Genomic DNA, 72,089 nt, shown 5'->3' on the forward strand with positions numbered 1-72,089 from the left:
TAATTGAAACTGATGGAACAGTCAAGTGTAAACAAATGATAGATTCTTTGAAGGATGCTTTACATTGGTTAGGTGGAAATCTGTTTTATTATGTTGACAAGGGTGACCTTTAAAATAATGTGTTTACTATAAAAGAGGAAGAATGAAACTGGATTTATTGGCAGCAAAGATGCTTGCTAGCAACTTTTCTGATTGCAATCAGAACAACCCAACAAATTGAAACAATTTACCTGTGATCAATATAACACTGCAATAAAATGCTAATTACAGACAAGAATGTATTCAGGGTATGTGGTATTGTCTATGTAATCTGTGCAGAACCGTAGCACTCAGGAATATGTTAGCACATATGGATAAGCAGATGGTACCAGAATTATTCTTTAAAAAAAATGCTGACGAAATACAAGGTGGCTGAATACAATCAAAGGAGTGAATTAGTGGGTAGCTGAATACCTGCATGATTAAGGGAAGAAATTGTGGGATAAAAGGGCTCATATTTAAAGTATTGCATTGTTGTTGTTAGTTGCGAAGTTGTGTCTGACCCATTGCCACCCCATGAACAACGTTCCTCCAGGCCTTCCTATCCTCTACTATCCTCTGGATCCCATTTAATCTCATGCCTAGTGCTTCAGTGACTCCATCCAGCCACCTCATTCTCTGTCGTCTCCTTCTTGTTTTGTCCTCAGTCTTTCCCAGCATTAGGCTCTTCTCCAATGAGTCCTTCCTTCTCATTAGTTTCAGTTCAGTTTCAGTTTATTAAATTTATAAACCGCCCCCTCTCCCCGGGTGGCCAAAGTATTTGAGATTCATCTTTAGGATCTGGCCTTCTAAAGAGCAGTCAGAGTTGATCTCCTCTAGGACTGACAGGTTTGATTGCTTGCAGTCCAAGGGACTCACAGGAGTCTTCTCCAGCACCATAGTTCAAAGGCCTCAATTCTTTGATGCTCAGCCTTTCTTATGGTCCAACTTTCACAGCCATAAATTGCAACTGGGAAAAACCTAGCCTTGACTATATGCACTTTTGTTGGCAGGGTGATACCTCTGCTTTCTAGTATGCTCTCTAGATTTGTCATTGTATTGTATACATCAGTTATGCATTTAACTAGACTGAGCTTGGCATTATCTGATTTATATTGAGAAAAAAAATGTTAAAAGCTTATACAGAATGGTGGAATATGTGGGATTCAAGTAGAATGGCCGAAGTCAATGTTCCACAGTGTTCATAATGGTTGTGGCAGGCATTATGAGCATTAATTATCAGTTTCACTGCCATGAAAATAAAGGAATACCACAAGGTATGCTACTTCATAAATTAAGACTGCACAAAGCTTCCAGGGACCACTTGGTTTTAGCAATATATTTTGGTTCATCCACCTGTCTTCTCTCATGTCTAAAGAAGTTAATAAACTTGCCATTTTACCTCACATCTGGAAATTTGTCTGGCTATATTTGTGAGCAATTGTTGATTGCATGGACCACACTTTTTATGTATGATTGGGGCTACAGGAAATGGTGGTGTTCATGAAAATGAACACAAACCAAGAGATTTTAAGGATGGTATGGAGGGCATGCAAAGCATTTTTCAGAATTTAGACTAAAATGTAAGCCACCTCTAAATAAAGAAAACAGAAAACTTTAAAGAGAAAAAACTTCTTAAGTCAGCATCAATTTAAAATGCCTAACCTGAATAGGGCATGACTGCTGGGTTGTTGTTGTTGTTTTTTTCAGATCCCAATTCTCAAATGTGATCAGTACCAAACTACAGAAATCAGTAAGTCACAAGATAGGCAGAAATGTTGGCTGGTTGTGCAAAATGATTCTTTTTTCTTGTCAAGTTTGGGAAAAGAATCCTTGAAACAACAGATGAAACTGCAAAGAAATGCAAGATTCACACAGATTGTGGTGCCTGGATGAGAATGCACTGAAAATGTCCATTTACTTTTGTTTACATGTAGTGTTTCTTAATTTTTATTTTAAAAGTTTTCAATAGAATAATAACAATACAAATGAGCTGAAGGGGGGAAATGAATAACGAATTAGTAAGAAAGTGAGAAATAAATAAAAAAGAAATAGAAAAGAATGAAAAGAATGAAAAAGTAATAAAGAAGTGGTTTCCAATCTTCTTAGCTGCGTTAATAAGTACATTTATATTTTATTCTCTTTCTAAAGGTACATCATAATTTCAATCTTTCTATAATCTATAAATTTCCAGTCAGCAAATTAAAAAAAAAATACTATTTTTTCCAGCAAAAAGTCCACAAGGGGTTTGCCGTCAGTAAAACATGTAACCATTGGTTTTTCTCTAAGAAAACAAGTTAAATTAGCCATCCCTACTTTTTCCATCATCCTCACCAACCACTCCTCCATTGTCAAAAATGAACTTTTGCACATAGTTGGTTGATCAAACCTGCAGCAGCACTACTAGAAATCAAACTGAATTAACCATCAGATTGCAAGAACACAAGTGAGTGGTCAGATGAGGAGACCCGAACTCATTGGTAGTTTTACATTGCAGTGAACAAAGACACACATTAAATTTTGCATCTACTAAGATTGTTGGACAAGCAGGCCCAAAAACAGCCAGGGAAGTGACTGAAGCCTGGGAAACAGGCTCCTAGTCAGTCAACAGGAGTGCTTCTTTATCACCAACCTATCAAGTATTAAAAGGCAAGGACTTGTCAGCACAAGCAAATGAGAGCTAGGGACTTAAAAGCCACACACCCCAATCAACATCTAAAAAGCTACATATAACAGATGCTATAAACACCACACACAGAAGAGCTCACATTCTCCTAGAGAGGTTCCCTGAAGATGGGCTCTAGCACAACTCAGAAAGCTGGGAATTCAAAACCTCTGGTCCTGCTATCAACCCAGATTGGCTCCTAAATGCATTTAGTTTGCATTGTATCTAGATCAGGGGTGTCCAAACTTGAGAACTTTAAGACTTGTGGACTTCAACTCCCAGAATTCCCCAGGCTGGCTGGGGAATTCTGGGAGTTGAAGTCCACAAGCCTTAAAGTTCCCAAGTTTGGACACCCCTGATCTAGATACACCCCCTTTCCTAATAAGTGGGTCAAGATACCAATTTGAATTTAGAATCCTCATCCCTATGTCCAAAAAACAGGGAGGGGGGGCAGTTAATCCAAAATACAAATGTTCATTTTAGTTGTCAAGGTTCAGAGTAATGAACCCTACCAACCCAGCAACTTTTCTAAGTTGACATTCGTATTTTCTTTCACCCTAAATAACATGTATTGAAGCCACATAATTTTAAGATTTTTTCAACCATTTCTCCTTATCACAGACAGCAATGATATCACATACATACAGTATCCCACACAATATCTCACATTTAATTGATATCACACTTAATAGAATATCACACAATACAATATCACAATCCAATTTTAAAGGGTACAGAGTTCTCTCATCTCTAAAAGAAAATAAAAATAAAAATCCCTTCAGTCCCACTTTTCTAACAACAGCATAAGCAGAATCCCTTCCCTGACACCATTGCTGTTTTATAGATGTTATTACTAACAAGGCATGTAGACTAACCATGTAGAAAACCACATCTTCTTGGCTAGCACAATTGTTCACATAGATGTTTGAGATTGGTTGATTGCTAAACTTGTGTGGAAAAGACTTTGGCCTTATGGCTAAAGCTTGCTAAGTGGGAGTTGTAACGGCTTAGACTAGAAAATATTTGTGTATAAACATTAATAGGTACATTCTGAGCTAATAGCTAAGTAAATAATGATTAAGGGTATGTTAATTTGAAAGGAGAGGACAAAATGCTTAAGATTTAAACCTTGGGCTGACATTTAAAGATTCATGCACAGATACCCACATAGCTTGGTTTCTGTGTTTTGCAGAAAGTTGATTTTTAAAATATTTATCTCTTGTTAAGAGGAAAATATCTAAGAATATGCCAACAATTGGAGAGGATGTAAATATCTTTTTATTAAAACTAGAAAGTTACAGTGAGTTTATAGAGAAATGTGATTTGTGACTCAAAGAGCATCCATGGATGTAACAACGATTACAATTTGAGGTGGACAGATGTCAGGAGGGAATAATCTTGGCACATATATGGGAAAGATAGCAATTAAAATGTGGCTAGATGAGTGTCTTTTACATTAAACAAGCAAGCAAAGACTGACATATATAGGATTAATACAAGAGCTAGGTATGTGCAAGTGCAAAGGAGCTGGAACAGTATTTTTCCCTCTACATTGTGTACTATAAGACAACTAATTCACAGCTTCTACATCTTGAAGGGTGTGCTGATACTGTAGATAGCAAGAAGATGATCTTGACATGTATGTACAAGTCATTGCCTATGCAAAAGGCTTTGAAGCATTTTAAAGTCTAAAACTCTGACTTCATCTGGGTATGCTGATTATGTATTAATGCTTTAAATGAAAGCTGCTGCTTTCATTTCTTATATATGTGTGCATTTCTTATACATGTTGGTCAACACCTCTTGATCAACTTAAGGCTATTTCATTTCATTATCTCATTCATTAATTCATTTATGTTGCAGCTCTCATGATAAAGACTAAGGTACAAAGTTTCTTCCTATAGCAGTTGCTTCCTATATTAATATTTTATGGCTTTTCATACAATTGTGCTTAACTTCTTATTGAATCATAAATATCAGACCATATCGATCAAAAGAATTTTCCTAAACCCAGCTAATGAAGTTGGAAAAAAGATAATTATTTCACAATTGCGGTAAATTTGATGGCTACAATGTTTAAATTCCTATAGTTACAGTCAGCCAAAAGGAGAATATCTGCATCCTTACTATCAGAGACTGCCCATACTTGCATGCCTGGGAATGTCCACATTTAGCTCAGTATCAATTCTTTCCTCTCTGTTTCACACTTGTGTTGACAAATTCCATGGAATAGGTAAGTAGAAAAAGGGGAGAAATGTTGCTAGTAAATTGATAGCCTTGTTCTTTCTTAATATTCCATATAAAATATGTGGCTGGTATTTATAGAGCAAAAACATGAGGACAGAGTATCCTAAAATTAAACTCCTGAATTATTTAGCTTGAAGTTGGCTAACACAACATCCACACCCCCATGACTTTTTAACTGGCTGCCTATAGTATAATATTTTTTTCAACATGCAGTCACTCTTTGATGTACACAGAGGAAGTCAGTATAGAAGATAGTATAATCATAGTATTATTTAATATTTTTGATAAATATAATGAACATACAGTGTCATGGTGAACAGTAGAAAGCATTTCAAGTGGATAAATACACACACACACACACACACACACACAGACACACACATATACACTGCCTAACCAACACATAATTCATCCATAAGATGGATACAAACAGATAGAAGGAGCACCCATGGGATCACCCCTCTCACCCGTCACCGCAAACCTATACATGGAACATTTTGAAACTAACACCTTAGATAAATCTGAACACAAAGTCAAACTCTGGCTTAGATATGTTGATGACACTTTTGTGATTTGGCTACACGGGAAAGAAAAACTGGACAACTTCCTCACACATCTCAACAGCCTACACCCCAAAATACAATTCACAATGGAAATAGAAGCAAACAACCAACTTCCCTTTCTGGATGTTCTAATCTACAAAAAAAAAACAAAAAAACAACAACCAATGGCTCCCTAGGACACACCATCTACCAGAAAAAAACATACCCCAACCACTATTTAAACGCACAATCCCATCACCACCCTGCACAGATCAACTCTGTAGCCCAGAATAAAATGCCTAGCCAAAAAAGACCACCTGGAAACTGATTTACACACTCTTAGAAATCTATTTATCTCCAACGGATTCTAAAGAAAAACAATTACCAACCTAATCCTAAGGGAGACTCCCCAAAAAAACCAAGACACAGAACAGGACAACGGCATCACCCTCCTCCCTTACGTCAAAGGCACCACAGATAAAATCAGCAAAATTCTCCACAAACACAATATCAAGACAGCCTTTAATACTGACCAAAAAATAGCCAACATCTTAAGAAATCCCAAAAACAAAATCCAGCTAGAAAACCAAGGAGTCTACGAAATACCATGCAAAATCTGCCCTGCAACATACATAGGACAAACAAACAGAAGAATAAATGCATGCATCACAGAACACAAGAATGCTGTAAGAAAAAAAGAAAAAACTTTCTCCCTTTTCCAGCACCTTAAAGCTACAGGACATGAAATTAATTTTGAAGGAACCAGGTTAATCTCCAAAACTGAACACTTCAACAAGAGAATAATTATGGAAGCTATCGAAATGGAGAAATACCCCCACAACATGAATAAACGTGACAATACCTCCCGCCTACCAAACATCTGGAAAACCACCCTAGTCAACAAACGAGCCCCACCCACTACCCAGGTCGTTACAACACAAAACAACAATGTACACACGGCCAGCACCAATCAGCACTAATCTACCAATCATGATACAACCACACAACCAATCACTCCACTTACTGAAACAAAGACAGCACTGTATCCCCCCCCCCCCCAAGATTTATAGAAAGACGGCAGCTCTGATCACACTTTAAAGCCAAAACACCAGCCTGAGGATGGCGATATATGCAGGTTTTTTTCAAGGTGGTGCTGATTTTGCTGTTAATAATATCATGGTAGAGATTTTTAACAATCCTGGACAAAATGTTAACAAAGAATAGGTTCTGACAGAACTCTTCCCTAATGAGAACCACCATGTCTTTTCATGTTTTTTTTTTTAAATAATCTCATAACTAAATGTAAATTCCAGATAATTTGGAGAATCAAAAATGGTAGAGACATGAGTTGGATCGAGTCTTGATGAGTTTTACAATCACTCAAAAAATGGAGGATAGGGTTATGTAATTGTGTGGCCTTCCAAAAGAATGTAATACCCATTTACATGCCCTTCCAAGAGATTTCTGATAAGACATGGAAGTTAATTCTATTATTTCAAAATTCAGCTGTGGATTTATGTTAGTCTCATTACATAGACTTGACTCTGAAGTCTACAGGAAGACTAAAATAACTGCTATAGAAATTGGTGCATTAATAGAATCTTACAAGTCTGATTGTGCTGCAAATACTCCTTCTTGTTATAATTCAGTGAATTAGAGGGGTATGTTTCTGAGATACTTCTGAATTTTATCAAGATGTTTTGGATTTTAAAATGCTAAAACCCTTTTTTGATGTCCACATTTAGCTCAGTATCAATTCTTTCCTCTCTGTTTCACACTTGTGTTGACAAATTCCATGGAATAGGTAAGTAGAAAAAGGGGAGAAATGTTGCTAGTAAATTGATAGCCTTGTTCTTTCTTAATATTCCATATAAAATATGTGGCTGGTATTTATAGAGCAAAAACATGAGGACAGAGTATCCTAAAATTAAACTCCTGAATTATTTAGCTTGAAGTTGGCTAACACAACATCCACACCCCCATGACTTTTTAACTGGCTGCCTATAGTATAATATTTTTTTCAACATGCAGTCACTCTTTGATGTACACAGAGGAAGTCAGTATAGAAGATAGTATAATCATAGTATTATTTAATATTTTTGATAAATATAATGAACATACAGTGTCATGGTGAACAGTAGAAAGCATTTCAAGTGGATAAATATATACACACACACACACACACAGACACACACACACAGACACACACATATACACTGCCTAACCAACACATAATTCATCCATAAGATGGATACAAACAGATAGAAGGAGCACCCATGGGATCACCCCTCTCACCCGTCACCGCAAACCTATACATGGAACATTTTGAAACTAACACCTTAGATAAATCTGAACACAAAGTCAAACTCTGGCTTAGATATGTTGATGACACTTTTGTGATTTGGCTACACGGGAAAGAAAAACTGGACAACTTCCTCACACATCTCAACAGCCTACACCCCAAAATACAATTCACAATGGAAATAGAAGCAAACAACCAACTTCCCTTTCTGGATGTTCTAATCTACAAAAAAAAAACAAAAAAACAACAACCAATGGCTCCCTAGGACACACCATCTACCAGAAAAAAACATACCCCAACCACTATTTAAACGCACAATCCCATCACCACCCTGCACAGATCAACTCTGTAGCCAAGAATAAAATGCCTAGCCAAAAAAGACCACCTGGAAACTGATTTACACACTCTTAGAAATCTATTTATCTCCAACGGATTCTAAAGAAAAACAATTACCAACCTAATCCTAAGGGAGACTCCCCAAAAAAACCAAGACACAGAACAGGACAACGGCATCACCCTCCTCCCTTACGTCAAAGGCACCACAGATAAAATCAGCAAAATTCTCCACAAACACAATATCAAGACAGCCTTTAATACTGACCAAAAAATAGCCAACATCTTAAGAAATCCCAAAGACAAAATCCAGCTAGAAAACCAAGGAGTCTACGAAATACCATGCAAAATCTGCCCTGCAACATACATAGGACAAACAAACAGAAGAATAAATGCATGCATCACAGAACACAAGAATGCTGTAAGAAAAAAAGAAAAAACTTTCTCCCTTTTCCAGCACCTTAAAGCTACAGGACATGAAATTAATTTTGAAGGAACCAGGTTAATCTCCAAAACTGAACACTTCAACAAGAGAATAATTATGGAAGCTATCGAAATGGAGAAATACCCCCACAACATGAATAAACGTGACAATACCTCCCGCCTACCAAACATCTGGAAAACCACCCTAGTCAACAAACGAGCCCCACCCACTACCCAGGTCGTTACAACACAAAACAACAATGTACACACGGCCAGCACCAATCAGCACTAATCTACCAATCATGATACAACCACACAACCAATCACTCCACTTACTGAAACAAAGACAGCACTGTATCCCCCCCCCCCCCAAGATTTATAGAAAGACGGCAGCTCTGATCACACTTTAAAGCCAAAACACCAGCCTGAGGATGGCGATATATGCAGGTTTTTTTCAAGGTGGTGCTGATTTTGCTGTTAATAATATCATGGTAGAGATTTTTAACAATCCTGGACAAAATGTTAACAAAGAATAGGTTCTGACAGAACTCTTCCCTAATGAGAACCACCATGTCTTTTCATGTTTTTTTTAAAAATAATCTCATAACTAAATGTAAATTCCAGATAATTTGGAGAATCAAAAATGGTAGAGACATGAGTTGGATCGAGTCTTGATGAGTTTTACAATCACTCAAAAAATGGAGGATAGGGTTATGTAATTGTGTGGCCTTCCAAAAGAATGTAATACCCATTTACATGCCCTTCCAAGAGATTTCTGATAAGACATGGAAGTTAATTCTATTATTTCAAAATTCAGCTGTGGATTTATGTTAGTCTCATTACATAGACTTGACTCTGAAGTCTACAGGAAGACTAAAATAACTGCTATAGAAATTGGTGCATTAATAGAATCTTACAAGTCTGATTGTGCTGCAAATACTCCTTCTTGTTATAATTCAGTGAATTAGAGGGGTATGTTTCTGAGATACTTCTGAATTTTATCTAGATGTTTTGGATTTTAAAATGCTAAAACCCTTTTTTGATAAGCAACATTTCTGGCAAATGTGTATATTCTGAATATTTAAGGTTCTGAAGTAAGCTTTTTGAAGAGTTTCTGAAAGAGCAACTTTTTGAGTACATTAGTACAAATAAGTTTAGATGCCTTATCAGATTGACATTAAACCAAGAAACTATGTTGTGTATGTAAAGGTGGAAGATTTATATTGGCTAAAATAGTGTTTTGCAACTTTAATATGTGTAAATTACATATATCTAATGATATATTTCATAAACCTCAATGCCGATAGGTTTTGATCCTGAAACATAAAGTACATTTCCCTTAAAATAAATAGGTTATTTGTGAAACATTATATATTTAGAGAAATAAAAATCAAATTAAGAATGGGGAAAATTGAAAGATAAAGCTTGGAAGATAACTTTTGAAATCCCAGTGTTAGAAAATGTGGTGAAATTAATATGCCTTTACACAAAGGGTTTTTTTCCCCCCTAAAGCTGAAAGTTTATGCTAATCTTAAATCTGTCCTTTCATAAATGCCGCTGAATATTCTGCATTGAATTTTCTTTCAACCTAGCTTTTCATAAGAATTGAAAGATACCACCTGAAAGGTACTAAATGTTCTTTACCTTAAAAGCACCACGGTAATGAAGCAAGCAGAGAAAATTGATTATTACAATGACTGTTAATGCAATTTATTAATTTCCTTTATCTGGATCACTAATTCAAACCCAGCACAACATGGTGAAGATTACAGATTGCTACTACCCAAATCAGTTCATTTGTATCTGTTAATGTCTGTTCGTGATTTCCTTCTAGCCTGTTCTATTTTCACTCATTATGAAAATAGACCTGGGAATCTCAAGCCAAAGCTGAAACTGGAAGAATAGACTGTAAGAGCCAGAATTCCAATCGTCCCAGATGCTTCTCATTGATGGAATTAACATTAAGGAATCCAAGGTTACTAAAATATTTATTTGTAGCTTAATGTGAGAACACCGAACATGGGTGATTAGAAAATATATCCATATCAAGAAATTAATGCTGAATGAATGTTAACAGCTGCATCCGGTCAACATTAAGGCACTGGGAATTAAACAATGTAAAAAAGCAAAAGCCTGGTGGTGTAAATCATCAAATAGTAGCTGCAGAGAAAGAAAGGGGGAGCATTGAGAACTAGAGATGTGATTTTACAGATTTGTGGTTTATACACTGTCTTATGGACAAATATCTGAGTCTTTGGTTTATTTCTTCATTAAAACACTTATGCTCTACCTTTGTTACTTTTAAACTTACTATCCTGTTTGAAAAACATACATACATACTTACTTAAAAGGTAAAGGTTCCCCTCGCAGATATGTGCTAGTCGTTCCCGACTCTAGGGGGCAGTGCTCATCTCTGTTTCAAAGCCGAAGAGCCAGCACTGTCGAAAGACATGTCCGTGGTCATGTGGCTGGCATGACTAAACACCAAAGGCGTACAGAATGCTGTTACCTTCCCACCAAAGGAGGTCCCTATTTTTTCTACTTGCATGTTTACATGCTAGGTTGGCAGAAGCTGGGACAAGTAACGGGAGCTCACTCTGTTACGTGGTGCGAGGGATTTGAACCGCAAAACTGCTGACATTTCTGATCGACAAGCTTAGCCATTGAGCCACTGCCTCCCTTATAAACACATACTTACATACATACATATATTCAAACTGAACTAAGTTCTATTACACCATAAACACCACTAATAAAATGATGTAAAAGAGATCTCTAGTGAAAATGAAGAAAGTATCTCAAAACATTATTAAAAATGATAAAATGAATCTTTCAGGATCAGTTTTATCATGAAAAAGAATGGTTAATTGTAAGAACTATCTTCCATTTATGAAAAAAAGTGGTTCAAAGAGCACTTAAAGATCAGGGCTTAATGAATTCCCTCATGAGTGCTAGACTATGGGCTTATTCAGTTTTCATGATTCTTGATATTAACTTCCCTTCCCACCCACCCCGATAATAAACCTAATTTATAAGACTCACTGTATTGTACTCTGCTCTGAAGTGCTTGACAGATTGGGGTGTAGGGGAGGAGGGCTAGAAGAATATATTTTTTTAAATCCATGGTGGAGTGTCTCAGATGCTTCAATAAGATCTATAGAACCTGCAGCTATAGTTGACGTTGCTAGAGATGCTTTATAATGTCTTTAATTTTAAATTTTAAAACTATAGCTAGTTTTAAACCAAATGGGAGGCATTGTTAGCCTTTTGTTTCCACTGTGGATGATAATTTCAAGGAAATGCTCAAGAATTCTCCAGCAAGTTTTGGACTAACTGTGATCCCTAAAATAAGCTATAGAGTGTCCTTGGCTATATGGGTAGCTCAAAACAAGATTAAGATATTAGAATAGGACTTCAATAGCATTGCAATGTTTGTTTATCAGAAAACTATTGTCAGTCTCATGGAAACAAGAATACAAGTGGTTCCCAGCTCTATTATAGATAAGATAGAGCAGCACAGAAGGCCACGAATTGTTCTGAAATATACAAACATATTGCATAAATTTTGTTACATATTTTTATGTAGATTTCCTTTTATAAAATGGAAACAAGTGTGGGAAAACTTCATTCAACATTAAATAAAGTATTTTGATCTGAACAAGGCATTCATGGTGTTCTTTGCCCTTTCAAATAAATGAGCCTGGGCTAACAACAACAAAAAGTAAAGGATTTCATTTGAGGACATTATAGAAGTGTCGCCAAAGAGAACAAAGTAGCAATTAATGTGGAATTGTCCTTGTAGAAGGATAGATAGACTAGATAGATAGACTAGATAGACTAGATAGATAGATAGATAGATAGATAGATAGATAGATAGATAGATAGATAGATAGATAGATAGATAGACAGACAGACAGACAGACAGACAGATAGACAGACATACATGGGATTCTACCAGGTTGGGCGAACCAGTAAATCTGACGATCAGCTGAGAGTGAACTGGTTCACCCCGACGATCAGATGGGCCCACTGCCCCTCCATGCTGTTTTCCTACCTGCATCTTCTCAGCTGATTCACGTGGCAGAGCAGATTGCCACATGAACCATCTGGGTTACTCCTCTGAAGAAACCCGGAAGTGAAGATTTCTTCAAACTGTGCATGCGTATAAGCATGCATGATCACCAAACTGGTTGTTAAACCAGGAGGATCCCACCACTGTAGATGATAGATACAGACATAGATCAGTGGTGGGTTCAAAAATTTTTGGAACCTGCTTTGTGGGAGTGGCTTGAAGGCCATGGGACAGGATAGGAGTGGCTTGCCAGCCATGTGACCGGGTGGGAGTGGCTTGCCAGCCATGTGACCGAGTGGGAGTGGGATGTTAGAAGATCCCAAATGAAGTTAGAAAGGCTGGGTCCAAACTGAGCTGGCTTAACTGGGATAGGGGGAATAGGGGTTAGAGCTTCACCAAGGACCCTGCTCTCCTTTCCCCTCCTGAGATCGCAGCCTTTCCCCAAAAAAGCAGAGGGCATCAGTATCCCCCCCCCCAGTTTTTCTCGCTTAGCCATTGGGGGAGGGCAAAGGGAGAGAGAGAGACGGATTGAGGGGTGCAAAGAGATGGGGGCGTCCCATTTTGAGAAGCCTCCCTTCACAAAAGATCGCTGAGAGGAGGAAAGGGAGGATTCTCCACCCCACTCAGCGCTGTTTTCGATGGGAGGCTTTTCCCCCCTCTAAGAGCTGTTTCCCTTCACAAAAGATCACTGAAAGGAGGAAAGGGAGGATTCCCCACCCCACTCAACACTGTTTTCAATGGGAGGCTTCCCCCCCCCTCTCAGAATTGTTTCCAAAAGATTGCTGAGAGGAGGAAAGGGAGGATTCCCTACCCCACTCAGTGCTGTTTTCGATGGGAGGCTTTTCCCCCTCTAAGAGCTGTTTCCCTTCGCAAAAGATCGCAGAGAGGAGGAAAGGGAGGATTCCCCATCCCACTCAGCGCTGTTTTCGATGGATAGGCATGCGGCTTGGTTTAGCAATGGAGCAGCTTCTGGACGGGTGGGGGCAAGCGAGCGAGTGAGTGACAGGGGCAGTACAGGAACTTACTTCCGGGTTCATTGACCAACCGGTTCACCCAAACCGGTCGGATCGGCAGAAACCCACCACTGATATAGATGATATAGATACACAAATATTGATATATATCAAACTCCTTGCAATTGCAGCTGCACAGTTGACTTATCAGGATTTGTTACTACCTTATTCTGACATATCTGTTCAACTTCTCAATCAAGCCTAAAATCAGTAAAAATACTTGAGTTCAGTGTGATTTTTTTTCCCCTTATTACATAGAAATATCTGTATATTTGACTTGGCAACAATATTTAAATATTTGCTGGGGGAGGGGAATATTTTCCATATTCTCAGACTAGCTTACAGTCCTAAATTGCCTGATGTTCTCCATCCAAGTACTAATGAACCACACCCTGCTTAGCTGTCTGAGATTGCTAAAATTTCTAGATCTTACTACCTTCTGAAGCCTGTACAGTATATTAAATGGAATATATATATGCATGCGCATGCGCACGCGCACACATACACACACACACGATGTTTAGAGTCTTTAAGTTTTCCATGAACATTCTTCTCCATGTACAGAATTTCAAGGGCATCCTCTTGGTCATTTGGCATTGGAGAGGGCAACTCATTTCCATCTTGGAGATTTGATTGTTCTCCACATGAAATATATGACTTGCAAGTTGGGGTCTTCTTTGTACCACACTGTTATGAAGTTTGCAAGAGAAACTTTTTGGATCACTTCTTCATTAGTAATATGGTCAAGATGTAGAATATTTAATATTCGGTGAAGGCGTGTTTGTTGGAAGACATCAATTCTTGCTAATACTTGCTGATGTCTTCCAAGGCATATTCCAGGTATTGGAATCTGGAGATTTCCATTGTCAATATTTATTCTCTACAGATGTTCACAAATGTTTCCCTTAAATGTGTGTGTTTCTATGTGTGTATGTGTGTGGTGAGGAGTGTTTTTATTTTTACCATAGAAATGACAGACATACTATTGTGTAGGTGGGGCAGATAGAAAAAAATAAGATATTGCAGAAGTCAAAATGAGTAGCTCTTCTTATATTGTCTACACTGAAGATCCTGAGGTTTGGGTCTTTTGAGCTTCTGGTGCTCTGCTCTTAAACCAGAGTCTCCTCAAATCTTTATAAGTGGCAAATATGAGTGCTTCTGGGTTGTAATACTACTGGGTCTCTCATAACTAAACAGTTTCAACTTTCTGACAGATAAACAAGAGATGAAGAACCTTGAAATTTACTTAGAATTTCATAGAATCTACTGTTGGGCAGTTTCCTAACAACTCTTGCCTTCTTTAAGTCATCTCCTTCACATTGATTATTGTACTTTACTATGGTTTAAACAATTACTTCACAATGTTCACTCTTTCTCTTTGTTACCAGAACATTCCTTTGCACAAAAAATAACCCCTCTTTCCTCCCCTCTCAAAGCATCTAGGACTTGAAATATGACTCATTGTTTCTCTGTCATAATTGATTCTTTCCAGACAGGGCCATTTCTTATCATATTCCTCACAACTTTTACACGTGTTTAGAACATTATTCAGAGTACTTTGAAAATGCCTACTGCTTGTCAGATGGCACAGCCTCCCTACCTCCACCAGAGTAGCATTTTAAAGGGCTTTAAAAAATATCCTTTATAAATAACTCAATTTTATTTATGCAGAACTTTCTAGCTTTGTATATATACCAGCTGCTGTTCCTGTGAATAGAGCTACTGGGTAATTAGAAGTGTTAAAAAGGGGGGGGGGGTAGTAAGTCAGACAAAAAAAGATCTTTAAAAAAAGAAAGAAAAATCTCACATGATTCATGCAAGGGAAGAATATCTCAAGTACAAATGGAAACCCAGAATTTATAATTATGTTATTAATAGCACTGATTATTAAATGATCCCCAAGTCTTGGACTGATTATTTGGAGAATAATAATTTTTCTTTTTTGATTAGGTTTAAAACAGCATATCCCTGGATATTTTAAAAGCACCATTTCTATGCTTCTTTGCATTGCTTCACATTCAGGCAGCTTTTTAAAGATTATATTCACTGAATATTTTCAAGAGGTTTATTGACGTTACATTTGATGGTGGCTGCATAGCATTCAAAAAGTTTACAATACTAATAGGAACACTACTAACAACATCCCAGTGCATATCATTCAATTCTTATATAGTAATGAAAATATCAATCCTAGAGGGAATAATACTATTAGTTCAATGTCTCTACAGTGCATTATGAGAACTCTTCTTATAAATCCTTCCTTAGGGCTAGGGAATCTTGATCTTCTACTGATATAACTGCTAAGCAAACAAAGGAAAAAAAGGTTATTTATGGCCTATTCTGCTTCCTGGCATGCATTCTGGCTAGATGGAAATGCTTTCATGGGAGACAGAAAATTATGGTCAAATAATTCAACACTCTCAGCCATAAATAGATTAGGAAACAAAGTATAATTAACTGGGTTCATATACAATACCAAGACAAACATGCAGAAGATGATTCACATAGCATACTAAATTAAATATGAATTATATTGATATATGTGTAACTCTTATCCAAAATTCAGTAACTAGGGCCTAAAGGAAAGCCATGGTCAGAACTAAAAAGTAAGAGGGAAATAAAGATCTCTGAGGAAGCAGGATACCAGAAAGTTCAGAAAAAAACTCCTTGGACTTTGGTGTTGCAAGACTGATACATTTCTGGCTCATTTCAGGTATTAAACATTCATTTCAGGTATTAAAAAACACAACAAAGAATACTTTCAGAAAGCTCAAACTGGCCAAAGAGCTGCTGATTCAGTTCTATAGAAGAATTATTGATTATGTCATCTGCACCTTTATAACTGTCTGGTTTGGCTCAAACAAGACAGACACAGACTTCAACAGATAATTGGAATTGCAGGGGGAAAAAATTGCTACCAACCTGCCTTCCATTGAGCACCTGTATAATGCAAGAGCCAGAAAGAGGGTTGTGAAAATTTCTACAGACCCCTCATATCATGGACATAAATTGTTTCAACTTCTACCCTCAAAATGACTATAGGGCAGTTTTTTTCCTGAATGCCATCACTCTGCTGAACAATTAATTCCCACAACACTGTCAAATTATTTACTATGACTGTATTACTATTATTCTTCTCATCCTTCTTATTACCTACTACAGTATATCTCCTCCCACTTATGACTATAATCATGTTGCTTGTATATTTATGATTTACATTATTTTGTTTGTTTCCTAGTATGATTTGATTTCTTATTAGTAACCTATGACTATCACTAAGTGTTCTATCTTATTCTTGATGAATGTATTTCTTTTTATGTACACTGAAAGCATATGCACCAAAGACAAATTCCTTGTGTGCAATCACACTTGGTCAATAAAGAATTCTATTCTATTCTGTTCTAATATGTAAGCATACTAAACTGCAATGTTATACCATGTATCTCCTGAACTGAGTTTAAGACTCAATTGTAGGAAATCTGAGAATTCTTGGAAGTTTTACTGACAAAGATAGAAAGGAAAATCCTTTGACTTATGAAAACTTTACGTTTGGACTCTTTTGTACTTTTCTATAATGTGGTTGATCAGTTTGTTCAGTTATTACAATGTTTCAGCTAGAACTGAATATCCCAAAGGTGCTTTTTAAAGAGGCCACTGGATTTTCTGGTAGAATATTGTATCTCTTGAAAAAGCATCTTTGGGACAACCATGACCTGGATGACTAAGAATCTCCATAGGCATCTAGAACTGAATAATGACTCAAATCTCCTCCATCAGACAGAAGATCCTCCCACCCTGAAGGTTTGCCTGGCTGAAGTCTGATTTGACATTTTTGGGGGGAAGATTTGGGCTTCCCTGGCTAGCTTTCTTGATGAATTTCATCTAAACATCTAGAATGCAGAAACTGATGGTATAATATTCTATTTTCTACCCATTGTGATTCTTGACTGAAATCAAACGGATGCCAGAATCTCAAAATTGGATTCCAAACCAAGGAAGATGCTTTAGAAAGTATATGAATGTCTTCTCGGCAAAAATGAATGGAACTTACAGAAGTTCTGATAACGTAAAAATGCCTCTACATCAGGTAAATATAGAAGTTATATTTTCAAATTTATAGGAAAGCAATGTGTATAACAAGGACTTCCATCTACATTCCTAAAGGAATTTCTCAAGTACTAACAGATTATAGATTTGTTGCACTAAAACATAAGTGTCCCTGCGATTCATTGCAGACAGTTAATGCAGTAAATGTTTATGCAGGGCTTTTTAAGGGTCTAGTTTCCTTAATAAAACTCCTTTCCTTTACCCTCCCAATGTGGCAGTAACTAACTTAAAAATATGTGGACTTCAACTCTCACAGTTCCACAATCAGCAAACAGTTTTAGGCTCAGGTAATTCGCTGCAACCCTTATTTGTGTTAACTAAGATATTATAAAGACTAGTAAGTGCATCTGAGAAGGATGGTATCTTTCAGATCTAAATCCAGTTAATTTGTTTTCACTAAATTACCACAATTAAAATTGTTTTTATGTCTGCTAGGAGCCTTTGTGTTTTCTATAAAAAAAATCAAACAGAAAATGGATGATTTTGTAAATGTTGCAATAAATTAAATACTGAGGAAGCCCTTAAGAGAGTGATGGAAAATGGGACCTTATCCAAATGTTCTGCTTGGCCATAATGAACTAAAGCTTCAAACCTTTAAGTCAGATTATAGACCAAATTTCTTGGCTAGACTTGAAAAAGTGATTCAATAATAAAACTGACATTCAGCCTCCTCCCCCGTCCCTAACTTCTCCTTCCCCCTCCCCATTTTATCCAAACAAAATCTTTGGTCTTGGCCTGAAGCTGAACTAAGTAATCCTGCACAGAACAGCTATCTGTTGCTGACTTGGGCTTCTATCTATGTACAAAGCTTAAACATTCATGTCATATGTTTTATGAGGAAATTGTGTTTGACATTTAGCAACAATAAATGACTAAGTGATACCTATGAAGCAAAATGCTCATTAAAGAGAGAAAATGGAATAAGGCTGCTATCACTCTTATTTCTCTCGGAAGAAATTTCATCAAATTCATTGAAACTTCCTTTTGAAACTCTGTATTACAAGTCCATTATAGTATATTGTTATAAACTCTAACCCTAACCTTAAAGTTTCTAGGTTCTATCATATCTCAAGACTTAAAATAGACACCTAACATCAAAAATGTCATCAAAAAAGCACAACAAAAATTGTTTCTGCACCAACTCAAAAAGTTCAAACTGTCCAAAGAGCTGCTGATTCTGTTTTACAGAGGGATTATTGAGTCTGTCATCTGCACTTCTATAACTGTTTGGTTTGGCTCTGCAACCAAACAGGACATACACAGATTTCAGGGGATAATTAGAACTGCAGAAAAAACAATTACTACCAACCTGCCTTCCATTGATGATCTGTATACTGCATGAGCCAAAAAGAGGGCTGTGAAAATATCTACAGACCCCTCACATCCTGGACATAAATTGTTTAAACTTCTACCTCAAAATGATGATATAGGGCACTGCAGAAAAACTAGAAACGAGGACGGTTTTTTTGTGTAATGGAGTGAGTTCCTGTTACTTGTCCCAGTTTCTGCCAACCTAGCAGTTTGAAAGCATGTAAAATGCAAGTAGAAAAATAGGAACCAACTTTGGTGGGAAGGTAAAAGCATTCTGTGAGCCTTCAGCATTTAGTCATGCTGGCCACATGACCACAGAAATGGAGATGAGCACCGCCCTTAGAGTCGGAAATGACTAGCATAGGGAAGGGAACCTTTACCTTTACTTTTATACATAGTCATGTGGCCAGCATGACTTCTATGAAGTGCACAGAACACTGTTACTTTCCCACCATAATGGTATTTATTAATCTACTTGCATTTGCATGCTTTCTAAATGGTAGGTGGGCAGGAGCTAAGGCAAGCAATGACAGCTGACTCCATCATGTATTGCTTGGGTTTTGAACCCGGGTTATCAGCTTTCCAGCTGACAAGTGCAACATCTTTAACAGCTGAGACATCATGCACCAGACAATACAATACAATATAAATTCAAAAAAAGACAAATCAAATTATAATTTTTAAATTTCCTGGGCTTAAATGTATGGATTGTTTCCTCCCTGATCTAAACATCATAATAGATTCTAAGACTCACATAATTCATAATGGAATGCTTCATTATTACCTTATGTCATTAAGAAGCAAAATGAAAACAAAATATTAAAAGGTCATAAATTCTTCTGAAGTCAATCTCCAAATTTCACACACAATTGATCTTGGCATTTCAAATAAGACATTTCATTTGCACCCATTGCTGTAAAATAAACATATTTTCTAGAAATACAAAGGGGTTTTAAGCTCATTTCTTTTCTACTCATACAGAATATCATAAGCTTGCATGCTCTCTATTGCTTTCACAGCTGTGCCCTGAATCATGGTTGAATATTTTAGGTGCCTTTATAATAGCATCTACCCAAAATAAAATAAGTGTGAAGAAGAAATAGAAGAAATATAGATATATGCAGTTCACATAGTCAAAGTTGCAATGTATGTGTTTATTGATTTCTAGTAACAGAATGAACGAATGTCTTTAGACATATTGATGAAATGTTTGACTTCCTTTAATAAAATACCACATACACATCTATGAAATATTTTATTTAATACTTTGAGATAAATACTCCCATTTCATAATTATTGCTCTGATTTTGGCCTTTCTTTTTGAAAGAAAGAAAGATTTATGGAAATAAGATGCATTATGATATTTCTGCATTGGGTTATGCTATATTGAAATGTTAAAATAAGTTGAGAAACAACACTAATATTACCTGGTTAGCTGCTGAAAGAAGATCACACAGACTACTACAAACAACAGCATGAGAAAGTAGCAACAATGGTGCATTGAAGGATCTGCAACAAATAAAATTTACTTGTAAGCAAGAAATAACCATAACATGAAAAAGTAATAGAAAATGAAGAACTTAAAGTCTTCTGGCACTTTGGAATTCAAATACAGTATATAGGGACCTGTCACATATCACCAGGTGCCTGTATATTTCACCAAACAATTTTCAATAGGAAAGACAAAAAAAGCTTGGAGAATGGATGTGACAGTACCTAGAGATAGCAGAATAGAATAAAAGGAGCTGGGTAAGTTAACAATATACAAAGACCTGAAAATAGAAGTATAACTGTTATTATTAGTAGGTTCCTTGAGTGCAATCCCAAAACAAGTTTGAACACTATTGACATTGACAAATTTACCTTCAGTCAATTGCAAAGTAAAGTTTTTCTAGGAACAGCTTGCATCCTGTGATGATGCCTCCTACCCCCTAGAACCAGGATGGTGAACCTATGGCATGCGTGCCACAGATGGCACGCAGAGCCATTTGTCAGGGCACACGAGGGGTTGCCCTGTCAGTTGGTCAGTGTGCATGCGGCCACTGGCCAGCTGAGTTAAGCCTTTTTTAAAGCCATTTTTCACCCTTTCCAGGTTCCAGAGGCTTTATAGGAGCCTGGGGAGGGCGAAAACAGCCTCCCCCCCCCGGAGGCCCTCCAGAGGCTTCAGGAGCTTCCCTGAAGCTTCCAGAGCACAAAAAAAAGGCCCTATGGACAAACCAGGAGTTTGGGAATGGACTTCCGGTTTGCTCATAGCGTTGTTTTTAGTCCTCCAGAGCCTTCAGGGAAGCCTCTTGAAGGTCCCTGAAGGCTCCGGAGGGCTTCAACCGGCCCTACAAGCAAACTGGAAGTCCATTCCCAAACTTCCGGTTTACCCATAGGGATGTTTTTTTGCACTCCGGAAGCTTCAGGAGCTTCCAGAGGGCCTCTGGGGGAGGCGGGGGAAGCTGTTTTTGCCCTCCCAACGCTCCTATAAAGACTCTGAAGCCTGGGGAGGGCGAAAAAAGCATGCAAAAAATGGGGGCAGCACCTGTCATGTGCACATGCCCACTGGGGGGATCACATATTGCACTATGGGTGTGGCACGCCACACATGACCCCCCTGCGCTCCCCCCTCTTATGGCACGCGAGCCAAAAAAGGTTCGCCATCGCTGCCCTAGAACATCAGCATCTGCCTATCTATCTTGGGAAGGACTTAATGGGTGCATAAAAATGCTAAATCCAGTCTTAAAATGTGGCTGACCATGTTATGAACCTTTATACATATGTGCTTGTGTGTGTATATAATATTCTGAACCATCACACAACATTCTTTCATCTCCATAGAACACATAAGTGATTTGCTGTATTTTTCAGACTATAAGACACACTCCTCCACCCCCCACTCCTGAAGTGGTTGGAAATGTCTGTGTGTCTTATAGAGCGAATATTGTAGTGTGGGGGAGGGGGGTGGTATGGTGCTGATAGCTGTTCTAGGCAGTAGGGATCGCCGCCACCGCTGCCTAAAGCCACCTATCGCTGCTGCTGCCTGTTCACCCCCACCCATTTGCCACTGATTGCTGCAATCAGCAGAGATTGGGTGGTGGCAAATGGGCAGCAGCAGTGGTGAATGAGCGGCGGCAAATAGGTGGTAAATGGGCAGTAGCAAATGGGCTGTGGTGGCAGTGAATGGACTGTGGTGGCAGCAAAACAACCATGGTGAATGAGCTGTGGCAAATGGGCTGCAGCGAACAGGCCATAGCAAATGGATGAATGCTGGAAGGAAAAGGCAGATTTTTTTCTTGTTTTCCTCCTCTATAAAGCTAATGTGCATTGTATAGTCCAGAGCGTCTTATTGTCTGAAAAATATGATATGTCCTGAAAGTATAGTCTGAGATAAATGTGTTTTTAAAATACAAAGAATAAACCAAAAATCATGTCCCATATGTCAATCTGGTCATTATGTTTTATTAATATTTTCCACAAAATAATCATAGCAATATTCAAATGTAATGTATCAAATGGGAATAAAATGCTTAGAAGAAAATGGCAACAAATTTAAACATTTAATGATATTTATATAGTAAGTTCTCTATGGACTTCTTTGGTATTCATAAACACATGGGACTAGACTAACTGCATTTCCTGAGGAATATTCAGTGCCTATTTTAGGGGAACAAGGATTCTCCCTACTTTAGGGGATCTAACTAAAACTTATGTAATTTGAAAGATCTGAATTGTTGCATGATGCTGCATCAACAATTCTTTCTTTCAATTCAGAAAAAACAACTGGATCTATATTTACAAGTGTTTGCCATGTCAATCCCTTATTCAGTATTAGTACGTGTTTGGACCATTTGTTTTTTCTCTTAAGGAAAACTTATTTTATAATTGCATACTAAGAATACCTTCGTTCTATTTTATAAATCTTTCTTTGTTCTACTGGGTCAACTGATTTTCCTCACCAAACTAAATGATACAGTATTTAAGCTGCTTTTTTAGATCTGTTGTTTACTTACTTTGGTTTCCTGAATACTCATTTACAATGGACCCCCTATAGCTGAAAAAAAAACCTGTTATTTCTCATTAATCTATCCTACAAATTCATAAATTATTTACGTTAATACTGAGTTAGTAATGGTTTTTCATTACTGTTAAAAGACTTTTGCTCACTTTATTGAGTGCGGTTCTTAGGATTTATTTAACTTTTTTCCTTTCCCCTGAAACTTCAGACCGAGAGGATTTGTGACAGATAAGATAAGAAAGGCATTTAATGACAGTCTCATCAGACAAAATTAATTTACCCCCCAAAAAGCCCTTGTCCAAAGTTGTAGTAATTTGGTTTGCTCCTACTGAATAAGAAAGAGAACAATGGCATGGCAGAAAACATTTTAGTGTCCATTCATTTTATATTATATACTATATTATTTCTTCATTGATAAGTGTGTGAATATAAAATGAAAAATTTGTGAGTGAGAAAGGCTGTACATTTTGAACAAAAAACTACTGATGCTCCATTGTTTCTTTGGTTCCTTAGTTCTTCCTCTAGCTCACCCAGAAAACTCAAGTTTTTTGAGCAGAGGTAGGTTGTAGTTCATCTGGAATGAGGTATATAGGAGGCTGAGATGGTCCAGGCATCAAATCAGGAGCATAGTGATTGTAGCTGGATCAGTGGTGGGTTTCAAATTTTTGGAACCTCTTCTGTAGGTGTGGCCTGGTTTGTGGGAGTGGCTTGCCACCCATGTGACTGGGTGGAAGGGGCATGCTGCCCATGTGACCAGGTGGAGTGGCCAAGATGATGTCACTGAATTCTTTGCCCCAATGGATAGACTACAATAAGATTAAAATAAGTGCACAAAACAATAAAAGAGCTACTTACAAGAGGAAGATGACTGTTTTTGCCATTCTTCAGTATAACTGTCACCAGTGAATGGCCTGCACAAAGAAGAGACACAGAAATGAACTCTTCCATTGCATGCACTGCATTAGGATGAAACAAGGACATAAAACAATAAAGACAGGTACTTACAGAGAGAAGATTACTGCCTTTCTGGGTCTTCTGCACACCTTACCACCTTGCTCCAATAACCTGCACAAAAAAGAGAAACTTTTTTCTCTTTTTTCTCAGAAAGGAGAACTTTAATTGCATGCACTGCTTTAGGATGAAACAAGCACACAAAATAATAGAAAAGGAAGGAAGGTTACTGTCCTTTTGTGTGTTGAAGTCACCCACTGACCACCTTGCTCCAATGAATGGCCTGCAAAAAGAGATACAGAAAGGAAGACTTTAATTGCTTGCAATACTATATTAAGGATGAAACAAGCACACAAAGCAATAAAACAGCTACTTGCATAGGAAAGATGACTGTCCTAGTGGTCATACTCTGTTGCCACTTCATCCTGTTAAATAATACTAACTGCAGAAGAAATAAAACAATATTGGACTCAATTGTGGTTGTAAGCTGAGGACTACACTGCAGGTAACAGAAGGGACCTCTGTTTTCACCCAACAATGTACAGTCTTTTCAGGAAGGATGCCACCCAACAAACAGGAAAGATATAATCTTTCATCCAAGAAGTTAGATCAAGAATGAATGTCATAGGTAGATTCACAGAGCAATACAGATTTCTTTTTCTGAAATTTAGTTCTCAGTTCAAAAAATCAGGAATATATGAATTAGGTTTAGTACTTAGGTCGGTCCAAGTAGCTATTCAAGAGTTAGTGGTTAGAAGCAATGGTAAAGCAAGATATGGATTAAAAACCAGAAATATTTTGTTGGCTATTTGAAAGGGAATATAATACATATTTAATTTTACACATGTTAGCAGCTGCTGGAATTGTGTTTGCACAACAGTGGAAAAACAGAGATATGAAAATGAATAAATATTAGAATGTGCAGGAATAAATAAATTGACATATAAAATCAAGAAGGCTTTGAATACTTTTTCACGTGGGATTCGTTTTAACAATTGCTAACTAACAGAAACAGAAATTAGAAATCTAAAAGTATGAAAGAAAACACCAATTATGTAAGGAAAGGTCACTAAAATGTATAAGGAAATATTATTAGTACTTGATCATTATTAATGTGTAGATACCTGCAGGACATTACACACCCACAAACTATGACAGTGCCAGGAAAACACCCAAAAAATAACAATTTCCCCCCAAAAGACTGCAGATGAAACTAGTTTTTTCCCCTAACCCTAAGGACAGGAAAGACAAAGCCACTGGAATAAAAACCATTAAGGCATTGTGGGAAATTATAAAGGACAGTACCAGGAAGCTCACAGAACCAGCAGCCACCTCACAATTACCTAAACAACCAGGTATCACACAGAAACACACAAAATCTTGCAAAGCTGCCTTGAGACACATAAACCATGCACCAACCTGCACACTTAAAAGCAACATATTGCATCACAAATAAACCATTTGCAAAAAGGAATAACATTTCTTGTAATAAACATATTCTGTAAACAATAAATAAATAAAAATTCCCTAAAATAATTTTAAAAAATATATTCTATAAATAATAAAAGTCCTTAAAACCATTAAAAATATTCTATACACAATAAATTACAAAAAACCATGTAAAGATATTATATCCACAATACTTTTAAATGTATTGAGTATAGAATATTTTTACATGGTTTGTTCTAATTTATTGTTGATAGAATATTTTTTTAAATAGTCTAACACAATTTAAAAAAAAGATTCCACACACAATAATTTTAAATGAAACTGTTTCAAAGTATTCCACACACAATAATTTTAAATGAAACCATTAAAAATATTCCATACACAATAAATTACATTAAAACCATTTTAAAATATTCTATACACAATACATTTAAAAGTATTGAGTATAGAATTTTTAAAAATGGTTTATTTTAATTTATTTTTGATAGAATCTTTTTTAAAATAGCCTAAGACAATTTTAAAAAAGAATCTACACACAATAAATTGAAATAAACCATTTTTAAAAATTCTATACTAAATACTTTTAAATAAAACGATTTTAAAAAATACTATACACAATAAATAAAATAGTCTTTTAAAAGAACTTTAAAAGCATAAAAGAAAAAAAAAAAAACGGGTCACTTACCAGGAGGCAGAATCAGCAGCTCTCCGATGTGATGGATGTAGCAGGGAGCAGGCAGGCGACGTGGTAGCAGGTAAGCTGGACTGAATGGACAAGGGACAACCGGTCAGCTAGGCCCGCCGCCTGGCAGGCTTAGCCAGCCAGGCAAGGTTGGAGACAGGGGAGGGGGCACAGGGGGTAGCAAGAAACCCCCTTTGGACTACGGGCGTACACCAGCTCGTAGCTTTTGTGAGGCAAGCTAGCTAGAATAGGATATAAGGATTCAGTGTTATTGGAGGATTTTGGAAATAGTAAATGAAATGCCAGTGTGTGGTTATGTATTAAATCTTGGTATATTTTATGATCAAAGACGTTTAAACAATTATATTCAAATGAAAACGGAGGTATGATGATGGTAACATGTATAAATATCTGAGTTGAAATACTTGAGTTAATATGAATTATGTTTGTTGACTGTGGAAGAAATGCAAGAAAGCCTTTTTGTAACCAACTGATACACTTTCTATAGTATGCAAAGAAGGATGGGTTGTGTTTGTTTTGAAAATTTAAAAAAAAATAAAAAAAAGACCAACGTCCTCCAGATGTTTGCCTGCCATGTGAAAATGGTCCTCCAGCTCTTTAATGCAATCAGATTTAAACCTTGCGAATTTAATAGAAAGAATATCTTAATGATATGTTTAATTCAAATGTTTGAGTGCCTATGCTGTGCAGGGAAAATTCACAATCTCACAACAAGGACAACTGTGATAAAGTATTTAAAGTGCTGAAGTGGGTCCCGGGGTGGGCTGCTCAAGGTTTGCCCCGGTTTGGGAGAACCCTTAGCTAATGTTATGGTCGTTTCAGAGAATCTCCAAATCCCACCCCTGGGTGGCCCCTCACACTCTGCCCCACTCCTCACACCCTGCTCCTCCCCTCACACCCACCCATCCCAGGAGTCTCCACACGGTCCATTTTAGATGCAAGGTAAGTGCAGTGTGCAAGTGGAGGCTTGGGGAGGGGGAAAAATGGACCTCTTTGAAGTTCCAAAAGGCTGGAAACGGGCCCATTCCTAGCCTTCTGAGAGTCTCCGGGGCCAGGGGGAGGCAGATTTCACGCTCCCAGAGGCTCAAGGAAAGCCTCTGGAGCTTGGGGAAGGTGAAAATGGTTCCCCCTGGCCATGGTACAGGAGGCAAACTAGGCCACACCCACCATGGCCATGCCCACCCAACAACCAGGCAGAAAACCCATTGCTGAAATTTTTGAAGCCCATCTCTGAGTGGGTCTAGGGACATTTGGAATGAAATCTATTCTTACAATGGAACTACCCTGGATGGCTTTGACCCAGTCATTATTTCTCAATCCCACTTGCCACACTAAATTGCTGTGGTGAGATAATTGAAGAAGGCAACAGTCTCTTGAGCCCTAGAGAAAAGGCAGTATATACTGTATATCTAAGATGGATAGTGAAAAGACAGAGAGTGCAATTTCTGAAAAAGGACTATATACATAATGTCATATAAACAGTTTATTTCTATTTCTTTAGTTTGACTTGTTGTCTGCTGGCTAAATTAGGAATTTAGCTTCAGTTATGTCGTTCTTTTTTCTATCCTTCGATGTGATTATTCTTTGACAGTCTTTCCCTAAATACAGACAGGGTCCTGTCACTTATTACTTCAAAACACAAAAGATAAAAATATCAACCCTGGGTTCGGTGATAATGAAAACATAAAACAGATGGCCTACTGTCTCATTTAAATCAAAAGGGAAGAGAAGGCAAAAATATCACCCCTAATGGGATGAAAAACAAGCTCTCTCCTGGGGGTAAATAAAAAAAATAGAAAACAAAATGAGAGAATAAAGACTTTAAGCTTATGTTTAATGGGTTTACAATATTCTGGTATTCTTTGATACTATATAATAATTAGCCTGAACCATGTATCTCTGCTTCTCCTTGAGCACAGGTGGTCCTTGTTTAATGACCATTCTTTCAGCAACTGTTCAAACTTACGACTAAAACTTGCTGAGCAACTGGTAGTTATGACTGATCCTAGGACCAGTTCCTGAAATGACATGATCATGATTTCCAATGTTCCCTGGTGATTTCCCACAAGCCAAGTCAATGGGGAAGCTGACTAGAAATTGGAAGTCAGAATCACATCATATGAGGTCTTCACTTAATAATCCACATGGTCTTTGCTTAATAATGGCAACAGGGACTGCTTGAATTGCCATGGCTAAATGGTGCAGGCATGTGACATTGCACTTTACAACCACATCATTAAACAATGGAAATTCCAATATTATTCTATCATTAGCAAAGAACTATCTTTAGTTGTCCTGAGCTGGATTGTTGCAGCAAGTCTCATTAGATACAGAATCTTAATTCACTTCACTTTTGGTATCTGGTTTCAGCCACTCAGACCTGGTATGTCAAAGTGGCTTCAACATGATGATTACTTTGAATGGGTACTTTAATTAAAGCTGTTTTGAACTAAAACACTTTGAAGCTCCACACAGGTCTGCAGAACAATAAAACAGTCTCAAAGGGTTGTTACCAGGTTAATAAGTATCCATTAAAATGACAGTTGTCAATAAAGTTTATTGAACTGTGTTGCTCTTAATATCATAAATAGTTGGTTATTGGGTGAAGACTGAACTTCCTTGTGAAAACAAATAGGTGTTGTTCATTTAGGTCACCTAAGCAGTAACCACTAGGCTTATATGCTCTATGCTGGATATGGTTTGTGAATATTTACAATCAGATTTGTAAATTATGGATTATGGTTTAGAATTATTTGTGAATCTGATAAAGCAAGCTTCTTCCTCAAACCATTATTAAGCAAACTATGGTTACATCTAAAACATACCTTCTATCCTATTCTTTTCCTTTTGGTGGTCACTTTTCAAACAATAGTATAGCTTTCTGTGTCTCTGTCTGGTCCCTTCCCATAAATCCAAATTTCTTACACAGACAGGATGACAAAAAAACCAGACACAGACAAAATGTTTCACCTCAAAGTATACAGTGTCAAATTAATGCATTGTTCCAAAAGAAGCTACAGTCTTTAGTTGCTGTAGTCTATGGTATTCTTTGATAGTCATTCTTTTCTTATCTTTTTTTTTTTTTACTGCAGAATGGTATCAAATTGTGGTAGGTATATGTTTACTGCTAAAAAGAGGAGCTTATAGGGGAGGCGCTGCTGGGTAACAAGTCAAAAATTATTGGCATATAATTGGAAGAGCCATCTTTCGTTAACAAATAGATTTCAGCACATTAAAACATCATTAAATTTAATAGTGAAATGAAGGTCTGTATTGTACTACTAGACTTACAGAAGTGCCAAATTCAGATTGAAGAAATGAATCTCCTTATGTTTGAATTATACACCTGCATATGGATGTGTTCAAAAGAAATTTCTTGCAAAGAAAAAACTACACTAGGGTCTTAGAGATATAAAACAAATCCACCCAAGGATTTTTATCAGAATGTCTAAATTAGACATTACTGTGGCATGGGCAGAAAACTGAATATAATCTTTCTCTTCTGCCTTTCTTTAGTCAAAAATGCATATATTCCTCTATTTATTTGTGAAGGTGAGGGCAAAAATATTTTATTCTTCTCAAAACTATGTGTAGAAAAGTGGGGATGCCTGTAGTTTTTATATATATATAAATATATACGCGCATTTGTGTTATTTATCAGCAGATAATCAGATTTATTTATCAGCACAAATACAACACACACACACACATATATACATACATACATACATACATACATACATACATACATACATACATATATAACAGGAAGTTAGAGTTCTAAGAAAACAAGTTTATATCATGGAAATATATGTTTAAAAGCCCACAGAGAGAAATTTGCATTAAAAAGTATGTTGGGGAGATTTATGTTAAAAACAATATATAGTTGGTAAGGTTGAATTTTGAAAAAAAGTTGTGAATGATAAATGGTTCCAGAATTTTTTTAATGGATCATTAAAAAGCACTTTTAAAACATACACTGGAATACTATTTTCTTAATGCACTTTTTTAAAAGACCAGATTTATTTTCAACTGCACATCCCTAACATAATTAAAGCTTTTTGAAAACAGGTAAATTTTGTGTGGAATAGTTTGCAGTATTTGTCACTAAGGTTTACTTTTATCATTCATTCATTCATTCAGTTCTATAGCCACCCAGAGTCAACCAAGTGACTCTGGCTGGGTTAAATTCTTATTTTATACAATTGAATAGAATTGTAGGTGATTAATATATATAGATAATATTATCAGATAATGCAAATTATTGGACAAAAGTCAGTGATAACCTGCAATTTTGAAAGTCGGGTTTCAGAAAGTTATAAAGATAGCAGGCAGGATCTTTAGCTTAACTAATTTTCTTTTCAGGATTTCTTTTCCTTTAGTTACCTTAAGTTGAAAAATATTGTTGTGCCATGAAATTAAATCTAAATGGATAAATGGTCTCATGGGAAAAAGTATGATTTGAACAATGTTGGAGAAACAACATTTTGAACTGATGTTTTTGATTGGAATGTAATAGTTGTAGTCTTAACAACTGTTTCCACAGCTACTGCTTCTGCTTAAAGTCTATCCTATTCAGTTTTCATTTCTCCTGTCTTCTGTTATCCCGAAGTTTCAAAGTTCATGAATATCAGGAGGACATGCCTGCTTCCATGAAGAATTCATGAAACAGTTCACTCAATCACTTGCTTTACTTTTTCAAAATACTGAATTTTACATCAAGACAACAATGTTGGCAAGTGGCCAAGAGGGAAATGTGACCTGCCTTATGTGATTCTCCTCATGTCAGAGCCCACATAACTTTTTTAGTGAATGAAATCAATACAATAAGAGAGTCCCAGAAACAGAGACAGTTTCATGTAGAATTTAAGGTGCTGGCCTAGAAACCAGGAAATCATGAGTTCTAGTTCTTCCTCAGTCATAAAATCTGATTGAGTATGTTTGGACAGTCACTAACTTTCAACTCAACCCATCTCACAGGTAGTTCTTGGGGAAATCAGAGATGAAAGCATTACATGTGTTCACTGCTTCAAACTTAAGATCTCTCTCTCTCTCTTTCTCTGTGTGTATGTGTGTGTGTGTGAGAGAGAGAGACAGAAAGAGGGGGAGAGAGGGAGAGAGAATGGGAAAAGAGGGCGAGAGGGAGAGGGGAAGAGAGAGAGATATTTTCCTGTGTTAGCTCCATCAGTTCATCTAATTTAAGGTTAAAACATATTCTGAAAATTTATTTGAAAATATAAGATTTTTATTTAAGATTTGGGAATTATTTGGGAATTTTGAAGAAAAAATATTTCTTCCTTGAAAATGAGAGTGAAGAATTTCAAACTAAAATAGTTTCTAGTGATATAAGAAATTGGCTACTATTGCTTCGGTCATCTTATCCCACTATTTTCTTCTTCTACTAATAAAAACTGACAATATAGTTTATTTCTGATAAATTGAGCAGAAAAACATCTGAGTTGAGAATACTGTCCCACTTCTTGTCATACCCCCAGAGATGACAGAGACTGAAGCTCAGCAAGACTTGAAAAAGAATTATAGTGATTTATCGTCAATCATCCCACTTTGGAAGCAGCCCTGAGCAATCCCTTTGGGGGCTCCCTGCTTGTGAAGACAATTTGTACCACACTGATATTGATTTTACCATTATCTCTTTGGAGGTCAAAAGCTGTACAAAATGAAAAATTATGGCTGGAGAAATTGTGGGAATGAAGAATTGCTGGCAGGAGGATTGATTTATTCATTTTATCCTAATTTGGATGATTTTCAGAATTTTGGGTATCATAATTAGATTAAGCAAACCAATAATTTTCAAGTGTTGATGATTCTTTGTATCTTTTGCAGCAATGTATTCATAACTGGAGAATTTGAATTAGGACATTATTATTTGTGATGAGGAAGAAATATAGGTCCTTCAGAAGTGAGATAATAATAATAATAATAATAATAATAATAATAATAATAATAATAATAATAATAATAATAACAACAACAACAACTCCGCCATTGCCGGTCCCAAGCCCGGATGAGAAAGGAGGAGGGTTGGGGTCAGGTTGGCAACCTGGCCCCATAAAAAAACTCGCCAACCCATACAACATGGTGAAAGAAACGAATAAAAATTCTATACCGCATCGGTCGTCGCGCGGGTTAACAAGGGCCGCGGTGGATGTTGAAGTCCCTGGGCATCCGTCGACAAGTGGGCTACAAGTGGACCAGCCAACAAAACAACAGAAATATAGTGCAGATGAAAATCGTGCCATAATGGCCTGTTATTACAACTCAGAGCCAAAAAAAAGAGGCTATTTAAAGCGAATGTATGATTTATGGAAACAACAATATCCAGATTCAAATGTTAGTGGACAACAACTAGCAGATCAAAGGCGATTTATTATACGAAATAAAGTGTTTAGCGAAGTTGAACTTGAGGCAATTCAGGCAAATTGCAAAAAAACAACAACAACATCACAAGAGGAAATAAGTGATACTCATGACACAACTAAAAAAATCATAGGAGAACTCTCAGAGGAAGCTGCCGGAGAGGAAATAAAAACACTACCACCAGAACTAGTTACCATTGAACCAACTGATGAACCAACTCAAAAACAAAATGAACTGAAGGACAAGATCATGGAGCATTTTCTGGCTAGGGAGGAAAGGCAACGTTTACCATCATTAAAAACTGTCCCTAAGAAAATTTTGGGTCCTATCATGAAAATGGTTAATGCAGTGCTTTCAGCAATTGAATCGGGATCCATCTTGGAAACAAATCAGTTAATGTACAGTGCAGCTGTAATAGTCACTAATGAACTAGGCATTAAAATCAAAGTACCTAATCACACAATGGAAAAAGCATCAAAGCCAAAGTGGAAAATCCGATTAGAACAAAAAGTCAAAAAATTAAGGGCAGATGCTAGCAACTTAAAGAACATGCATGAGCAACGGCTTAAAAACAGAAAAATCATAGATCAGCTAATCAGAAGATATAGATTGGATACAAGAAACATCAATGAAGCTGTAGAGATTGTAAAACAGCAAATAACAGCAACAGCTAAAAAAATTGAAAGATATGAGGCACGAATCATCCAGTACAAACAAAACCAACAATTTCGATCAGACCAACGGCGTTTTTATCAAAGTCTTAATGTGAATGGTGGCACCAAAAGTCAAAAACCAGAAAAGCAGGCCACAGCTGAATTCTGGAAAGAATTGTGGGGAAATGCAAAGGACTACAATAAGGAAGCAAAGTGGATACATGACTTTGAGGAAAGCATTGGTAACAAACAAATGCAAGTATTAGAAATAACAACTGAGATGGTCAAAAATCGAGTAAAAAAAGTAAAGAATTGGACATCACCTGGAAATGATCAATTACATGGTTTCTGGCTCAAATATCTGACCAGTTTACATGCAATGTTGGCCAGGCAACTGAATGAAATTTTACAAAATGGTCAAATTGATGAATGGTTGACAACTGGAAAAACATACTTGATTCAGAAAGATGCAACTAAAGGAACAATACCTGAAAACTACAGACCAATAATATGCTTGCCAACAACCTTTAAATTACTCACAGGCATTATTGCAGATAACATTATGGATTATTTGGAAACAAACAACATCTTGCCAGTAGAGCAAAAAGGCAACAAAAGAAGGAGTAGGGGCACAAAAGATCAGCTCCTAATTGATAAAATGATATTAGAAAATTGTAAGAAAAGAAAAACGAACTTGAATATGGTCTGGATTGATTATAAAAAAGCATTTGACTCATTGCCACATAGTTGGATCATAAAATGCTTAGAAACAACTGGCATTAGTAAAATTATTACATCCTTCACTGAAAAGGCGATGAAACAATGGAGAACTGAGTTGGCAGTAGGGAATGAGAACTATGGAATGGTTAATATCAAGCGAGGAATTTTCCAGGGTGATTCACTTTCACCTCTTCTCTTCATCATTGCGATGATCCCACTATCAGTAATCTTAAAAAAAATGAAATTAGGCTACCAAACAGCCAAAGAAGCTGAAAAAATTTCACATTTATTATATATGGATGATTTGAAACTCTATGGAAAGTCAGAAATAGAAATCCAATCACTGACAAACACTGTCCGAGTATTCAGCACCGATATTTCAATGCAGTTTGGCATGGAAAAATGTGCCACTGTATCCATAAAAAGGGGCAAAATCACTACATGTGAGGGAATTGAAATGCCCAATGGCCAACTAATTAAATGCAACAAAAATGAAGCCTACAAATACTTAGGCATTTTGCAGTTGGATAACATCAAACATGGACAAGTAAAAAATATTGTCAGGAGAGAGTACACCAACAGAGTTAGGAAAATTTTGAAATCTAAATTAAATGGTGGAAATACAATCAAGGCCATAAATACCTGGGCAATACCAGTTATAAGATACACAGCTGGTATAGTTAACTGGACACAAGCTGATTTGGACATTTTGGACCGAAAAACAAGGAAACTAATGACAATGCACTACAGTTTACATCCACGTGGTGACACTGATATACCTGCCCCGAAAATCAGGTGGCAGAGGATTATTACAAGTGAAGCAAATAGTTGAAGAAGAAAAACATGCACTAGCTGATTATTTAAAAGAAAGTCAAGAACATCTATTAATCAAAGTAAAGAACAAAAATCTACTGAAGGCCCAACAGACAAAACAAGAATACAGAAAAGATGTGATAAAATCAAGAATGGAGAGTTGGCAGAACAAAGCCTTACATGGTCAATTTCTGGAAAAAATAAAAGATAAAGTGGACAGTGAAAAAACTTGTTATGGTTAACAACAGGTACATTAAAGAAAGAAACAGAGTCACTAATCCTGGCTGCTCAAGAACAAGCTATCCGAACAAATGCCATTAAGGCCAAAATCGAAAAATCCTCTGATGATGCCAAATGCAGACTTTGCAAAGAAGTTGATGAAACTGTTGACCACATACTCAGCTGCTGTAAAAAAATCGCGCAGACTGATTATAAATTGCGGCACAATTCAGTAGCACAAATGATCCACTGGAATTTGTGCAAAAATTATAATATTAAAACAACAACAAACTGGTGGGAACATAAGCCTGAAAAAGTCACCGAAAATCAGATGGTCAAGATCCTGTGGGATTTTCATATACAAACAGACAAAGTACTAGCGCATAACACACCAGACATCACACTGGTTGAGAAAAAGAAGGTTACAATCATAGACATCGCAATACCAGGTGATAGCAGAGTTGAGGAGAAGGAACATGAAAAAGTCACGAAATACCAGGACTTAAAAATTGAAATCCAACGATTATGGCACAAACCAGCAGTGGTAATTCCAGTGGTAATCGGCACACTGGGTGCTATTCCAAAAGCACTGGAATTACATTTAAAACAGTTAAAACTTGACAAAATCACCATCAGTCAAATACAAAAAGCTGCACTGCTTGGATCTGCACGTATATTACGAAAATATGTTATGACGTCCTAGGCCCCTGGGTGGGGCCCGACTAGTAATCAATGCCAAATCTGGCGAATCAACTGGCCGCTGTGATACAATCGTATAATAATAATAATAATAATAATAATAATAATAATAATAATAATAATAATAATAATAATAATAATAATAATAATAATAATAATAATAATAATAATAATAATAATAATAATAATAATTTATTAAATTTCTAGACCACCCCCTCTCCCCGGAGGGACTCAGGGCGGTGTACAGGAATAAATTTAAAACATACAAATAATCATACACATAAATAAAAATCAGATTAAACAACTCCTGTACAATTTATAAAAATTAAAAAACAGACCTTAAAACCAATCTTAAAAAATTTAGAAATAGGAAATTTAGAAATACTTGTGATGGAGAATAGTTGTGGTGGGTATTGTCTGAAGTATTAGAGTTTAGTCATTGGGTGTTATTGCAACATTTGAGAATGCAACTTTAAAGTTTTTGTTGATATTTCTTGCCCCCCCCCCCCAGTTATTACCTTATTGCCTTATACGTGATAAATAATATATTGTTGGCTTTTCCATAGGTTCATACAGTTTTTGATTTAGTCAGTGATAGGATAAGTTTACTTTCTGTTTTAAGGACTTATTCCATTTTGTAGAATTAAACTAAATTTTCCAAAGTTCTGATACCAACAGAGCTCAGACTTCTATTGTATTCTTGAGGCATATTGACTTCATAGTTGAGTTTTCCTGAGTTCTCAGTCAAACCAGGACTACAATGGGAATGGACATTTTTAGAAAGCCATTTTTTTCCTCTCCTCCAGAAGAGAAACATCTCAATAGATTAATCAAGAAAACTGTACTGACATTTTAAGGAACTATCAATAGTAACTTGGGAAGACAATCTTGAGATCATCGATTTGTGTTATGCAAAATTATTTGATTTGGAAACAGATTAAAAACTTTAAAGACATTCCAGGCTTAGATTATGCCAGATAGTTCTCAAAAAAGCATGATTAAAACAAAGTATGACTCAGGCTTTCCTTATCCCAAAACATGTTCCTGAAAAAAGCTTGTCAAAAGCTACTCTGAAGGAAAACAGAATCTTCTGTCATTTCTTCAGGTGGATACTTTTCCAGAATTTTTCCCATAGCCTTATAGTACACAGGATCCAAGTAAAGAGAGCCAGATGTGAATAGGGGACAACGGCACAAGGATGATACACAAATAAAGTTGCATTTATATTTTCATTGTAGATAACTGAAGTAAAAGGAGGAAGGTGGCTGACAAAAGAAGTAGGAAGAAGCAAACTAGTGTCCTAAGATGTTATGCAAAAGTTAAAATGTTGTTTTCTGATCTTTGTTACCCTAATTGGTAATTTTAATTACTAAAGTACCTGGTTTCCTAGAACAATATGTGCATATGTAATCTACTCTTCAACAAGCAAGATCCATTTTATATTTGTGATTCAATTAGATTTGAACGCTTGAATCCACTGAATCTCTAAGGCATCTGATTTGATAGGGCTGTACAAATAGAATTTGAATTGAAAATTTCAGCTTTACAGACAACATGATTCAATTAGAGTTGTAACACTCTGCTGCTAATGACCACAATAAAGTTTATTTGAAAAGAGTTGTAATACAAGATTCAAGGGTAAATGGATTTTATTCAAGATTTTTTAGCCAATGCCATCTGTAGATTACAATGAGATGCATTAAAAAGTGTACAATTGCTTGTCTGGGGAATATGGAATTAAAATAAAAGTCCTGTCTTTCAAGGGCATGCCAAATTTTAACTGAATAACGTTGAGGTCTTATTGCAATATATTTTGGAATCCTCTCATTTGCACTTAAAAAATTGCAGATGACATAGAACAATGATACAAATCACAGGCCCCAAGAAGCAGGCAAGTTTTGGCCAAAATTGGTCAATTAAGGCCACTGGTTAAGGCCAGTGACATCAACTATCACATGATATAATTAATCTCATTTGGTAGAGCTCTTAAAACAGACTAAATGGCCATCTGTCACAGGCAATTTTTTGTGATGCCGCATTAAACAAATTTTTTGTGATGCCACATTAAACAGGTTGGAATTGATGATGTTTATGATCCCTTACAAATATATGATTCAATGCTTAAAAATTAATCTCATTAACATTTTATTTTCTAAAATACCAATCTTACTGTGACAGTAAATATTCTTTAATTAGCCCTTGATGGGAAAGTGCTTTGTATTCTCAAGTCCCTGGATGTTTTGCAATTTGTTGAAAGGTATAATGCATTCTCTTCATGTCTTCTCTTTGGAAGTATCCCTTTATTACTAGTCTCTGTCTACTTAGTAGGATACATTGAACTCCTCTGAGGACAACTTTGAAGAATCATAACTGATTAGCTGTGGTAGCACATTGGTTAGAATAGAATAGAACAGAACAGAACAGAACCGAATTATTTATTAGCCAAGTGTGATTGGACACACAAGGAATTTGTCTGGGTGGATATGCTCTCAGTGTACATAAAATATACATTCATCAAGAATCATAAGGTACAATACTATCTAATAGTTATAGGGTACAAATAAGCGATTAAATCATATTAGGAAACAATCAATATAAATTGAAGGATACAAGCAACAAAGTTACAGTCATAGAGTCATAAGAGGACATGGTTGGTAGGAATGATGAGAAGATTAAGTAGTGCAGACTTAGTAAATAGTTTGACAGTGTTGACATAATTATTTGTTTAGCAGAGTGATGGCATTCGGGGAAAAAAACTGTTATTGTGTCTAGTTGTTTTGGTGTGTAGTGCTCTATAGTATTGTTTTGAGTCCCTTCGGGGAGAGGGGGCGGTCTAGAAATACTGAAAAATAAATAAATAAATGAGGGTAATAGTTAAAACAGTTTATGTCCAGGATGTGAAGGGTCTGTAAATATTTTCATAGTCCTCTTTTTGACTTGTGTAGTATACAGATCCTCAATGGAAGGCAGGTTGGTAGTAATTGTTTCTTCTGAAGTTCTAATTATCCTCTGAAGTTTGTGTCTGTCTTGTTTGGTTGCAGAACCAAACTATCAGGCTTGGAAGCCATTGGTGGATAGGGCCTCAATCCTGCCACCATGGAGGATGTGATTTGGAACCCCGACACAAACCAGACAGTTACAGAGGTGCAGATGACAGACCCAATAATTCCTCTGTAGAACAGTATCAGCAGCTACTTGGAGGGTTTGAGCTTTCTGAATTGGCGCAGAAAGAGCATTCTTTGTTGTGCTTTTTTGATGATGTTTTTGATGTTAGGTGTCCATTTTAGGTCTTCAGATATGATAGAGCCTAGAATTTTGAAGGTCTCTACTGTTAATACTGTGTTGTCTAGTATTGTAAGAGGTGATTGTATGGGAGGGTTTCTCCTAAAGTCTACCACCATTTCTACAGCTTTGAATGTGTTCAGTTCCATATTGTTCCGGTCGTACCACGAGGCTAGTTGTTCAACCTCCCGTCCGTATGTGGCTTTGAGAAAAATCCATCTGGTTCAGTTCTAAGCTGGGAGAAAGGCACTGGAAACATGGAGGCTGATTGGAATAATGTTTATTGATGAAGCAGAACCACATATGACTCTGGACAGTTGGCAAAATGGAGTTGAAAGTGGGTTTTTTTAATACCTTCTTTGGGCTTTGTATTTAAGCTTCCTGTGCCTGTGCAAGACCATGTCCTTTAATATTCTATTGGCTGTTGTCAGATTCCTATCAGGGTCATGTAGGGATTATGTAGGGATCATGGCTGGCAGTATAGGAAAAAAGGAAATTCAAATCCAAGGTGCTTGTCTGAGCTAATTTTGTCAACCTTTTGTTTGTTGCTTATCTGAGTTTCTGTCTTGACCCAGTTTTTTCTGAATGGATTACCAAATCTGCATTTCTAAAAACTGGCCTCCTCAGTTTCTGGTTGGGGACAAGGAAACTGGGACTGGTTTCTGAATATGCTGGCTCAATCTTTCTTAATGGGCATAAAATATCTGCTGGGGGCTATTAAGAAAGACTGAGTCAATTTCTGTCTTTAAGAGCATATTTCTCTTTTAGGGAAATATAATATTCTGCCTTTTTAATATTTCCCAAAATTTTTCCTTCTTCTGGGGGGTAGGTGCTAACTTTCTATGCTATGAAGTATAAGTGCTATTGCTATTAGTCATTTTGAAATGCTCTGCAGCTTCTGAGAACTGGGCTGGTAGAATTTCACAAGGATTGGCATAGTTGTTGGCAAGTTTGGTTCCTCCAGGAAAGGACTCTGACATCAGTGGCAGACCATATTTGTAGCAAGTTTGTGGCTTTCTTAAAAATAGTCTGTGTTAGATAGCAGGGGCAACTGAAGCAGGTCGGCATACCTAAATACAATGCCATAGGAGTTTCCCATGGGGAAAATGGCATTCATAGCTTTTCAGTGATTTCCTCCTTTGAAGTAAGCTGAGGATCTGCTTTGACAAGTGATCCAACTAAAACTTCATGAAGTAGGAGCATTCCTTTCAATTTACAAAGGACTATGATTTTGTGCCTTCAAGCCTATTCAAAAGCTTGGACCTTTGTTCAATGGAGGATTCCATTAATATCAAAATGCCTTTGAATCAAACCTTTGAAGCTTTGCACAGGTCTAACATTTGTCTAATAATGAAACAAGACTTCATTCACTATCGGACTTGTATTTAATTTCTACAGCCTCCTAGAAATACTTTTTTTTCCTGTACTGCGATTGCCTTTTTTTCACTGCTGAATGTTACAGGTACATTATTTGTTTGCAAATGTAAAAAGTAGCATAAAATGTGCAAATTAAATCCACATCCTCCCATCTATCATGGTTTTAGACCTTGTTGTGAGGTACCTCAACAACCATATTTTGAACTATCAATATGGCACAGAACTCTGGACGTTAAAAGAATGTTGAATTAAACTGAGCCATCTGCATTATACTTTTTAGGCTGTGTTATAGAAAGTCCATGAAGAGATCTTAAATCAAAGTCCCATGGCTTATGAATACTTAAGCATCTTAAATAACAATAAATAAGTGAAGATAGTTACCTTTTATTATTTCCATGCCCATTCTGTTGTCTGGAACTTATTTATCACAATTATTATCACAATTGTCTACTGCAACTCAAGACCATATTCTGAAAGTATAAATAATATGTATTACAAGCAATTTAATGCTCATATATTTTATATCATTGTCACAACCACTACCACCATTCTTATACTCCCCTTTTTTTAAAAAACTAGTATTTTAGTGAAAATATTGAAAACATTTTACAGTTATTGATGTGTAATTTTCATCCTCCTTCCAAGGGACATGCAGCAGACATGACCAAGATTAGTTTCAGAAACAAACAACTTGAAAGAGCATCTAGGAAAGTAATCAAAAGCAGGAAACTGTGGAAATCTAGAACTATGGAGATCTAGACTGTTGGTAATTTTAGTTAAAAGGGATCAATTACCTGGCAATTTTATAGCTGTGAATCATTTGGCCATTTAAAAAAAACTATTTTAAGAGGCAAATGAGAGGTTTTGTAAACAAAAACTTCATAAGCTTCAGCCTTGTGGACTACATTTTCAAGGGAGAGCCTTACATGAAAGAAGAGGGAAGGATATGGAAGAAATGCCTGAGGGAAGACAAATACTGATTGCTTATCCTTCATTCAGCCTAAGTCCTTGAGAATGAAAATCTATTTTGAAATTTGTGGGCAAATAGCTATTCCAAAAACCCAATCTCCTATTTTTGTTTTTCCTATTTACTGGAAATGAACAGGAAAAGGAAATATTGTTGTAAATGTAATCAAGTACTGCAGGGAATCCTACAGACCATCTTGCCTCAATATGGACTAAGATCTTCAATCTTCTATTATACAGTCCCTTCGGGGAGAGGGGGCGGTCTAAAAATTTAATAAAATAATAAATAAAATAACAGGAGAAATGTATTTGGACTCAGAATTCATGTGAACTTTAAACAATATCTGAGCTTCTGTCCAAAGCTTGTTCAAGAAGCAGAGGGTTTTTTGGATCTTCTGTCATCTTCCCATAGAATCAGAACAAAATAAAAACATAATGTATGAAATCAGATGAAACCACGTGCCCTAATATTAAACTTCTCTTATGCCAGTATCTCTTTCATTCATAGTAGATAGTTCTGACTTTCTCCACTGCCAAAGCAAACATTTTCTTCAAACTAATCCTATATGTCTCAAGGTTCGTGTTCATGTTAATTCTATGCTCTCCAGACACTCTCCTGTGCTCTATGCTCTCAGATTGTGTCCTTAGACAATTTGTGAGAAAACAAAATAGAGTACTGTGGAAAATAAAATTACAAACAACATGGAGTACCCCACATCTAAACTGTTCCATAAAGTGTTCCATAATCTAAATGTAAACACATTCCTGTGGAGTGTATGCTCATATTTATATGAGTGATTCAAGTGATGCGTTTCCAGGGTCATATACATGAGATGGGTAGCTCCATACATTTGATAAATTAATTGAATAAATAAACGAGAGAGCAGATTGGATAGAAGAAATAACAGCTGATTCTCTAAGGAAAGTACAGCAGACACTGAGAGATTAAATCACATTAACATGGAATTCAAAACTTGAGGTAGCCTGAATTAAAGTCTTTGAAATTCTTCAAGTTCACTCATCTTCCCTTAATGTCAGATCATGTATCTTTTCTAATACTCATTAATTGGTGAGGTTTTTCTCTTATAGAATTTCCCTTCTTTATCCGGTCTCTTCTTTTTCAATCTGATGTAGCTGAATTAGAAAGGCTATCTTCCTCATCCATTCTTCTGGAATGCAATTTTTAAAAAATACTAATGTCTACATGAATTAAGGATGGTCAGGTTAATTTTGAAAGGTTCCAAACCTTTCTTCTGCTCTATTTTAAGAATTGAACTAAATTTCTCTGACTTTCTAGAGCAGACCCAGATGAAAAAGGATTCATGTATTGTACTGCAAGATCTGGAGATATATAGTAGGTAAACAGTATTTAAAAGTTTCCTTAAACATATTGCATAATAGCATGGATTGCAAAGTGCTATGCTCCACAACAGCAACATTTGTGATTTGCTTTGAACTGACTTAATCCTACAATTATCCAGGTTAATGTGACTGATGATCAGATTTCTCTCATTCCCAGAAAGAATTGCCTGACTCCAAGAAATGGTAAATCTACTCTCCTGGGAATTTGTTTAAGATGATTTATTGTATTTTAATTTTATTTCGTTTCAGTACAATTCTGTCATTAGAAGTTTTCGTAATTGAAAGAAAGAAAATGAATAATTAAAATATAATGCAAAAGAGAAAGAAAAGAAGGAGACAACAAAGTGACAATATAGAAACAAGAAAGGAAACTTGTTAAGATGCAGTGAGAATACTTTTTTTTGTCAGGAACACTTTTTCCACAGAACACAATTATCAGCTGTACTTTGGCACTTCGTTTTTATTCTGCACTAGGGAAGGGAATAGAAAGGAAGGGGAAGGGGAGGGGAGGGGGAGAGGAGGGGCATGAAAGGTTAGGGTTAGGGTTAGGAAAGGGAAGTAAGGCAAAGGGAAGGGAAGAGAAGGAAAAGGAAGAATTTGTCAGAGAAGTGGTAAAAATGTACTTTCTGAGAAACATATACAACATTACCATATCATTTTTGAACTGAAAATATAATTCATAAAGCATTGTGTGTTGAACTTGATACGACTTCATCCCTACTTTTATTGGCAGAAGTGGATTTTCAGTAAGTGGAATGATTGGTTGTGTGGTTGTATCATGATTGGTAGATTGGTGCTGATTGGTGCTGGCTGTGTGTGCATTGTTGTTTTGTATTGTAACAGCCTGGGTGGTGCGTGGTGTTCGTTTGTTGACTAGGGCTGGTTTCCAGATGTTTGGTAGGCGGGAGGTATCACCATGTTTATTCATGTTGTGGGGGTGTTTCTCTATTTCGATGGCTTCCATAATTATTCTCTTGTTGAGTTGTTCTGTTTTGGAGATTACAACAAAACCAGCATACCTACACCCGTGAAAATCTATGAAAACAAATATCTTACCTCTACGGGGAGGAAACCTTCCTGCTTACCAGATTCTATGAGAAGCTTGAATTCCGAAGATCCACCATCCTATGTGACCTAACATTCCTACGCAACTGCCGAGACAAAAGCCTGATCCCCACATGCTTCCAACTAAAATTCCATTCACAAACCTCAGCTACCGAAAGGATCCTGAAAAGAACTGAATTAGCCCTAATCAGAAACGAACTCCACAGGAAAAGATTCCTACTAGACAAACCAACCAGGACCTGCTCACTCTTCACCTCAAACTCAGCAACAAAATCCAGCCAGCACTCTGGGACAAATCCAAACAATTAGCCCTCTGGACAGCAGAAACAGAAACCTCCTGAGACAGAGAAACACTCCAACAAACTCTACAGATTAGAAAAATGACAGAAGCCTAACCCCCTCCTCAGCAACTCATGAAACAAACAGTACACAACATATCAGACAGAACCCTCACCACAGCTGAAACCAATGTCCTTTCCAAAGGATTCAACTTTGCAGTCGCCCCTAAATGCATCCCCACTGAAGACATCATATGTGGAGTTGAAGCTACATTCATCAAAATCAACCCAGATGAAGCCAATAAAATCAGACTTGCAGTCAGCAACGTCCTTTGCTCCAGTAATCCACCCAGAAGCAACTTACAGCAACAAGAAGAAATAGCACTCACCAACCTGAGAAAAGACAACAACATAATCATTCTCCCAGCAGACAAAGGAAATGCCACAGTGGTGATGAACACATCTGACTACCAAGCCAAACTATCCAACCTACTCCAAGACCCTGCTTACAAACCTATAAACACAGACCCCACCACCTACCTGGAGAAAACCACCAAATCCAAAATAAAAGCCTCTGCCATCAGTGAAGAGATCCAGCAAAGAATCATCCCCAGAGAGAAATATTCCAGATGCCCCAAGCTCTATGGCCTCCCCAAGATACACAAAGAAGGGATACCACTCAGACCCATAGTCAGCTCCATAGGCTCACCTCTACAGAATCTTGCCAAATTCCTCACCAAACAACTCCAACCTTACGCAGAATCCATCACCTCACACATACAAAACTCACTCCACTTTGTAGAAACAATAAAGAAACAAAACCTACAACCCAGTGACCGACTCGTGAGTTTCAATGTCATATCCCTCTTCACCCAAGTGCCTATAAAAGAAGACTTGACAGCTATCCAGAACAAACACAATCCCCCTAAACACATCCTGGATCTGACCAACCACTGCCTAACCAACACATATTTCATCCATAATGGACAAAGATACAAACAGATAGAAGGAGCACCCATGGGATCACCCCTCTCACCTGTCATTGCAAACTTATACACGGAACATTTTGAAACCAATGCCTTAGACAAATCTGAACACAAACCCAAACTCTGGCTTAGATATGTTGATGACACTTTCGTGATTTGGCCACATGGGAAAAAAACTGGACAACTTCCTCACACATCTCAACAGCCTACACCCCAAAATACAATTCACCATGGAAATAGAAGCAAACAACCAACTTCCCTTTCTGGATGTCCTAATCTACAAAAAACCCAATGGCTCCCTAGGACACACCATCTACCAGAAAAAAACACACACCAACCGCTACTTAAATGCACAATCCCATCACCACCCTGCACAGATCAACTCTGTAGCCAAGACCCTCATCTCCAGAACCAAACGCCTAGCCGACAAAGACCACATGAAAACTGAATTACACAAACTCACAAATGTATTAATTTCCAATGGATTCCAAAGAAAAACAATCACCAACCTAAAAGGAGACTCCCCCCAAAAACCAAGACACAGAACAGGACAATGGCATCATCCTCCTCCCTTACAGCAAAGGCACCACAGATAAAATCAGCAAAATTCTCCATAAGCACAATATCAAGACAGCCTTCACCACTGACCAAAAAATAGCCAACATCTTAAGAAACCCCAAAGACAAAATCCAGCTAGAAAACCAAGGAGTCTACGAAATACCATGCAAAATCTGACCGGCAACATATATAGGAAAAACAAACAGGAGAATGAATGGACGCATCACAGAACACAAGAACGCAGTAAGAAAAAAAGAAAAAACTTCCTCCCTTTTCCAGCACCTTAAAGCTACAAGACATGAAATCAATTTTGAAGGAGCCAGGTTAATCTCCAAAACAGAACAACTCAACAAGAGAATAATTATGGAAACCATCGAAATAGAGAAACACCCCCACAACATGAATAAACTTGATGATACCTCCCGCCTACCAAACATCTGGAAACCAGCCCTAGTCAACAAACGAACACCACCCACCACCCAGGCCGTTACAATACAAAACAACAATGCACACACAGCCAGCACCAATCAGCACCAATCTACCAATCATGATACAATCACACAACCAATCATTCCACTTACTGAAACAAAGCCAGCACCCCATCCCCTCCCACCAAGATTTACAGAAAGATGGCAGCTCTGTTCGCATTTTAAGCCAAAGACAGCAGCCTGAAGATGGCAAGTGAGATCTTGCCAAAATGTTGCCAAGACAATCTCAATCTTACACAGGAAAAGACCCGAATATAACAAAACCAGCATCTATCTATCTATCTATCTATCTATCTATCTATCTATCTATCTATCTATCATCTATCTATCTATCTATCTATCTATCTATCTATCTATCTATCTATCTATCATCATCTATCTATCTCTGTATATGTATATGTATATGTATATGTATATGTATATGTATATGTATATGCATATTTATATGTATATGTATATGTATATGTATATGTGTGTATATATATATTGCAATAAATTGTTAATAGTTCTTTAAAAAATGATGAGTCATCTTAGCTATTTTTTTAACAAATTGCTCAGGAAGCAAGAGCAGAGTATGAACAACTAAAATATCAGATTAAACTTTTATTTATTTTAACATTTTACCTTTCCTTTTTTCACTTATTTATTTTTTAAATTTTATTTATTATTTTATTATTTTATTTATTTCATCAAGCATGTATTAGATAACATATATAAGTATAAACATGATTTTTAATACATGAAATGGATACGAATAAAAAGGAACATTAGGACAGGGACAGTGGGCATGTTGGGGCACTTATGCATGCTCCTTACCGACCTCTTAGGAATGGGGTGAGGTCCACAGTAGATAGTCTAAGGTTAAAGTTGTGGGGTTTGGGGGAAGAAACCATAGAGTCAGGTACTGCATTCCAGGCATTGACCACTCTGTTGCTCAAGTCGTATTTTCTGCAATCAAGTTTGGAGAGGTTTACCTTAACGTTGTGTCTATTGTGTGTTTGTGTATTGTTGTGGTTGAAGCTGAAGTAATCCCGATGGCAGCTTAGTTCTAAATTGTCTAAGCCCAAAATTTCAAGTCTGGTGACATAAGATATTCTGTTGCAAGCAGAGGAGCAAAAGACTCTCCTGGTGAAATGTCACTGGACTTGCTCAATTGTATTAATGTCCAATATGCAGTGCAGGTTCCAGACAGATGAGCTGTATTTGAGAATTGGTCTAGCAAATGTTTTGTATGCTCTGGTTAGTAGTACAATATTACCAGAGAAAAAGCTACACAAGATTCGGTTAACAACTCTTAATTTTTTTGGCAAAGTTATTACAGTGGGCTCTGGCGCTTAGATGATTAGATATGAGTACTCCAAGGTCCTTGACAGAATGAGAGTCATCTACAAGGTTGTGTCCACCCAGCTTGTATTTTGTGTTCTTATATTTTTTGCCAATGTGTAAGACAGGGCATTTGTTGGTTGAGATTTGAAGCTGCCAATTGTTTGACCATTCTGACACACAGTCAAGGTCTTTTTGAAGGGTAGCAGCATTGTTGGTGGTGTTAAATAATTTTGCATCATTACTTATTTGAGACAGCATATAAACAAACAAATAAATATAAAGTAATGTACAGAAATAACGAAGAAAAATGGCTATAATAACAACAGAATAACTTGAAGAACAGCAGCAATAAGGACCTTTATAAATCAACAGAGTCAAAATATATAAGCCAATAACAGAAAGATCACAATTCTTTAAAAGTTAAATAACACTCTAAGTAGAAAGGTCAATACAATAGCAAAACTCCAATAAGAAGACAGTTTGTTAATTTTGCACTGCAACTCTCAACAGAAAAAACTGCCTGTATGTATTGCCTGCCAAATGTATTAGTAAAAAGAATGAAAAAGCAGATTCAGTGTTAGTATTCACTGTATAAAAAATGTTAACATTGGGGAAAGGTTTGTAGAAAGTTAATTTATTTTATGTTATTGTTACTTCAGAATGCCTGTTTCTGATATATTCAAGGCATTGTGTGGCCTTAATGCAGTAGTAAATAGCATACCATTCCCTCCACAATCAAAGCTGACACCAGCCAGAGCATAGAACAACTCAAAGAAGAAAAGCAAGGTGTTACGTCCTTGGGGCTATGGCGCCCATTGAAAGTCATGGCTGGCTCCTGATTGGCTAAGACGCAAGCAGCCAGCCGGTGGGAGAATGCAGCTGTTCTATTGGTTCACCATCTGACAGCTCCACTATAAAAGAGCTGTCAGAGGTCAAATGTTGCTGCTTGCCGGTTCGTGGTTTGCCTTGCATTTTACCTTGTTAAACTGTTAATAAAGGTTGTTGTTAGCTTCAACCTGCCTTGCCTCAGTTCCTGCCTGCCTCATTCTCCCTACAGAACACTGGCAATGAAGGTGGGATCAGGACTGAGGTAAAGAAGAAGCGAAGTCACTAATAAGAGCTGCCTCAAGTCATAGGAGACGATACATCGCTCCAAGCTATGTCTCTGTTCTTCTAAGGATGGCTAGTCTACCGGCATTCACTGCATTCAGCCTGGCCACTGAAACATGGGATGCCTACCTCGAGGGTTTTGAGGGTTTCCTGGAGGCAACCTACTTAACCAGTTTGTCCAGTGGCCGCAAAAGATGATATTTCTTCAGCACATGTAGCCATGAGATGTTTGGAATGGCTAGGGCTCTAGCCGCCCCTCAATCCATCCATTCGATGCCTTGGGAGACTCTTTTGGAGAAACTTAAAAACCATTACGCTCCAACTCCCTCGCGCATAGCCAGACATTATGCATTTAGGCAGAGAACCCAGAAAGAAGGGGAATCTGTGAGCGACTACATGGCTTCCCTCAGAACAGTGGCCCTGCACTGTGACTTTCCTGTACTGGACAATGCCCTGTTAGAACAGCTGGTTTATGGTATCAAAGACCTCAGACTTCAGTGACGCTTGCTGGCATGAAAAGAGCTGAGCCTTCAGGCAGCCATGGATGAAGCCATGGCATATGAAATGTCAGAGAAATCCACCACAGAAATTCAGAGAATTATGCCACCAGCCACCCATGCCAGCAAGGGCCATTCTGGTCACAACGAAGAAGACGATGAAGAAGACTTCTCTGATGAGGAAGAGGAGATTAGCTGCCTCAAACTGGCCACCAGAAAAAACAGACTCAGGCTTTTTACCGCCTGAGTTGTGGTGGGAACCATGCAAGATCAGTTTTGCAGGTTCAAAGCCGCAATATGCTGTCGTTGTGACAGGAAAGGACATTTAGCCAGGGTCTGCAGAGCTTCCATGCCAATCTCGGACCACCTCCGGAATGTACCTTGTCAAGACAATTCTCAAAAAGACTTCCCAAACTCCGCAAAGACTGCTTTACCATCTCAGGTGACCAGCAACACCCTGAAGTGGTTATCAGCCATGCTTCCCTGACCAAGCCTACCCATAAGATCTACCTGACCGTGCACATAGAGGGAGAGCCCTGCAAGATGGAAGTGGAAATGGATAGTGCCCAGCCTGACCAAAGGTCAATTCAGACAGTGCTCACTTCACCTCAGAGACTATCAAGGACAGCCAATACCCATTGTGGGTTGTGATCCATTCACCATAGCCAGCAAGAACTTCCGGGGGTCTCTTCCCCTCATCATTGAAGATGGCCATCTGCCTAGCCTCCTGGGGCTTGACTGGTTCTCCGCATTGGGGCTCAATGTCTCTGGCATCCACTCCACTGTTCCAGATGCCTTTGCCATGCTGGCCAGCGAGTTCGCAGATGTGTTTGACAACAAGCTTGGTAAATATAAGGGGACCCCCATTTCTTTTAATTTATAAATCTTGAAAAATAAATAAATAAATAAATAAATTTTAATTTTGACCCCCAGGTGGTGCCAATGCGTCTAAAACTTGAGGGTTCTATCTTTTCTTTCTTTCCCTTCCGTTGTCCAAAATATTCCACAAAGACACTTGCAAGAAAAACAGTCCGTGTCCTTCGCCGTTATAAGTCTCTACAGACAAGCTGCAAACCCTCTAGTTAGCAATGTCAACAAACTCAGGGAAAATAGAGCAAAGTATGCTTTGTTTCAAAAAGAGAAAAAAAAAACCAAGTTCTGGCTTCCGAATGGCAGATTCAACTTTCTCTTATTTGTATCAAGCTTAAGGAAAACAAAAATCTCTAAGTGTCTTTAATAAAATTTAATAAACAATAAGAGGAAGGATTATTAAAGTAAAAAAAGTTTTAGATCAGCCAAAAAATAAAGGTAGCACAGATTAGGAGAAAAAAAATCAATTAATTCACTTAAGAGGAGAAACGGGAAGCATTCCAATCACTTCAATCCACAAAATGCTGTTACATAGAAGAGGAAGAAAAAAAACTTTCTAAGGCAGTCCAAAGATAAATTTCGCCACTTTGTTCTTTTGCTTAAAGGACTAATTTATCTTTTTTTTTAAATTCTTTGGGCAATCATTCTTAAAGAAAAAAAAAATCTCACCAGCTGGACTCACTTTCACTGCCTTCTTTCCGGAGCCGTCTTTGACTTTGTCAGCCTGGGGGCTGTCTGTTTACCGCCGACTTGGAGAACTTCCCTTGGATCCATCAGAGACTTTGCGGTGTCCCTGAGACCAGCAAGGATTTGTCTCCCTGTCACTGTCTCTCCGGGACGGTTTAGGTCCATATGGACCATGCAGCTGATAAAAGAATCAACGGCGGCCTCGGACTAGCGAGACCGCACGTTGTGTCGTTGCGACGTCTGGCTCATTCTCCTCGTGAGAGATTTTATTTTCCTGGGCTCCAATATCACTGCAGATGTGGACTACGGTCAAGAAATTAAAAGACATTTGCTCCTTGGGAGGAAAGCAATGACAAATGTAGACAGCATACTAAAAATCAGAGACATCACCCTGCCAACAAAAGTGTTTATAGTCAAGGCTATGTTTTTCCCAGTTGCAATGTATGGCTGTGAAAGGTGGACCATAAGAAAGGCTGAGTGCCAAAGAATTGAGGCCTTTGGACTATGGTTTTGGAGAAGACTCCTGCGAGTCCCTTGGATTGCAAGGCAATCAAACTGGTCAATCCTAGAGGAGATCAATCCTGACTGCATTTTAGAAGGCCAGATCCTGAAGATGAAACATAAATACTTTGGCCACATAATAAGAAGGAAGGACTCACTGGAGAAGAGCCGAATGCTGGGAAAGATTGAGGGCAAAAGAAGAAGGGGACGACAGAGAATGAGGTGGCTGGATGGAGTCACTGAAGCACTAGCCATGAATTTAAATTGACTCCGGGATGGTAGAGGACAGGAAGGACTAGAGAAACATTGTCCATGAGGTTGCAATGTGTCTGACATGACTTTGCGACTAACAACAACAATGTAGACAATCTATTCTCACTCCCTTTCTATATCATGGTGACAAAAATAAAAAAAAGGTTAGTTATACAAGTCTATTAAAATTTTTGAAATGCAATATAGGAGTTTCTTTAAACCGTCCGAAGTTCTGTTCAAAGTCTGAGTCTATTTTCCTGAGTTAAGGGTTTTTTGTTTGTTTGTTTATTTCTGCTGTCGAAATCAATCCTGCAAAATGATTTTGGCTGGACTATGTGCTAATGTTTTAGATAGCACCTGCCTTTTAAAAATATTGAATAATTAATCTCCAGTGAAATATTTGCATTTGGCAGAATAATATGTGATACATTCAAACATTATCCTTTTTCTTTCATCTCAATTTTAATTCCAAAGAACTTTTTTCCCTGCCAATTCATTAAAAACTTAATATTTTTGATGACTGACAGTATAAAATGAATAACATAATATTCTTAAAGAAATGCTATTGCTTATAACAAGAAACACTGACTCCATAAGAGTGATTGAAAAGCTGTCATCTTTATCTTTTCATTGAGTTATGATATCAGGCATACAACAAATAAATTTATTGATTGGAAAAGGTATACAAAGGTACAGGAAAGCAATTCCCCACTTTTATCCCTGTAACAGGTTATTGACCTTCTCAAAGAAGAAAATGAGCAGTAAATTTAGGCAGTTCTGGTGTCTAAGGATTAAATCTAAAGAATATCTGTCTAGAAACCATGATATTTTCCTTTATTTGTTTGATAATTTGCCTACTGTTCTGGAATATTCTTATGTTTGTAGATCAAACATTTGGTGCATGTAAATTATTTATCTTCTATATCAAAATATTGCTGTAAATATTATAGGCTGGCAAATATTAGAATTCTGAAAGACAATGTGATATCCTGCCTCAACATATATTTCTGTTTTATTGTTCTATATGTGCATTAAACAACTTAAATTTAGAGGCACTATTTTGTATTTATTTATATGCACTATACAGTTTAGATTAGAAGACTATGAATATTCTAACTACTGTAGTATCACTAGAGAAGAATAATAGATATGTAATGTAAGCCAATATGTAGTGACATCCAGCTGGATCTTTTGTCATTTGATATGTATGTATGGGTATGACCGTATGTAGTATCCATTCACATCCATAATGTACAGAGAAAATTGGCAATCAGTATCATTTAAAAAAATGCAAAACACAAATTGGAAAAATATACTAGTAATTAAAGTCATTACAGACTTACTCAAGGGCATCTATGTTTGTGCAACTCTGGTACTGAATATATACAACACCAGATTTAAAACCTTAAAGAGATACTGAAATCTTTCGCAACAAAAGTCTCCAAGAATCTTATGGCATCTTAAAGACTAATTACTGTTATTACATATGGGCATACTACAAAAAGCTGAGACTGTTCCCAAGAAATCACACAAAACATAAAAATTGATGGACTAGAATTCAGAATTGCTTCATGTGGTCTGATTTTACATTTATGCACACATTCCATTTGAAAGATTCTTTGGAGATCCCAATTCTAGAGGACAACCTGGTCTCTCAAGAACAGTAAATATCGGATGGATGGATAGATGGATGGATGGATGGATGGATGGATGGATGGATGGATGGATTGGTGGGTGGGTGGGTGAGTGGATGGATGGAGTGATAAATATATGGAATTACAGACTATTACTAATATGTTTTGTATTCTAAGAAAAATGCTTCAATTGAGATCAAGTACATTTTACTTATTATTCATGTTTGATAGTTGAGCTACATGTCAGGCTCCAAAACCCAAGAAAGACACACCGAGGTTTTACTAAGCAGTTTCCTTTATTGTTCCTCACCTATAGACAAAAACCTTGCAAAACTCCATGCCGTGTTAAATGTATATTCTAGGCTATTTTGATTCTCTTCTTCCTATACAAACCATCTGAACTTCACTGTCTTTTGGTCCTCTAGAATCACTTCCTCCCTCCTGGGAATTTGGACTACATTCCATCATATCAAGTGATGTGATGGCTAATACAGATTACCTTTAGAGATAAGGAATACAATCAAAACTTATCATCTTTCTCACCTTTCCTAATACCTTCTCCAATTTATATCTATGATTTATCACTTATGATTCATGATTGTAACTATGATCTATGACCTACCACTTTGTTATTTGTATGTACACTAAGAGTTTATGTACTGAAAACAATTTCCTTGCGTGCCAAATCATACTTGGCCAATAAAGAATTCTATTCTATTCTGTTCTGTTCTGTTCTGTTCCGTTCCGTTCCGTTCCATTCCGTTCCATTCCATTCCATTCATCAAAGACAAGATAGCTCTTACATTTCTTCATATTCTCCATAACTGCTACTGATGTCAAAGATTAAAATCACTGCATAAAGAAATCAGGGAGGAAGGAATGGATATTTCTGCCTTATCTTTATTTATAACTATATGTGGACAATTTAATGCATAATTATCCTAAAGTCCTAGTATGCTTGATAGTGGAATATAATAGATGAATCCTTCAGTTCTCTTTTTCTTTATAACTTTATTGCATGAGGAACAGAGAGGCATAATTTTTAAAATGTTGGATGGTAGTTTCAAGAGAAGCATTGTTATTTCTTATATACACATACCCTTTTGCCACAGTGTCGAATCTGAATGAAAACATGCAAATATGAAAGAAAAATCCAAATTAAAAATTTAAAAGGATGAGAATACACAATGCAAGCAATATTTTTTTTCAGAGAGAGAGGGGGGGAGGGAGGGAGGTAAAATTATCCAAATAAGAACCATCTGTCTTTAGTGTTGGGCGTTTGTGTTGATCCCAATCTTGGGCATATTGGTTTGTCATATTCATTTGTTCAGACATGAATGCTTACATACTGACTTTAATAATTACCATGTTTAGAATTACCATGATGTCTTCCATGGACATGTTCCAATCCTGATTAGAACTATTCATAGCTATTACTAGATATCAAATTTGGTTTCTAATCTATCAACCAAATATATCTGAATACAAAACCAGGTTGGTGTAATAGGAAGATTACTGGTTACTGTGTCTAAGGAAGGTCTAGGATATAAATTTCTCCACTCCTACTCCAGGTAATACTCCTGCTGTTGCTTTTAGGCATGATGTATTGAGCATTTTATATCTAGCAGCCCATAAATCCATTTTTAAATTAAAAATTAAAAAGATAAAATAAAGTAAATGTATGGTAAAAAAAATGTCAAGCTAGTGGCCAGGATGTTGTGATTGAAACAACTTCTTCTTCTTCTTCTTCTTCTTCTTCTTCTTCTTCTTCTTCTTCTTCTTCTTCTTCTTCTTCTTCTTATTATTATTATTATTATTATTATTATTATTATTATTATTATTATTAGTGACATACCTTAAAAATGCTATGCATCTTCAATTGTCATACCACAGACACCATCTTGACTTTTTTATTTTCTTAGTTATGTTAGTATTCGTGTGCAAACTGTATTCACTCACAACTGCTTCTGATTATGTGGATGGGTGAGCGAATACTTTTGGCAATATAGTGTATTATATCTAGTCCACTCGAAAGACCTCTGGGTGGCTTACAACAAATACAATTAACACATAATTACAGGGCTTAACAAAGAGTAGACCTTCAGACATAAACCACTATGGCAACGTCCCTATTTCTTTTTCTCATAGTCTAGAGTTAATGCACAGAGAAAAATAATAAAATAACATTGTTCATATCAAAGAGAAAATCTGAATCAGAAGCTGCTGCTTTTTCCCCTCCAGCTGTATATACATATTTCAGCAACTAGTACAAAGGAAAAATAAAATAAAATAAATACAGGTACTGTTTATATCTTCAGGTTAGCAACATGAAAATAAAGTGTTACTGGACTTCATTCTCATATTATAAAAGCAAAGGTAAAAATAGATTAGATATTCTGTTGTTTTGGGGAAAAAATTCAGAACAGAAAATACCATCAGAGTGTTATATACGGAGAGTATTTATGCTGTAGATCATATTCTAAGATTAAACATATGATTATTTTATCTATATTTTTTCATGGTTTACATATAATAAATTTATCTTTATTCTATAATGTTTATACTGCAGTTGGTTTCATCACAAATATAGCAATGTTCTCCATATTCATGGAACCTGATGAGAAATAAATTAAATCAATAGATAATGAATGATTCAAACAATTATTTCCCAGTTTGCATAAATTCCCATAAAACTCTGCAACTTTAGGATTTTAAGATGGGTTGATTTTACATAAAAGGATTAAGAATACCTATAGGTCTATTGCTCCTACACCTCACCTATATGAGCTATCTATATATCTTGTGTTTATAGACATCATCATGAGAAGAACGTTCTCTTTTTTGGATCTTTTTTGTTTTGTGAGCCTTGTAATCTTTGTCCTTTCTTGGTTTATTTATTTATTTCTATTTTTACAATGTATGTGGAACAATGTTAGTCCCTCTGAATTATAGAGTGTGCGGTTTTGTTTTGTTTGCCTAACTTTACCTCCACAGTTCTTTCAAATAATGAAGTCTTGTTGGCATTTGTGTGTGGCAGAGGTGGGTTCTTACCGGTTCAGCCGAGTAGGTAGTAACTTGACCGGCCATGCCCCTCAACCCGTTTTATTGGCAGCACCATAGAAGCATTTTTTCTCAGAAGCATTTTTCACTATTGTGCATGTGCGCATAGTGCGCATCAAGCACACACATGTTCCCAATGTGCGTCCCTGAGAGAACCGGCAGTAACAGAAGCCAGAACCCACCCCTGGTGTGTAGTAAGGCAACAAAAGCACTATATCATTTCAGCCCTTTAAGGTTGTCACTCTAAAGTCATTCTCTGGTGTTTGCAGTGTTAAAAGGTTTTGTCTGCCTGTCATTCCCAATCATTAATTGATTCAGGATTCATATCCTCATAATTAATTATTGGAATCTCTCTCTCTCTTTCATACACAAGCACATTGTTTGCTGTTGATGTTAAGTGATAGATTGAAGCAGGGGTGAAGCAGAGGTGCTTCAAATTTTAGCAAGGGGTTCTTTGCCCAGATGCTGGATGGGTGTGGCCTAGTAGACCTCCTGCACCATGGTGGGGGGGGGTTGCCCTCCCCAGGCTCTGGAAGCTTTCCTCGAGCCTCTGGGAGGACAAAAATGGCCTCCCCAGTCTCTGGAGACTATCTGGAGGCTGGAAACAGTCCAATTTCCAGCCTTTCCAAACTTCTGCACGGGCCCTGTGCTTACCTGCATCCAAAATGGGCCACATGGGGACTCTTGAGAAGAGCAGGGTGGGCGGGGCCAGCCAGGAGTGAGATTCTGGGGTTCTCCAAATGCACAGAATTTTATCTAGGGGTTCTCCCGAACCCCTGCGAACCAGCAGCAGCCTACCCCTGGATTGAAGTGAGTAGCAAAAGTGCATTAACCATTTGATTAAAAAATGTTAGTGGAGATTCAATATCATGATCAGATGAAAGCCTAATCATGTTCACGTTACTTATACAGAAGTTTCATCTTTATCTAAAATATAAGAAAATTGAGACATGCATAATTCTTAGTTATCTCCTGTGTGTTTTGCATTCGTCAGGCATGCTTATTAATTTAATGGAATTTAGTTCTTTGGTATAAATGTTGTGTATTTATCTGATCTAAAAAAGGAACCCCTTTAAAATTATCTCTTTGATCCTTTATCTTTTTCAAAAAGTCATTGTCATATATTCTGCATTTAAACACCCATTTAAAGTTATTGGAATTTGAAAGCCCTATGATATATCATCCTTTTAATCATACTATTAATTATAGAATATTTTAAGATGTTATAAAGATTTAACCGTACAATCAAAAACTCCATAGTATATATTGTTCTCCAGTATGGAAGTGAATATTGACCTTTTCTGCTTCTGCTTTTGCCATAAGGGAACTTTGGTCATATATGAGGGAAATTCAAATTTATAATACCTATGCTGAAATTGAAAAGAGACAAGAAGAAAAAATACCTTGCTTAATTGAAGAAGGGAAGAATTTCCTTTTTCCAACTGAAGAAAAATAAGAGTAATTTCATGAAATCTAATATAAATGTAACTTAGAATGGAAGCAAAAGTGTACCCTACAGACATGCAGTATCAGATTAAATATATTAAGGATAAAGTTTGAAGCCCACTTTGGCCCTTTCTAATCAAGTGATTGATTGGTGAAAACATTAGCATTTGAAAAAAAAATAGACTGAATGGGCTATATGTATAATATACAATACCTTTTACTAAACTAGATTATTCCTCACTATGGGATTTGGTCTGTTCATCTCTCCTTAATTATCTATTTCAAAGCACTACTGGAGTTAAGCTAAAATATGACATTTAAGGAAAAATTAATTTTTCCTCCCCTAGGGTTAGGAGAGGAAACAACAGGAGCTAAGCTTCCATTGATTAACATATCTGAGGTAAAAATGATAGAGCTAATTACAGGTGGGAGGCGGGTTGATGGGCCTATCAGACACATAATGGCCAAATTGATCAATGATGTATAGAGGCAAATATCTCTTCAATGGTAGTTTTTACACTCTGACAATGTTAGCAGAGGCTAACAAAAGCTAAGTGGTTAAAATATTTTAAGTTCCGGAGATATTAAGATCACAATGTCTGTCTATTCTTTTATAGCTATACCTGGAACTCGTATTTATATATATTTATATTTATAAATATAAATATAATAATAATAATAATTACACACACACACACACCATGTTTTCCCCAAGACAAGACCCACCCACTTCTTCTGCAGCTGCTTGCCATTGCTCAAAAGCTTCTCCCCCAGCCTCTGTTTCTCCATCAGAGCCTTCTGCAAAGCCCTATGCAGCTGACAAACAGGCTCTGGATTGATGCATGTGGGACCCTCCACCCTCCATTATGTCATCAGAGGCCTCCGAGAAAGCCCTCTGCAAGCAAGGAACAAGGTCCGGATTGATGTGCATGGCTCCCCAAGCCTCCATTTCACCATCAGAGCCTTCTAGAAAGCCCTCTGCAGCTGATAACAGAGTTCAGGATTGATCTGGAGCTCTGTTATTGGCTGCAGATGGCTTTCTGGAAGGCTGTAACAGCGAAACAGAGGCTGGGGCAACATGTGTGAGTGGTGGCAAGTGGCCATAGAAGTAGGTCGGCAGTGGGCTCCTGCTGGGTGGGGTTGTCAGTGCTGCCATGGTGAGGTGAGTCAATAATTAGATCCACCTGAAAAGAATAATCTGGAATACTGTATTTTCGACAGCATGTTTTAAGGTAACTATTGTATAATTTTGGGATGCGTTAAAATCTATTTTATCTCAAAACACATGCATAAATTTGAGTAAACTGAACTTGCAGAAAGCTGGGTTAAAGTTTTGAAGACATCTCAAAATATGGTTAACAAGCAATTTTCTGTCTGCAATTGAGAAAAAGTGATTTTTTTTCCAAAAAAAAGCACACATTTTCTAATCTATCATATCTCTCTTCTTTCCCTCTGTCTCTTTCTCTCCCTCTCCCTCTCCTCTCTCCCTCCCCCCTCTCTCTTCTTGAAGTGATTTACTTTTCCTAACTTTCTCATGATAACTAGAGGGAGTCTCTCTATATATTGTGAGAAATATCTACCAATTTTATAAAAAGGGTCCTTCATAACACTGTAATAGCAATACCAATAAGACTTATATGCTGCTTCATAGTGTTTTATAGACCTATCTAAGTGGTTTACAAAGTCAGCATATTGCCCCCAACAATTTGGATCCTCATTTTATCAACCTCAGAAAGATGGAAAACTGCGTCTGTCAGGATCAAACTCCTGGTGGTGAGCAGAGTTAGCCTGAATAAGGTTAGTGATTCCTTGGTAATGCAGATATTTCAGTGGTATTACAAGATAATTCCTGGTAAGTGACTTTATTATGTTTCCTTGTCTAGTTCTGGCTAACTTGTTCATCTTGCAAAGATAATCCACATCTTTAGTACTATCATAAATACAACTGAGAGCCCTCTGCTCTTGTTATTTATGTAAAGAAATGCATAGTAAGTCTTTCTGAGCTATTACAGCTATTAATCATTTTAGTAATTTCTTTGTGAGTAGGAGAACAAAGAGTCTATATTGAGGGTATGCTTGGCCCAAACTACCTTTCTAACTTTCGTTCTAAAATGAGATTTGAATATAGGGCTTCCTGAACGCAATAGTATTCATTAGGTTGCGCTAATTTGTGTTCATTAGATGGCACTAATTTATTTCCTAAATTCTTCAGTAGCTGAGAACCCCACTAAAATTTAAGAAGAATGAAATCAACTTAGTAAGATCTGGAAATGAGACCTTATTTTCCAATTGAAATATATAAATAATATTTTGGCTTCAACTCAAAGAACACAGAGAATGATGCAGTAGAAATTCTGAGCAATTACCTTGCTAAAATACACAGAATAAATTATCTATTTTTTTAAAAAAATGTAGAAATGGTTATGCTGTTCAACGGTGCTTGGTTAAATTGCTTAGTGTATTCTTAATACTTTTACATTTACTACATGAGGTTTCTGTGCCTGTGCCTGTCAGACCTTTACCTATAAGCTAATGCCCTAGAAATGTCAGCAATATGGTTTCATTTACTTGGTACAAATAAAATATAGCCTATTTGTCTAGCAATGTATTTTTAAGGACAAAGTAAAGACCCTAGCCCTAATACTAACCTTGGTGACCAACCCACATTGGATCCCAAAACAATATAATTTTTCTTTCCTCTATCCAAATACAGAGGACCTTTATGCTGATCTACTCTAATGCCTTATCTCTGACATAATACTGTGTTTTCCCAAAAATAAACCCAATCTTATTTTTTGGGGGGGCCTCCAAAATAAGCACTGAGGCTTATTTTGGGGGGATGTCTTATTTTTTTCCATGTATGGGATGACCACTTCTTCTGCTTGCTTGCAAACCTCAACAAGGCAGGAGGCCATGCGGTGTGCCAGTACTGCTGCCATGAGGCAGGGGCTCACATGCCGACACCAACTTATCTCAGGGCATCCACAGCCAGGCCATCCATGCCCTAATATCTACCTCTCAGTGGTTCCTGATACACGTGGTTGTTATTGCTGCTGCCACAAGACTGCTATTGATGTGGATGACCTCACTGTGAGGGCCCTGAAGTAAGCTGGTGAGCGGCGCATGTGGCCTCACCTCACCTCATGTCAGTAGCACCTGAGCAACCAGATGGAATGGATGGGCAGCCAGCTGTGCAGGCTCTTAACTGGGGCTTATTTTGGGGGTAGGGCTTATATTAGGTGCACATAAAAATCATGCTATGACTTATTTTTCGGATAGGTCTTATTTTTGGGGAAACATGGTACAAGAAAGCTACCAAAAGGTTCTGAACATAGATCACTGATCCAGAGTGTTTAGACTGTAACTGTGAATTATCATATTTTAACTTTTCATAATTTCTGAGGGCAGAGTTAATTTCCTCTTTTGGAAAAGTTCCCAGACAAGAGGATGGAGCTTTTGTTTCTCATTTATTACCCATTCTTATTCTAATGTTAGATATAAGGTAGCTAAATTTTATTCAGTTCTATATACTTTTGACAAGCTCTGCTGAAAATGCTGTCTGATCATTTATATAAATAAATAATATTTTTAAAACAAAGTTTTATTGTTTTTTTTAAAATTTACAAGGAAAAAGGTAGTGGAAAGGTGTACAAATTTTGGCAGTTGCAAAGTGTGGTAGGCGCCCCCTCCCTCCAAACTCATAGTATACATCTGAGTATAAAACATTAATACATAATCGTATATAATCAGCATATTAGTTCTATTGGTACTTTCAATCAGTTTAATACATTGTAATATATAATCCACATATTAATTCCATTACTACTTTCAGTCAGTTTATATTAATGAGATTTTCTTATTCATTTTTGTGATCTGAGCTTTCTTGGTATTGCCCCTTCTCCCCCCGCTGGCAGAGCTCCGGCCCCTCCCGTGTCCTGCATATCCGTTGTAGGATCTTCTGTTTTTTCTAGGTGTATTTTGTTTTTTTCCATAAAGGCCTGTGCCTCTATGGGTGTGTTAATTCTAATTCTTGTCTCCTCCCAGAATATCAACATACTTCCGGTTCCGGCGGCTGACGGCGACGGGCAACTCCTTTGCTCGCTCCGGCTCCCCGGTGGGCTTCCCCACTCCTTGGGGGACACAGGACGCCCCGAAGAGGCGGCACCGCGGGGGATCCCTGCATCAGCGGCGGCTGGTGGGGAGCCCCCCGCTTCGCTCCAGGCACCTGGGAGCAGTATCGGAGGGCGCGTAAAGCGTCTTCGCAACAGGCTGATCGGAGAATGAAAAAGCAGAAGGAAGCAGCGGCGGTGTGGTGAGGCGCTTACCCCCCTTCACTCCCTTTGTGGATTTGAAGAACCCTTCAGCATTTTAAAACTTTGGAGGCGCGGCTGGAGGGAGGGGGATTTCCCCCCCCCCTCGGACAGGCGGCTTGGAACAATTTTGCTCTCAGCCCCAGGGGAAGGAGGAGGGGGGAGAGCCAACCAATGATGCCACACCCCTGCTTAAAGTGACTTTCATTGAACTTAACCCCATAATTTACTGATGATCTGAGAACTTTGGGAACTTTGAAAACTTTGTTATGCCCCTGAGCCCGAAGCTGGCAGGGCAAGATGGCACACTTCCGTTGTCTTCATGAACTGTGAAACCTGACTCCACCTTTAAAAACTCAGGCTTCCGGTCTTTGTCTCCCTGTTACCTAGAAGAATCTCTTGTGGATTGTTATTCTTTGAACTCTCTGGGGGGAAAAATCTTACTCTATTGCCAGGCTGACTAGAGAAACTCTCTTTTGCTTGGATCTTCTGCCTCCTGGACTCATCTGGCTGCTCTGCCTCTCCAGCTGTCCATTCTCTACACTGACTGAACTCTTTATTCTATAAACTATGTCTCCTAAAAGACCACCCCCTGGAAAACCTGGCTTTGCCACCTCTGCCCCGACATCAGCAACATCCAGTCCTGCTACACAGTCAAAGATTACAGACCTGATGCAACCTAAAAGTACAGAGATGGATTTACAACAAATGCTTCAGTAACTCATACAGGGCCAAGAGGAAATTAAGAAACAATTAAAGGAAATGAAAGAAGAAATTAAAGAGAACCAAGTCCAAATTTATAAGAACTCACAGAGACTGGACCTTGTGGAGGGTGGGGTGGTGGAGGTGAGGGGGGGGGTAGAAGCAGTGCAGAAGGGAAACAAAGAACTTGATACCCAACAAATGAAAACAGAATTTGAGAGAATGTCCTTTTATCTTAGATTTCAAAATGTGATAGAAACAGATGATGAAAACATAAGGGACATCATGACAAATATCCTGGCTGAATATATACACAAAGAAAAACAACAAATGGAATGGGAGATAGATCTGGTTTATATAGTGAATTCAGCCTATGCCAGAACACACAATGTACCCAGGGAGGTGCATATTAAATTTCTTAGAAAAAGCACAAGAGACGAAATTCTGGGTGTACAAAGGGGGCAGGCCCTGACATACCATGATAGGGAAATAACCATCTTGAAGCAGATCCCCAAGAAAATTAGGGAAAAAAGGAAAAATTATTCGCAATTGGCGAATAAATTATACCAGGAGGGGGTGTGGTTTAGATGGTTGATGCCTGAAGATAAATAAATAATATTGTCAGGCCTGTATTTATGTTCCTTTTAGGATCTTTGGCCTGTCACACTTTCTATTATTTCACTGTGCTGTTTCATTAGAGTAGTAGTTGGGAGGGGGAAATAGATAGGAGTAGAATTGTGGAATGTGTTGTTATCATTCCTTTCTAGAAGCCCAAGAACATCTTTTGTCTCCACACCTCGACACCTGACCAGAACCAGCTGGGTGGAGATGCCAGCGTTGCCAAAGAAGATTGGGCCATGTGATGGATTTATGGTGTGTGTGGGGGGGAAATCATGAACTTTCAACTGTGTGGAATCCCAGGAGGTTTTTCAGATTTGGGATTTCACAGATGTGCCAACATGTCTGTCTTATTACATTGGAACTTTAAGGATAGCTCTGCCTTGGACTCTGATTTAATTTGACATGATATTTGGAACGCTGACATTATCCCAAATCTTCTCTGAGACCCTGGAAGAACAGGTGAAACTGGTACAGCAAGTCATGAAAAAACTTCTAGCTGCCCAACTATGCGCAAAATTGTCGAAGTGTGAGTTCCACAAGACCTTGCTAGATTACCTGGGGTATTGTATCTCCAACGAAGGGGTAGAAATGGATCCAGGAAAAGTGAAAGTGGTGTTAGATTGGAAACCTCCAAGTACTCACAAACAACTACAAAGCTTCCTTGGATTTGCAAATTTTTATAGACAGTTCATTCCAACTTTCATGGAAATTGCCCTACCATTGACTGAGCTATTAAAGACGGGCCTTTCCCCAACAAAGCCAAAAGCAAACCAACCACTAAAGTGGACAATGGACTGTCAAAAAGCCTTTGAGAAATTAAAATGGCTCTTTGCCCAAGAGCCCATATTGCAACACCCCGACCCAGAGTGACCATTCATAATCCAGACGGATGCCAGTGATGTAGCAATAGCCATGGTACTACTGCAAAAGAGTAAAGAAGGCCACCTCTTGCCATGCACTTACATCTCCAAGAAACTCACTGCTACTGAAAGAAGGTGAGCCATTTGGGAAAAAGAGGCATTCGCGATCAGGTGGAGCATGTTCACCTGGAGAGATCTCCTAGAAGGGGGAGGGAAATACCGTTCGAGGTCTGGACTGCTCATAAAATCTCGAAGCTCTCCTAGCCCATCAGAGGTTATCCCCCAAATAAGTTCGCTGGGCACAATACTTCCAAAGGTTTAAATTTGAAATTAAACACATCCCCGCAGGAAAGAACTTGTTAGCAGATGCTCTGTCAAGAAAACCACAATATGACAGTAAGAAGGAAGACGTTATCCACCCCATCATATCTCCCTCTCACCAAAAGGCAGCTCAAGTCACCACTCTTACCCAGTGGACCGAGCTCAAAACAGCACTCCGGACAGACCAGTGGTTCAACAACAACAAGGACACCCTAACGATGAATGATGGCTTAGACTGGAAGGGGTGCAAACTGTATGTCCCTGCAGGGAAGAGGCTACAAGTTCTACAGTGGAGTCATGATGCGAAACTAGGAGACCACTTCATATTTCTAAAAATGCTCCACCTCGCCAGGTGTCAATTTTGGTGGCCAAAGATGAAATCGGAGGTGGAAGATTATGTAAAAAGCTGTGCTACTTGTGCCACGATGAAAACCCGGCTGGGAAAGCCCCCCTGGACTACTACAACGAGTGGCTAATCCTAGCCGACCATGGGAAGAGATCACAATGGACTTCATCGTCGAGCTTCCAGACAGCAGTGGTAATAGAGTAATCTGGACAGTTATTGATTTGTTTTCCAAGCAAGCGCATTTCATCGCTTGCTCAGGGCTGCCATCCGCAAAGAAATTAGCGAAAATGTTTGTGAAACACATTTATCGCCTGCACGGGGTGCCAAAAAGGGTCATTTCAGATCACGGAGTTCAGTTCACTGCCAAGTTCTGGAGAAAGTTCCTCAGATCGATTGGGTACACACAGGGACTCAGCTCAGCATTTCATCCCAGCACAAATGGCGCAGCGGAGAGGGCCAATGTGATGATGGAACAATACATCCGGTTTTATGTGGTATCAGCAAGACAACTGATCGGACTTGCTACCCTTTGCCGAAGTGGCATACAACAATGCAGTCCACAGCAGTACCGGATTAACTTCTTTCCAGATTACCAGTGGCATGGAATTCGTTCCCATGCCTGAGCTGCCTAAAGAACCTCCCTCTTCCATGTCTCTGAACAAATGGATGGACACACTAAAGAAGGGATGGGAAAATACAAAGAAGGCTCCAGCAGATGTGGCAGAAGCCTACAAGAAGCAAGCTGATAAACATCACTCCCTCCAACCCCCCTTTCAGGTGGGGGACAATGTTTTTGTATCTACCAAATACATAAGATTAAGGATGCCTAGTAAGAAACTGGGTCCAAAATTTCTAGGTCCTTTCCCAATAGAAAAGATAATTAACACAGTTACAGTTCGACTCAGCCTATCCAGAATTCTAGGGAAAATTTACCCAGTATTCCATTGTAGCTTGTTGAAGCCAATAATGGGGTCTAGAATAAGACCATCCATCCACGCTCCCCCCTCCTCCTGTTGTGGTAGAATAGGAAACACATTATGAGGTGAAAAAAATCTTAGATTCCAGGCTGCATAGAGGTCGCTTACAATATTTAGGGCATTGGAAGTGGTACCCTTTGTCTGAAGCTATGAGGGTGAAAAGTTGGGATCTAAAAGCGGATAAATTAATCAAACAATTCCATGAGAAGTTCCCTGATAAGCCAAAGGGTCCCCCTGGGGGAGGCAGAGGTGGTTAATTTTGTTATGTTAACGTTTATGTTGATCTCTTTCCAGGAAATATTTTTCTTCTGAGGAGAGGCCGCCTGTCAGGCCTGTAGTTATGTTCCTTTTAGGATCTTTGGCCTGCCACACTTTCTATTATTTCACTGTGCTGTTTCATTAGAGTAGTAGTTGGGAGGGGGAAATAGATAGGAGTAGAATTGTGGAATGTGTTGTCGTCATTCCTTTCTAGAAGCCCAAGGTCATCTTTTGTCTCCACACCTCGACACCTGACCGGAACCAGCTGGGTGGAGATGCCAGTGTGGCCGAAGAAGATTGGACCATGTGATGGATTCATGGGTGTGGGCAAAAGATCATGAACTTTCAACTGTGTGGAATCCCAGGAAGTTTTTCAGACTTGGGATTTCACAGATGTGCCAACATGTCTGTCTTATTACATTGGAACTTTATGGATAGCTCTGCCTTGGACTCTGATTTAATTCTGCATGATATTTGGAACCCTGACATTAAACCTTAACCATAGATCCGCTGATCATTTAAATTAATTTTAACAAAAAAGCTCATAAGAAGCTGAAAGTGTTCTAATATGTACAGATGGTTTATTTTATTTTTTTCCCTGAGTAAGCAACTTCAGTACAAGCCACTTTCAATATAATTTCATCTAACTGGCACAAAAACCAGAAGCTTATCGAAGGGGAATAATGTTTCCTAATTGTTCCACCATTTTTTTCATGGGATTCAGTAGACCACATACTTTTTCCTGTTTCTGCTTCTTCAGAACAATTGTGTGGTGATCTGACTGAGATATGATGAATGATCAATACCACCAAATGATCCTCATATGGAGTGATGGTTTAATACTTCAACATTTAGGATTAAAACCTTTATCCTCATGCTAAAGAGGACAAGACAAACTCATAAAAAATGCAGTGCCTATTATATACTAGGTTAGATTCATTTTAGGGGCAAATAACATTTTCTTAACTTGAATACAATAATGTCTCCATCTCTGAGGGGACAAGGAATTTTGACCAGTGGTTCATTAATATCATTGAAATAAGTAAAGCTGAAATGTTTGCTTCATGTAGTAGGGGAAGGGGAAGAGGAGGAGAACAGAAGTCCAATGAAAAATAAATATGCCAAACAATAATTTTATAGGGAAACTATTTTAAAATGATTATCAATAACATTTTTTTCAGTATATCATCATTAGCAAAGTCACACAACTGATAACCAGAAATGGTATTCAGCTGGTTCTCTTCAGTTCAGCTGAACTGGTGGCAGCAGCTGCGGAAGGTTCCTCCCACCCACCCCAACATAATGCGTGAGCACCGTGCATGCACAGAAGGCGGTGCGCAGATGTGGTGCGTGTGAGCAAAGTGAGTGTTTGTGCGTGCACCCACATTTGTGAACCGGTAGGGAAGGTAAGTGAATCCCACCACTGCTGATAACTGATACTTTAGTCCTAAATATCTATGGTGTGGCCATGGTGGCTCAAAGACTGCCATTAACCCATTTCTTTCTCTTACATGTTCCAAGGACGATGTATTATGAGGAGTGAGGTCCTAAGCACTAACTTCATTATCGTCCATTATCCTAATTTCCAATATTTACTGCTTCTCCTTTCAATCCTCCTTGGTCTGTGGAGAAAATGTTATGTCAAACTTCTGCATTGGATTTGAATTTGATATCGTTTGTTGGGTTTCCATTTTGCTTGGGTAAATTAGAACCAGTTGCTTCCAATTACACGAAAACTGGCTATATCCACCAGGAGCGTTCCGCAGTTCAAGTATGTCTCTGTAATACAGCTCTACTGCACATTCCCATCATTACTGCAAACTGCAGAACTTATCCCTAGGATTGATTTGAGGACTAGTTAATACAAGTGGTTAGATGAAATGCTGATAATGCCTTATCCGTTCTCCACCGTCCAAAAGATCATCAATTTATCATCTTGGTTTGTCCTGTTTTGTACTGACATATAACTTTGTGTTCTTTTTTTTTTTGGCAATTGTTCCCATGACAACTACCTTGCTTCTTCTCTGTGGGTATCTGTTTTGGATTTTGATCTGAGGCAGTAACAGCTGGCGGTCATCCTGCAGGCTAAATTAAATAAAGACTTCATTGATTTTACTGCCCTCATAAACTCTTATTCTCCCTTGCTCCTGTTGTACACATACAGCTTTCTAGCACCTTGGTAAGAATTATTTTTCAAGCCGTATCTGTTTCAATAAGCACACTAGCCAGTCCCTTGGATTAAGCTGTATCAATTATAGAGACAAACATGCCTCACTGCTTCTATAACTCAAATGACATCGAATTCCTTGTTCTGGTACATCCCCTCCAAAAATTACTGATTTCAATCAAAGAAAACCTTTTCACATAACAATTGTTAACCACTTATTTTCTATCAACTTCCACTGAAATATGATTCACATAGCCTTGTCAGTGAAATAATCTTTCAAAAAAGTCAATTGCACACCAATATTCTGATTGTTAAGCCAAGTACAAGCAGTTTCCAGTGCAGAGAAGTCAATTATGTAAACAAATAACCATCAACAAGCCCTCAAGCTCAAAACAGAGTCTATTGAACCATAATGGCTTGGAACTGGTATGTAAGAAAATGGGCATCTTCCCTGTGACAGAAGGCCATCATTTCCTTTAAATAGCTACATTGTAATTTGCAATAAATATTTTTATCTAAGGATTCCTTGGTGCTTTTGACCTTGGTTGTTTCCTTGCAGATGTTTCATTACCTGACTAGGTAACATCATCAGTGCTAGTGATTGTAAGATTTGCTCCCTATTCGTGTATTAAATTGCCTTGCAAGTGTTTCTGGAGGTGCAACTTGCTACTTGCTACTTGGTATTTCCTTGCTTGGGGTATTATTTCCTGTTTGATGGCTTGTTTATTGTTAAACCCTGCTTACCTAGAAGTAGGTTGATAAGAATGTACTCTAGTCTTAGCTTTTTTTATTGTCTCTATAACGTTGTGTAAATGTGATGTATCTCTATGTAACTATTGATGGCTGATTTGTCTGAATGTCAAGCTTCCAGGAATTGCCTAGGATTTTGAGATTTAGCTTGGTCTAAGATTCTCACAGCTTCCTAGTTTGAACTATAGTTGAAACTAGAGCTGAAATTGGGACTCTGTGCACCTCCTAGGCCAAACAAAATCCAAAAAAACCTAGGGAATTCCTGGAAGCTTGGTATTCAGCCAAATCATCCATCAATAGATACACAGAGATAAACCACGTTTAAGTATAGTTCAAAAGATACATAGGGCTAAACAATGTTGCACACCTTTTAAAAGAGACAATAAAAAAAACTAAGTAAGAACCAGCTCCCCTGATTCCTCTCTGGAAAAGGAGAAGACTTGAGATTGCCCAGAGTGTTCCACTCCACTTCCCATGATGAGATCATAAAGTAGTAGTTACTAGTAGGTTTTAGATCTCTATGAGTTGGCTGAAACAGCTTTATCCAAACGGAAGTCAGTGCCTTTCATAAGGATACTAGGATCACCCGCCTTCCTTCTTAATCACTTTTATTGGATACTAGGATCACCCACCTTCCTTTTTAATCACTTTTATTGGAAATGGCTTATAAATTGCTTTTTGGACATTATGAATCTCCAGAAGGGCAAGTTTTATTACTTTGGGTGATTTTCCTCCAACCTGCAGCAAAAGAAGATTTATATAACTTTAAAAACGTTTTTTTTAAAAAATGGAAATAAGCAGTGAAGGGGCATTTGCCATTTTCTCAGACTAAGGACTAATGCTTGCAGTGCTTGCCCCATGGAACAAGGATTCTTCTGAGATTTGGAGATTTTTGCTTTCCAAAAGGCTGTTAAGGTGAGGCTTTTTCTTCAGGCCTTAAGGCTGATGTCATGGGAACTCCTTAGACAAAATCACTCACATGAAACTGTTATTGAGTGCTGAAATTTTATTTTTTCAATTGGATTATTTTCAATGTTTAATGTTAGGTATAGAGAATTGTTATATTGTTTTGTATTGATTGTTTACCACCCAAAGTTGCACATTTAAGAAAGAAAGGGGAGGAGCACATACATTTTCAAAATAAATCGTTTCTAATATATGTTATTATTGCTAATTGCTTGTCATCCCTGAAGCTGGGCCAGACTAGCATTAGGTCCTCTGCAGATCTGCTTAGACATTGAGCTGAACCCAGTTTTTTTCACTCTATATTATTTACCCAGGCTTTGTTAATATATTATAGATAATTAATGGGGTTTTTTGGGCTCAATTTATTCAACTTACATCTTTTGATATGTCAGATCTGTGTTTCAGCCTTCTTCGTGGCTATTTTCTCAGTAATAACCACTGTATAACAACTTTATCTTGTAAGAAAGGCCACTTTATCTTGTAAGAGGGGCCACTTCCATCACTAACTGGAAGCAATTAGAGCATCCAGTGCCCATCCTAAAAGACAAATTATCTTTGCTAAATTGATTGTCTCTGTTTGTAGCTTCAGAGATAGAAATAAATTTGGGACAGTGCAAGGAAATCTTGTGCAGCTTGTTTCATTTTTAAATTCTTCTTTGCATATCACTGTCACCCTGGTCCCTGTGTGTGTTCCTTTAACTCACAGCTGTATAAACCAAATGTAGGATGAGCATGCATTAAGAAGTCTATAGCATAACTTCTCCTGAATAGAAGCATTGTACTCAGAAATGTCATGGCCTGAGATTGATAGATAAGTGTGTATTTATCTGGTGGAGGGAAAGAAAAATCAAATCTTACAAATGCATTCTTGTATACATTAAACATAAAAGAGGTGTAATATATATCCGAGAACACATAGTACTTAATGGCTAACAAAGACCTACATTGTGAGGAAATAGTAGTTAGATTAAGTAGCTCTGTGATCCCTTTTCTTCAAGTTTCCAATACTCAAACAATCAGGTTATAAGGACTATCTAACTGACTTACTGAGTGGTTTATTAACTTCAACGGAGTGAACAATAATGCAATTATGAGAGATCAGACAAAGCCTCCCATTTCAAAGTGCTATTGACAGTATCTTGCCAGATGTTTGCTAAATCTGACGGTTACTAGTGCTTTCCAGGACTAGGATAATATGTCATTTATAAAGACAAGCAATTTTGGAGCATACAACTATAGAGAAACCGAGGATTAATCTTCACTGAAGCCATCAAAGCCAGGGTCATAAAAAACGTAAGATCTAAAGATACAGGTTTTACATACAAAAGTTCCATATTTTCACTATGACCAAATAGGATGCATTTGTATTAACGGGGTTTGGAAATAATTGCTTATCTGCTCTAACATCATAATGGAAGGCAAGGATAGAGGACATTCAGAGAAATCCTACTTTCTTTCTGCAAAACAAACAGGCCACCCCCATCCTCTTCTAAACATACACATATAGACACTGGGGATTCCTTAGGGAAAAAAATAGGGCAAGGTTTCTCTGGACAACAAAATGAGAGGGTGATACATAATTCACTTACCTCATGAATGGTCAATTCTGACATTTTCAAATCCTAGCATCAAAATTTAAAAGAGCCACTTAATAGCAAGAAACCTGACTGACATCTTAGAAATCTATCTCTAAGCAGCTAATATTACAAGGAAGTAATCTCACTTGGTAAAAGGTTTGCTTTGTGGTATCATTGCTTCTTGAAAACTAATCAAGGAGAGAAGCAACTTAGAACTGAGGAGAAATTTCCTGACAGTTAGAACAATTAATCAGTGGAACAGCTTGCCTCCAGAAGTTGCGAATGCCCCAACACTGGAAGTCTTTAAGAAGATGTTGGATAGCTATTTGTCTGAAACGGTATAGGGTTTCCTGCCTAGGCAGGGGGTTGGACTAGAAGACCTCCAAGGTCCCTTCCAACTCTACTATTGTATTATTGTATTATTATTAAAATTGCAATGTAGAAATTTGATAATAGCTTATTTTATGTTGAAAATGATAATTTGGCTGCTAAATATCAATAATACAGTCTGAGGGAACTCTGAAGGTCACAAGAATGAACCTGAAGGATACATGTAGTGATGGCTACAGATTACTCACTTTTAATCTAGAGCAGGGTGTCAAACTGGTTGTTCGCAGGTCAGATGTGTTACACATAGACCACACTCATCCCAGGTCCGTGAAGGGGAAAATGTTGCAAAATGTCACGTGATGACAATGTGACAGCACGAGTTTGACACCCATGATCTAGAAGTTCTCTTAGCAGGTAGCATAGAATAGTGTTCTGTCAGTTACGAAGTGAACAGGAAAGCAAGAATGACAGCCTGTTTGGTTGTTTGGGTTGAAATGTCATTCTGCAAAGATCTAGAATTTCATCTCTCCTTTAACTCACA

Source organism: Natrix helvetica (assembly GCF_964273705.1).
Source record: "Natrix helvetica genome assembly, chromosome: 1".
NCBI lineage: Eukaryota > Metazoa > Chordata > Lepidosauria > Squamata > Natricidae > Natrix > Natrix helvetica.